The sequence below is a fragment of the Oncorhynchus nerka genome, linkage group LG1 (genome assembly GCF_034236695.1).
Source record: "Oncorhynchus nerka isolate Pitt River linkage group LG1, Oner_Uvic_2.0, whole genome shotgun sequence".
Lineage (NCBI taxonomy): Eukaryota > Metazoa > Chordata > Actinopteri > Salmoniformes > Salmonidae > Oncorhynchus > Oncorhynchus nerka.
In genome coordinates, this window is record NC_088396.1 from 16691956 (window position 1) to 16764044 (window position 72089).

At 44.1% G+C, this 72089-nt stretch overlaps 2 protein-coding genes across 3 annotated transcripts; both read right to left on the bottom strand.

Moving 5' to 3' along the window:
- Positions 1–15021: 15021 nt before the first annotated feature.
- On the bottom strand, positions 15022–40512 carry efnb2a (ephrin-B2a). Its single transcript, XM_029627162.2, has 5 exons — positions 39658–40512; positions 30318–30601; positions 21810–21902; positions 20739–20840; positions 15022–19238 (listed from the first exon to the last, which is right to left on the bottom strand). The coding sequence occupies exons 1-5, from the start codon at positions 39768–39770 to the stop codon at positions 18832–18834; spliced, it is 999 nt and encodes a 332-aa protein (XP_029483022.1). The 5' UTR covers positions 39771–40512; the 3' UTR covers positions 15022–18831.
- Positions 40513–44381: 3869 nt separating this feature from the next.
- arglu1a (arginine and glutamate rich 1a) lies at positions 44382–51467 on the bottom strand. Of its 2 annotated transcripts, none has more exons than XM_029627293.2 (4): positions 50904–51467; positions 48847–49111; positions 46446–46529; positions 44382–45890 (listed from the first exon to the last, which is right to left on the bottom strand). In XM_029627293.2, exons 1-4 carry the CDS (start codon positions 51233–51235, stop codon positions 45726–45728), a joined length of 846 nt encoding a protein of 281 aa, XP_029483153.1. In that variant the 5' UTR covers positions 51236–51467; the 3' UTR covers positions 44382–45725. The 2 variants fall into 2 exon arrangements, with proteins under 2 accessions (XP_029483153.1, XP_029483236.1); XM_029627376.2 differs by having other exon boundaries at positions 48847–49072; positions 50904–51466.
- Between the last annotated feature and the right edge of the window lie 20622 nt (positions 51468–72089).

Sequence of the window (72089 nt, forward strand, 5' to 3'; positions counted from 1 at the left end):
TAGCTGCTGTGGTTGTGAGTTATGATCGCGGTAATGTGTCTTTCTCTCTCTCTGATGCACATCTATGTAGCCTATATGAGCGTATACAAATGGATCGTATTGTATATCCCTGGGAAGAGATTTAAATCTATATTCAGAGCCAGATATATTGGGTAAGTGTCTGTGAAAATGTCACTATGAAAGATGATGTGACTTATTAGAGCACACTCACAGTCATGATGTGAAGAACTGCTGCTGGGTGGAGTAAATCTAGGAATGGTTAAAGACATCTAAACACAAACTCGAAACCTAAGCTAAATGGTAGCATTTTCCGTCTTATTGATCATTCAGATAGAAATGTATTGTGTAGATTAGAAAAAATGTGATTCCTTGACATGGAGAGCGATTGTGCCAGTTCTGTATTTCACATTTATATCTGCAATGTTCTCAACATGTCAGCCTTCTGATCACACCTAAGATTTAAACACAACAATATTCTAGACCAGGGATGTCAACTCATTCTATGGAGTGCCGCAGACACTCTGCCCTTCGTGGAATGAGTTTGACACGTGGTCTAGACTTTGCAGCGCTTGCTCTTTTACAAGGGTGTGGTAGCTTGATGAGACGGCAACAATAGAGCCATGTGGGCAGGCCAAAGGGAGAGCTCCTTGAGCTGATTGACAGGAACCCCCAATGAGTGGCTGGTATGTCATTAAACCTAATCAGTCAGTCAGTCTGTCTGCCTGTTTGTCTGCCATCTTGCACGCATGACATACTCATCATCCGCACACACACAAGGCACACGCACGCATGCACAAACAACCACACACACACACAAACACGAACACACCAATCACTTCACTACATTATGTGGGCTTCCCGGCATATCGCAGCAGCAGGAGTGTGTGTTTGTTAGGCGTGATGATATGAGTGAGTGGCAGGTCTGCTCTGGTGGTGAGTAGAATGGAGAGAGAGAGACAGAGAGAGCACAGGATCAGCGCAGTAACTCAACCAGGCAAGCCCATATACTGACACTGTTAAACACAGGGCTCAGACACAGGCCACACGGAACCATATCAATGGGTCCCGGTAGCACTGTGTACACACACTGATCTCACAGCCTCCCTTGACGTGTCCCCATAATGTTGTCTTATCATCCCACCACAGTCAACAAGACAGGTTGAAATTGACATGGACAGTGAGGCGACTTAACATTGGGTTGAACTGGAAACGGGTCCCATGATTTATGTAATGCTATAAGAACAAGGATGGATGGTAGAATATATATTCACCCCCAAAAAAATCTTTGGATCTACTTAATTAAATTTTGGAAAGTAGTTCCACGTAATGGAAACAGATCATTTTTACATTAAATTATTAATACTATTTTTTACGATCTATTTTATTTAACTGTGTTATTGAAACACTATTGAATTGAGAAATATTCATTACAAATTATTATGTCGGATTGAAAAAATAAATTCAGGTAATCATGTTTTAACTCAATTAGAACAAGTACCTCCCAAATTAATCAAATGTGTCAGTTCTAGCTCTTTGAGTTGAATTCGTCCTAACTACTAAATGAGAAAAGCACTTCTTACATTCAAAAGTTTGATTTCCAATTAACAATGGTATAGTGACAATTTCAGTTGGGATCTTTGTGCAACCATCTGCTTCTTGCTCATCCATGCACATCTCTGTTAGTTCTTAAACCAGCCGTTGTTGAAGTCCTACTTGACCCAGACCAGTTAAACTACAACAACATTCTCGGTATCAATTACATAAACATATTACTTTTTACATGTGGTTGTTTATCTATCTTAGTTGAATGCACGGACTGAAGTTGCTCTTGATAAAAGCGTCAACTAAATGACCAAAGTTGAAATGTAAATATACAAATGTACGGTTGCAAAACATGCTGGGTATTATTCTAATGAGCTTTGCCCCCTCCCAAAAAAGACAAACTGTTTGACCAAACAAAATTCAGACAGTTCTTTTCTACATTAATGAATCTGGTGTACATTATGGTTGAATTCTGGCAGTCCAGTTACCGAGATGTAATGCCCAAAACCACTCCACTTTTCCTGGATAAATAACTGAGAGAAACCAGTCAATTATAAGAAATGATTTATATGAACAGCATGGCGTGAATTGCAAATGTTAAATTATATGCAATGTCTAAATCTGGCTTCTCTATGGCCTCTCTGCTCTTTGCAGGACCAATCATCAACGCTCAGGGTGTAGACATACAGTCAATCTCATTATGGAGCACAGTTCACAATGCATGTAGACCTATCATCTCATTATGGTAACTTTTTTTCTTGTGACAGGTAGACCTGCATTTGCTGCAGCATAGCCTATGCTACATAGCCTATGCATGTTTAATTTACTCATCTCCATCTGGATTTTGCGGGACACCTTATTTCTTTATTGTAAATTGTCGTGGAATATTCTAATCAAGTGAGAGAGACTTTGTCATTTCTTCAAACAATCATCTTTATTTAACATTGATTAATTATTGCAATAATGAAACTGTTAACCCCACACTCTTGAGTGTTGGACTGAGAGCTTCCCTGATAATTGATAAACAGAGATCTTCTATGGGAGACCTAAACATGCTTAGTTGTTGCTGGTTCCACCCCTCCCATGCAGATCGGGGGTCATCATAAGCCATCTTGGGTTCCTCTTATGATTATCTGCACCTCGTGCCATTTTAAAACCACCCCGGCTTAGTCTCCCAGATGCCAGGATGATGAGGAGAAATTTGGGTTTGTCTTATTCCTCCAGGCGCTTTCTATCTTGGGTCACACACCACACATCTTATCTACGGAATGCCAGCTGTAGGTTTTTATCACCAAGTCATAAATCACTTGTCATCTCAAGCTATCTCTAGTACAACCAATGTCCTTTGCCATACGCCCAGACTAACTGCAGGAGGCTCGAGTGGATATTATAAAAACACAGCATTAGTGGAACAGAAATGTCTTACTATTGTTCAGTACAGTATATAATTGTTAAATATCAAACAAATCAGGTAAATATGTAATTTTCCTCTCACAAAATACATATATATACAGTGCCTTGCGAAGGTATTCGGCCCCCTTGAACTTTGCGACCTTTTGCCACATTTCAGGCTTCAAACATAAAGATATAAAACTGTATTTTTTTGTGAAGAATCAACAACAGGTGGGACACAATCATGAAGTGGAACGACATTTATTGGATATTTCAAACTTTTTTAACAAATCAAAAACTGAAAAATTGGGCGTGCAAAATTATTCAGCCCCTTTACTTTCAGTGCAGCAAACTCTCTCCAGAAGTTCAGTGAGGATCTCTGAATGATCCAATGTTGACCTAAATGACTAATGATGATAAATACAATCCACCTGTGTGTAATCAAGTCTCCGTGTAAATGCACCTGCACTGTGATAGTCTCAGAGGTGCGTTAAAAGCGCAGAGAGCATCATGAAGAACAAGGAACACACCAGGCAGGTCGAGATAGTGTTGTGAAGATGTTTAAAGCCGGTTTGGATACAAAAAGATTTCCCAAGCTTTAAACATCCCAAGGAGCACTGTGCAAGCGATAATATTGAAATGGAAGGAGTATCAGACCACTGCAAATCTACCAAGACCTGGCCGTCCCTCTAAACTTTCAGCTCATACAAGGAGAAGACTGATCAGAGATGCAGCCAAGAGGCCCATGATCACTCTGGATGAACTGCAGAGATCTACAGCTGAGGTGGGAGACTCTGTCCATAGGACAACAATCAGTCGTATATTGCACAAATCTGGCCTTTATGGAAGAGTGGCAAGAAGAAAGCCATTTCTTAAAGATATCCATAAAAAGTGTCGTTTAAAGTTTGCCACAAGCCACCTAGGAGACACACCAAACATGTGGAAGAAGGTGCTCTGGTCAGATGAAACCAAAATTGAACTTTTTGGCAACAATGCAAAACGTTATGTTTGGCGTAAAAGCAACAGGTTAAAGAGTTGGACGCAAAGGATTTACTTCAGACACCTGACAAGGCCCAAATCCCCGTCATTCGCATGAAGAAGAGACAGAGATATTGGGGACGTAGGCAGGGGTGCCATGTTAGGATCTGACAGCGAGTGAGTAATCCGCTGTTACCATTAGTCCTATTAGCCCATGTGCAATCATTGGATAACAAAATGGCTGAGCTCCGATAAAGACTATCCTACCAACGGACATTAAAAACTGTAATATCTTATGTTTCACCGAGTCGTGGCTGAACGCCGACATGAATAATATACAGTTGGATGGGTTTTCACTCCATTGGCAAGATAGAACAGCTTTCTCCAGCCAGACAAGGGGTGGAGGTCTGTGTCCATTTGTAAATAACAGCTGGTCCACAAAATCTAATATTAAGAAAGTCTCAGGGTTTTGCTAGCCTGAGGTAGAGTATCTCATGATAAGCTGTAGACCACACTTTTTACCAAGAGAGTTTACATCCATATTTTTCGTAGCTGTCTTTTTACCACCACAAACCGATGCTGGCAATAAGACGAAACTCAACAAGCTGCATAAGGCAATAAGCAAGCAAGAAAATACTCATCCAGAGACGGCGCTCCTAGTGGCCGGAGACTTTAATGCAGGGAAATGTAAATCTGTTTTATCCCATTTCAACCAGCAAAAAAAGGATAAAAACACTAGACCACCTTTACTCCACACACAGAGATGCGTACAAAGGGTCGTCAGCGAAATGGGACATATCTGGGCTCAGGTGTGTTCCACGGATAAATATACCTTTCCCCCATTCATTGAGGAGACTCTCTCCACGCAGATACACTGTATTTTTGGTTGTGGCACTTTGTGGCTTGTTTGTTTTGGCACCTCTCAACAATCCTCATAATCACCATCTATGCAAGCAACAACTCACTTACACTACTGATTACTGACAACGCACACCATTGTTAATTGTCTATAGTTTACTTTAGTTCATAAATATATTTTTGTTAATCCGTTATCTCCACAATGTCTCCCTCTTTGTTATGGGCTATGAGCCATTTCAAAAAAGCAGGATGTACAAGTGGTCAGACTGTTTTGCTAGCACCGACTGGAATATGTTCCAGGATTATTCCGATGGCCTTGAGGAGTACACCACATCAGTCACTGGCTTCATCAATAAGTGCATCGATGACGTCATCCCCACAGTGACCGTACGAACATACCCCAACCAGAAGCCATGGATTACAGGCAACATCCTCACTGACCTAAAGGGTAGAGCTGCCACTTTCACGAAGCGTGACTAACCTGGATGCTTATAAGAAATCCCGCTATGCCCTCCGACAAACCATGAAACAAGCAAAGGGTCAGTACAGGACTAAGATTTAAGGCCGCAGGGCCAGACGGATTACCCGGCTGTATACTCCGAGCATGCGCTGACCAACTGGCAAGTGTCTTCACTGACATTTTCTACCTGTCTGTAATACCAACATGTTTCAAGCAGCCCAAGAACACCAAGGTAACCTGCCTAAAGGACTGCCGAACCGTAGCACTCACATCGGTAGCCATGAAGTGCTTTGAAAGGCTGCTCATGGCTCACATTAACACCATCATCCCAGAAACCCTAGACCCACTCAAATTTGCATACTGCCCCAACAGATCCACAGCTGATGCAATCTCTATTGCACTCCACACAGCCCTTTCCCACCTGGACAAATGGAACAGCTATGTGAGAATGCTATTCATTGACTACAGCTCAGCGTTCAACACCATAGTGCCTTCAAAGCTTATCACTAAGCTAAGGATCCTGGGAGTAAACACCTCCCTCTGCAACTGGATCCTGGAATTCCTGTCGGGCCGCCCCTAGGTGGTAAGGGTAGGTAACAACACATCTGCCACGCTGATCCTCAACACGGGGGCCCCTTAGGGGAGCGTACTCTGTCCCATCCTGTACTCCCTGTTCAACCATGACCACATGGCCACGCACGACTCCAACACCTTCATTAAGTTTGCCGACAACACAACAGTGGTATATCACCAAGAACGAGGAGACAGCCTATGGGGAGGATGCCAGAGACCTGGCAGTGTGGTGCCAGGATTACAACCTCTCTCTCAACATGATAAAGACAAAGCAGATGATTGTGGACTACAGGAAAAGGAGGACTGAGCACGCCACCGTTCTCATCGACGGGGCTGTAGTGGAGCAAGTTGAGAGCTTCAAGTTCCTTGGTGTCCACATCGCCAACAAACTATCCTGATCCAAACATACCAAGACAGTCGTGGAGATGGGACACCAAGACCTATTCTCCCTCAGAAGACTGAAAAGATGTGTTATGTGTCTTTGGATCCTCAAAAAGTTATACAGCTACACCATCAAAAGCATCTTGACTGGTTGCATCACCACCTGGTATGGTAACTGCTCTGCCTGCAGTCGCAGGGCACTACAGAGAGTAGAGTGTACAGCCCAGTACATCACTGGGGCCAAGCTTCCTGCCATCCAGGACCTCTTTACCAGACGGTGTCAGAGGAAGGCCCTAAAAATTGCCGGACTCCAGCCACCCTAGTCATAGACTGTTCTCTCTGCTACCGCACGGCAAGCGGTACCGGAGCGTCAAGTCTAGGTCCAAAAACCTTCTTAAGGGCTTATAAGTAAGATTTCACTGTAAGGTCTACTCCTGTTGTATTCGGCACATGTGACAAATACAATTTGATTTGATTTGGTACTTACTACTTGTGTTTTCTGTCTGTCTGTGTGAGTTAGTTTTGTTCGTTCAAACCTACCAGCGGTTTGCCTTGCTCATGTCTTTGCTATTGTCCCTGTTTTCTAGTTTCCTGGTTTTGACCTTTCCTGCTTGCCCTGAGCCTGCCCGCCTGTCGTCCTGTAACGTGGCCTTTACTCTGGGTTACCAACCTCAGCCTGACCTGACCCTGAGCCTGCCCGCCTGTCATCCTGTAACTTTGCCTTTACTCTGGGTTACCAACCTCAGCCTGACCTGACCCTGAGCCTGCCCGCCTGTCATCCTGTAACTTTGCCTTTACTCTAGGTTACCAACCTCAGCCTGACCTGACCCTGAGCCTGCCCGCCTGTCGTCCTGTAACTTTGCCTTTACTCTAGGTTACCAACCTCAGCCTGACCTGACCCTGAGCCTGCCTGCCTGTCGTCCTGTAACTTTGCCTTTACTCTAGATTACCAACCTCAGCCTGACCTGACCCTGAGCCTGCCCGCCTGTCGTCCTGTAACTTTGCCTTTACTCTAGGTTACCAACCTCAGCCTGACCTGACGCTGACCCGCCTGCTGTTCTGGTGCCTTACACCCTCTCTGGATTGTTGACCCCTGTCGTTTCCCTGCCCCCTGTTTAAAGAACAAACGTTTGTTTCTTCAACACTGTCCGCACCTATGTCACACTTTAAAGCGTGATAGAATTGCATGTTCTCTCCCAACTACATCATGGTTTGAACGAGGAGGGAATTCCAGTCCACGTAATACAGTATAATACAATACAGCACAGTCCACACTCAAAAATATGAGCCTACTGGAGCTTGTGTCATTTATTTACCCAAGAGAAGCATATAGCTGGCTACATCTATGTGCTTTTATGTTTTTATGACATGTGTAATGTGCAGTAGCATATACTGTATATTGGATAATGGCACAATCATTTGGGCTTGCTTGGGCTCATAAAATGTCTTCAATGTAAGGCTCACTAAACATATTTAATGTATGGCTCATCAGCCTCAGGTAGCATCGGGCTTGAATTTTTAAAAATCAAATCCAATGTGTTTATTAAGCCCTTCGTACATCAGCTGATATCTCAAAGTGCTGTACAGAAACCCAGCCTAAAACCCCAAACAGCAAGCATTACAGGTGTTGAAGCACGTTGGCTAGGAAAAACTCCCTAGAAAGGCCAAAACCTAGGAAGAAACATAGAGAGGAACCAGGCTATGAGGGGTGGCCAGTCCTCTTCTGGCTGTGCCGGGTGGAGATTATAACAGAACATGGCCAAGATGTTCAAATGTTCATAAATTACCAGCATGGTCAAATAATAGGTCTGGGACAGGTAGCACGTCCGGTGAACAGGTCAGGATTCCATAGCCGCAGGCAGAACAGTTGAAACTGGAGCAGCAGCACGGCCAGGTGGACTGGGGACAGGAAGGAGTCATCATGCCAGGTAGTCCTGACGCATGGTCCTAGGGCTTTTTGACGCAAAATACTGGGTTACACATGAGAAGCGTGTTTTTTCTCAGAGTGGAACATTTGTAAAACCTAGTGTACATCAAATTCTACAAGAAACAATTCCGCCACATTCTGCCATAAAACATGAATTGATTGTGTAATTTTAACAAACCACTGCATGTTCGAACAAAACCAATTTCTATTCTTTGTAAAGTATTGGCCATCTAATATCATGGCTGTGCGTTTTCCACCACAAATCAGAGAAGATTTAGCCTGCGCCATCGCAGGACAAATATGATGCGATTCATGCACTACGAAAGAAAACGAGATTTTGACTGTACTAACCATCCCCCATCCCTCTTTGTCACCTCACACTTGTCCCTGCTTCTCTCTCTCGTACTTCATCATTCCAACATCTTCACTTCTTTCCCCCACCCCTTTCTCTGTCATCATCTCCATCCTCATTATTTCTCTCCCACACCCTTTTACTCCTCTCTCCCTTTTCTTAGCCTCTTTGCTTCACTCTTGTCCGGCCCCACTAGCCTCTTCTTCCTCAAACACATCGCTCTTCCTCCCGCTCTTTTTGTTTCTCTCTCACACACACATAGGGCGCATTCCTCTCACACATCTCTCTGTCTCTCATTTACTCTCTCTCTCTCATTCACACACACTTATCATCATCACCAGCCCTTCACTCTGATCAACACAGACCACCAATCTGGAGGATTGTGGGTAAAAAGGCTAAAGAGGGGTGTCTATTGTTTTGGCGCCTGTTTCCCCTCCCATTGTCACAATGCTCCAACCTGTCATTAAAGTGTCCTCATCGGGGCGGCAGAAGAGCTAATTCACTCATTAATATGTATATATGCAAAACCCCTCGCCAGCCATTAAAACAATGCCCAATGAAATTGAATCACCTTGGTAATTTGTTGCTGTTCCCCAAACCCCAAGACGGATGTGAATCTCAACCTCGATTTAGTCACGCACCACTTGGCGTTAGGAAATAACATCAACATCCCCAATTTATAACGTTGATGAAACAGATCCTCGTCTTTACAATGGAGAAAAGGTGAGAAGGTGAGGAAGGATGTGTGTGTGTGTGTGTGTGTGTGTGTGTGTGTGTGTGTGTGTGTGTGTGTGTGTGTGTGTGTGTGTGTGTGTGTGTGTGTGTGTGTGTGTGTGTGTGTGTGTGTGTGTGTGTGTGTGTGTGTGTGCAGGTGGAAGGTCTCTACTTCCATTGGTATGAGTATGAGTATGTGTATGAGTATGTGTGCGTGCGTACGTGCGTGCCCATGTACAGTGGGGCAAAAAAGTATTTAGTCAGCCACCAATTCACAAGTTCTCCCACTTAAAAATATGAGAGAGGCCTGTAATTTTCATCATAGGTCCACTTCAACTATGACAGACAAAATGAGAGAAAAAATTCCAGAAAATCACATTGTAGGATTTTTAATGAATTTATTTGCAATTTATGGTGGAAAATAAGTATTTGGTCAATAACAAAAGTTTATCTCAATACTGTGTTATATACCCTTTGTTGGCAATGACAGAGGTCAAACGTTTTCTGTAAGTGTTCACACACTGTTGCTGGTATTTTGGCCCATTCCTCCATGCAGATCTCCTCTAGAGCAGTGATGTTTTGGGGCTGTTGCTGGGCAACACGGACTTTCAACTCCCTCCAAAGATTTTCTATGGGGTTGAGATCTGGAGACTGGCTAGGCCACTCCAGGACCTTGAAATGCTTCTTACGAAGCCACTCCTTCGTTGCCCGGGCGGTGTGTTTGGGATCATTGTCATGCTGAAAGACCCAGCCACGTTTCATCTTCAATGCCCTTGCTGATGGAAGGAGGTTTTCACTCAAAATCTCATGATACATGGCCCCATTCATTCTTTCCTTTACACGGATCAGTCGTCCTGGTCCCTTTGCAGAAAAACTGCCCCAAAGCATGATGTTTCCACCCCCATGCTTCACAGTAGGTATGGTGTTCTTTGGATGCAACTCAGCATTCTTTGTCCTCCAAACACAACGAGTTGAGTTTTTACCAAAAAGTTATATTTTGGTTTCATCTGACCATATGACATTCTCCCAATCTTCTTCTGGATCATCCAAATGCTCTCTAGCAAACTTCAGACGGGCCTGGACATGTACTGGCTTAAGCAGGGGGACACGTCTGGCACTGCAGGATTTGAGTCCCTGGCGGCGTAGTGTGTTACTGATGGTAGGCTTTGTTACTTTGGTCCCAGCTCTCTGCAGGTCATTCACTAGGTCCCCCCGTGTGGTTCTGGGATTTTTGCTCACCGTTCTTGTGATAATTTTGACCCCACGGGGTGAGATCTTGCGTGGAGCCCCAGATCGAGGGAGATTATCAGTGGTCTTGTATGTCTTCCATTTCCTAATAATTGCTCCCAGTTGATTTCTTTTTTTTTTTTTTCTTTTTTCCCCTCATTTTGTCTGTCATAGTTGAAGTGGGAGAACTTGCACAATTGGTGGCTGACTAAATACTTTTTTGCCCCATTGTATGTACCTAAGTATGTGACTCTGCATCTGAACCTGCATTAGTAATGAAGCAAATCCTAATGCGGAAGAATGGAGGTGTGGTGGGGGCCGTCTACCAAAGGTAGAAGGGAAAACAAGGATGGAGGAAGGATTCACTGATCTTGAGAAAGCCTGTTGGCTCCGTGGGGTCTATTAAGGTGGACTGGCTGGGCTCTAATGATGTCAGACTGATGCCCATGAGAAAGGTAGAAAAGGAGTATAATAATAAGGCATCGCCATGGCGACGAGGTGAGTGATAGGTCCACGTCCAGCACTGACAGCATGAGATGACCGGGCCTATAAGTTAACAAGTGTTTGATAGGGTGTAATTGACACCTGCCTGGGACTGAAGCATCCTCGGCACTTAATGTGTTCAGTTAGGGCCAGTTTGGAGGAGGACAAGGGTGGTGAGGTTACCCTAGACTAGAGCTTTAAAGCTGCAATATGTGACTTTTCGGGCAAGCTGACCAAATTCCCATAGAAATGTGAGTTATAGATCTGTCATTCTCATTGACAGCAAGTTTCAGAAGTGGCAGATCTTTTCTATGTGCACTAGTTCTATGCTTCCCGTTCTTAAGCTTTTACTTTCGGTTTTGTACACCTGCTTCAAACAGCTGAAAATATCATATTTTTGGTTATTGAAAATATATTTCACAGTGGTTTAGATGGTACAATGATTAGCTACACTATGCATTGCTTGTTTTGTCACATAAAATGTAATTAGGCAAACTATTTCTAACTAAACTATTTTAGCAACCAGGAAATGGCAGAGCAATTTCTGCATATTGCTCCTTTAACCAAAGGTCTAGAGGTGTAAAAGCACCTGCTTTAGTTTACTTCCCTCTCAACCACAGAGAGGGTATCATACACACACACACACACACACACACACACAAATACACACACATAAAGGTGAAGCAGAGGTGTCATAGATGTGTAATGAAAGGGGAATCTGTTCCGTAACTCTCTCCTCACTCAGAAGAGATGAGAGCTCTGTTAGTGGTTAGTATTAGCAGCTAATGTTAGCATTAGCGACACAGAGAGACTCCCACTGATTAAAGCCACCATGTCGCCAGCAGAAAGCTTTGCCGCTCGCTAATGGGAGCCAGAACAGGGGACACTTCACGTTGACTGTACAATAATGTTAGTATCAGAAGGATATTCACTTGATCCGAGCCAATTACTGGAGACTCTCGGTGTGCAAGCCTGAAAAGGAATTCCATGATGTCAAACAGTTGCGAGACTGACTGAAGTCATATGATTAACAGCTGAGAGACACGAGAGGGGAGAATGTGACTTTAACATGAAACGTGTTTCCATATAACAGAGAAAAGAGGAAGCAAAATAACCAAGTTTAAAAGTGACAGAAAGGGAAAAGAAAGAAGGGCAAATGAGAGAAAGAAATGAGTGGGAGGAATGTGGGATGAGAGTAGTGAGGAACAAGAACATCAGAAAAGTATTTTCTCCTATTCCTCCTCTCTGTAACATCCACTAAACACATCTACTAAACACATCCACTAAACACATCTACTAAACACATCTACTAAACACATCTACTAAACACATCTACTAAACACATCTACTAAACACATCTACTAAACACATCTACTAAACACATCTACTAAACACATCTACTAAACACATCTACTAAACACATCCACTAAACACATCTACTAAACACATCCACTAAACACATCTACTAAACACATCTACTAAACACATCCACTAAACACATCCACTAAACACATCCACTAAACACATCTACTAAACACATCTACTAAACACATCCACTAAACACATCCACTAAACACATCCACTAAACACATCTACTAAAACACATCTACTAAACACATCTACTAAACACATCCACTACTAAACACATCTACTAAACACATCTACTAAACACATCTACTAAACACATCCACTAAACACATCCACTAAACACATCCACTAAACACATCTACTAAACACATCCACTAAACACATCCACTAAACACATCTACTAAACACATCCACTAAACACATCTACTAAACACATCCACTAAACACATCTACTAAACACATCCACTAAACACATCTACTAAACACATCTACTAAACACATCCACTAAAAACGGATCCATCAGTACTTTGACACAATGAAGGGCTGGGCCGTACATGTGTGCAATCAGCAGACAAACTGGCTGAGGCACATTTAGGTGAAAAGGAGGGAATGGCCAGCGGTGTTTGTAAACAAAGACACAGGGTTAGTTTCAGGGCTGAGAAGGTGTTGTCTACAGCAAAACAACGAGCTCATTGTCATGGCAACAGCACAGGTCACCACCACCCAGGGCTTAGCGAAAAAGTCCCCACAGTGAATCATACAGAGAGCTGTACTGTGCAAAGAAAAACTGAAACGTGTGTGTACAGATCTGGGTATCAGTAGAAATATGACACACCATTTACACCAGTCCACACCAATCCAATTCAAGGAGAGCACACTTCAGGGAGAGAATCAGAATTGGGCCGCATTGTTTCTAAGTTCGTCCTGTGCTACAGTACAGAGGTAATGAACACTGGGAATGGGCTGGGAATACTGTGTTAGGAAACGGATGCTACGCTACGGGACTGTTTTGGTAGCACAGACTGGAATATGTTCCGGGATTCATCCAATGCCTAAATGACTGCCGAACCGTAGCACTCACATCGGTAGCCATGTACTGCTTTGAAAGGCTGGTCATGGCTCACATCAACAGCATCGTCCCGGAACTCTTGACCTACTCAAATTTGCATACCGCCCCAACAGATCCACAGATGATGCAATCTCAATCACACTCCACACTCTATGCATAGTCATTTTACCCCTCCCTACATGTACAAATTACCTCGACTAACCTGTACCCTCACACATTGACTCGGTACCAGTACCCCTTTATATATCCTCATTATTGTTATTTTATTGTGAAATGTTTGTTAATTTAAAAAATATATATATTTAGTAAACATTTTCCTAACTCTTTCATGAACTGCATTGTCGGTTAAGGGTTTGGAAGTAAGCATTTCACGGTATGGTCTACACCTGTATTAGACGTATGTGACAAATCAAATTAATAAATTACAGATGCACACAGAGCTTCAGCCTCTTCCCCTAAAATGAACCAGAAACCTTCCTTGAGTTAAAACCATATTGAAGCATCGCAATACCTCGTCACCCCTCCACAGCCCTCTGTGGTCCCCGGCTTGAGAGAGAAGAGATGTAAGGGAAACTTTAAATGAAAAACATCTTAACTTTTGGCAATCAGTGCGTTAAGATGATGACGGACCACCGTGACAGAGGGACGAGGGACGATTGGAGGCTTGATTTGTTTTCTCGCTTTGTTCACCCCCCCATCAACAGTAATCCTCCTCTGTTACAGCTTTTGGATCAACATTTAAGGGAAACCCCACACAAGCATAAGAAACATTTGAATGATATACTGTAAAGTAAGAGTTTGCCAGAAAGCTGGCTATTGCACAGTTATATAGGCCTAGACTAGTGAATGGATTGTGATATGTTGCACACAGCACAGTAATCCAGGATGTGCTATTATTAACCTTGACCAGTTGCTGATTTATGGAGATTTTGACCTCGACACAGGAATCTATTTGGTGTTCGGGTCCTAGGCAGTAGCAATGGTGACATATGTAGCTAGATGGAGGACAGTGGCTGGGTTTGGAATACTCCAGCCCCTAGTTTAGACTTGGCCCAGGCAGGGCAGTGGCTGGTCTGGTCTGCACTAGGCTGTTGAGCTGTTGGGCCTATTCCAGAGAGCCAGTGTCCCCCGCTGGGAGCCGAGAGGCCCCCTTAATCACAGCCCCGCTTTGACATCATCACCCCTAGCTAACACACAATGGACCACCCTGTACAGGGAGCAGAGCAGAGGACCACACCTATACAACTGTGTGTGTGTGTGTGTGTGTGTGTGTGTGTGTGTGTGTGTGTGTGTGTGTGTGTGTGTGTGTGTGTGTGTGTGTGTGTGTGTGTGTGTGTGTGTGTGTGTGTGTGTGTGTGTGCGTGTGTGTGAGAGAGAGAGAGAGATTGTGTGTGTGTGTGTGTGTGTCCGTCTACTGACATGTACAGGGATACTGCTGCATTCTAACAGTATATAGAAATATTGGCCTGGACATAAACATACTCAGACAATGAAAATACATTTGCAGACACACAACATAGAGAAACACATTACTTTTTCCCTAGCAACTACACACGAATATGTAATTGTCTCAATGCTTATATTAACATTGACAGACCATATTGTAACCACAAGTCTTGCATAGTGTGATGTCCTGTAGAGATCCACATGTTCATAAAATCCATCTATTTCAGACATAAATACAGACAGACGGCATGTCCATAGGAAAAACATTTTATTGAAAAACATTTTCAGTTCGTAACAGACTGGTGGAATGTGTGTCATTTTTCCTCACTTTAATTTCTTTCTGTTTTTGAATGTTTAACCATTTCAACGGTCTGGCCATCTTAAACTGCAAGGGGAGGGGCTACAGATACAGCCACCTGGAAACCTATCAAAACAGACTAAAGAAACCAGGGAGACAAATGAACAACGCAATCATAATACTGTGTTACTTAAAAACTGGACAGAAATCAAATCAAAAACAGAAGAAAAAAAACGAATTCAATAAATATTTATGGTACACACTTATGGCACGAATATGCAGCAGTCGGTTTGGCAACTTTTTCTCAATTTTTTTTAAAACCAAATTTCCATGGAAACAGTGCAAAAGGGGAGGGAGTGGGAGGACACGGGGCTTTCCAACGAGCGCTAGCTAAAATACATAGCAAAAAATTGAAATTTTATACAAAACATCTTACTTTAAGAGTTTATTAAAAAAAATGTTTTATTGGGTTCTTGTCAATATTTACACAAGCTATTTACCAAAAAAAGTAGTATGCTCTGTTTTACTGAAGTGTATTCTGTTTTTTCATTTTTTTTTTCATTTACTTTCCTAAAAAGGTGAATAAGGCTATCGTAACAACCCAGGATCCATATACAATACAAACATGAATGTATTTACAGTTTCTTACCTACAGAAGAACGGTGCAAAATTACTGAGTCAGGTGACCAAGGGCTGACCAATACGAGCAAGGCATTTTACAGTAGCCTGAAGTACTTTTCCTAGCCAGGTTACTAACATTCTCTCAACATTGCCGCGATATTTCATCCATATAACAAGACAGAAAATCTACCCAGTAATGTTAGGAGGATATCAGTTGTACGTTAGCTAGGATAAGGACATCAGATTCAAAGAAACTAATAAGATTGTCATATTCTGCCGCAGACAGACAGCAACTAAACAGCAATTTGTTTGTGATTCCTAGTGTTTTTCGCTATTTCTTAAATAACTGTCCAGGTGCATTTCATTTTGAAAATGTTTCTTTTTTCACAGTTTACCTTGGAACTACGGCACACAGTAAAAAAAAAAAAAAAAAAAAAATGTTTAAAATAATACTACAAATGAAAACCTAACAGCAGGCTCGTGTGACGTACTTTGCTAGTTTTGTTTAGTTTAGTTTGTTGTTACATCTCTCAGTGGTTTAAGAACACTTTCCATAGGTGTAGGTTTCTCTCAATTCTTAAAAAAATAAAGAAAAATTGCATATTGCAGATTTTGTAGCCTCTTAGAGGCACAAACCTTGTATCATACAAGGCTTGGCTTTTTCGGTGAAATTTGATGTTCTTAATGAACTAATGAGAATGTTGGTAGTGAGCAGATACATGTTTGGGGTGTGGTCTAAGTCACAATCTAGTTCTCGTTTTCTTTAGTCAGTGTTTTCACGTATGTGAATAAACAGGCAAATATCTGTCTCACTGGACTTGCTCAAGAAGAGGTACACACACACACACTCACTCTCACACACAGAGAAAACACTACCACGTGGTAGTGAGGGGGAAGGGGGCACAGGGTAATCGTGGGAATCTTCCCATGGTCCTTTGGGAGATGCTACAGTGGAGTGTGGGATATACTGCTGGTCAGCCTCGTGCACCCGGTTATGCTATTTTGGGTCCAACAACCTCCTCTCCCCTTCGTGACATGCGTCCAGGCTGCCCTCCCTGTCCCCTTCCCAGGCCCTAGCCCTGAATATCTGGAAATAAGGCAGCCATTTGGGTGGGAGTTGATGAAAAGGTGGGACATTATGGGTGAAATAGATATCAAGTCATCAAAACCCTAGCTTGCATAATGTGCACTTTTATACCATAATATATTAACGTTAACTTCTCATTACCGCCTTTCTGACAACACCTGTGCTCTGTGTCCATCATAAATAGATTCTGCTTTTTTTTCAGATGTTTTTTTGCCTTCCTTTTTTGTGTTTTCAAATGTCCTCCTTTAAAATGTACACCTATTTTGTTACAAAAAATGATAATAATCAAAAACTCACAATAAGGAAATGCTAAAGATGATGCTTGAAAAACAGTGACAATGCGCTTTGATGTCCCTGTGCTTTTTAAAAGTTGAGAATGAGAGCACCAGTCCACCTGTTTGGGCCCTTTGGGGGCCTCCGGGGCCCTTGCTGCCCCTGGGAGCAGACAATACAGTACCTAGAGCTGTTTTAGCCAGCGGCTGGGTTAAACTCAACTAGACCTGGGACTCTCTTATCTTTACCTTTCTTCAATGTCTCGGAAACTGCAGCAGTAAGCAGGTTGGGATATCTGATTGCCTGTACTTCCAGTTTAATTAACACCTCTTCATGTTGTAAAGTCCTATCTGTGGAAAATTCAAGCCAGCCCTCGCTACTGTGATCCCTTTACTGAAGGGATACAGTCTCTCTCTCTCACCTTCTCTCACTCTCTCTCTCTCTCTCTCTCACTCACTCACTCACTCACACTACCACTGCCACTCTCTCCCTCTCTGTGACTGACTGCCTGGGTGGAGGGATATCAGGGGGGTTAAAAGTGCTGCTCTATTGTTCGCTTAGCTCCCACACCCTTCCCAGAAGCCACCTGGCTAGCCCTGACCCCACAGAGGGGGTATAATGGGCACCCTATACCCTGACAGGGTGGAGCTCACATAAAACCCCTCATCTTCTTCTCCCTCTTTATGTCCTGCTCTCTGCTCTCCCAGTCCTGGGTTGCAGGGTGTGTGTGTGTGTGTGTGTGTGTGTGTGTGTGTGTGTGTGTGTGTGTGTGTGTGTGTGTGTGTGTGTGTGTGTGTGTGTGTGTGTGTGTGTGTGTGTGTGCATACACCACATACACCATCACGACATGAGCTGCGACAATACCACATCACAAAAAAATATATATATCTGCGCAAGTTCAACAATACCAGCAATGAAAACCAGAAATGAACCAACAATATGACACTACGAAAAGGAATCATGTTCTTTTACAAACCTTTTTTTTTCAAGTAACAACTTTAATGAATCTTGACGCTAGAAAGTAAAAGGTGTCTTCAGACAATGAGGGAAAAGTGGGCTGTAACTAGTACGAGGACCTGAACAGTTCACAATGAGTGAGAGTGGGTGAGTGGGTGGTAGGGTGAGTGGGTGATGTCCTTGTGTCAATCAGGAAAGTCCCAGAGTGGATATTTCCAAATCCCCCTGTTTTTTTCTCCCTCTTCCGTCATTTAATCCACAAAGTGTCTCTGGCCAATGAGGAGAGGGACTGACTGACATTACTGACATGAGTTCATGGTCGGGCCCTTCCTTCCTTTTCCTCTTCTAATCTCTCTGCCATCCCTCTCATTCTCCCTCCTTTGTCTCTTCCCCAGCAATAGTCTCTCTCAGGGAGAAAACCAGGGTAGGATATCGACTCCTCCCCCTTCTCCTCTTTTTCTCTCCATCTGTCCATCCTATTTCAAAACAAACGCGTGGGTGCGTCTTTCTGTCTCTCCGTCCGTCCGTCCGTCTGTCCACACACAAACACACGCGCTCGGATCCCCCAGCGTCAGTCGTAGTGCGCAAAGAAACAGAGAGCTACTGTTAGAGGAGAGGAGCGGAGAGGAGGGATCCCCAAAAAGCCCCAGAGAGCAGCAGCAGCTTTACTCTGTAAGTTCTCCAATGAATCCCAACAACGAAGAATAATAACAGGAATAGTAAAGTTCAACAAGAAAAACAACAGAGATGTGGGGAAGGAAGGAGAGATAGAGCGTTCTGGGGGGGGGGGGGCGGTGCCTGGGGGGAAGGGGGGTGGAGCTGAGCTCAGACCTTGTAGTAGATGTTGGCAGGGCTCTGGGGGGGCATCTCCTGAACAATGTACACCGGGTGACCGTAGTCCCCGCTGACTTTCTCGTAATGCGGGCAGAAGACGCTGTCTGCAGTCCTGAGCGGGATGATGATGTCACTGGGCTCCGAGCCGTTGTTGTTGCCGCTGCCGCCCCGTTTGGGCGTGGCCAGTGTGCTGAGGGACAGCGCGGTGGCGTGCTGTGGCGAGTGCTTGCGGTGCCGCCGCCGGTACTTGAGCAGCAGCACGACCAGCATGATGATGATGATGATGAAGATAACGCTGCCCGAGGCGATGCCGGCAAACAGGGCCACTTCGGAGCCGATGACACTTGAGGATTTCCCGCCCGTCCCTTGGTCGCCCTCACCCTCCCTGTACGACGGACCTGAGAGGAGAAGAAGGGAGAAAAGAGAAACAGAGTGAGTGAAATCCTTCCTGAAACAGAGTGTCAGGTCATACAGATTGAGAGTGGCATGGAGGGAGGGAGAATGGAGAAAGCGAGGGTGGGGTCGTAGAAGGATTAGGGGTCTCCTTCCAGTTTTATCTTTCCATTCTCTCTCTCTCCCTCCCTCTCCCCCTCCATCTTCATTATGTCAGAGTGAAGGTGAAAGGCAGGCGGACGGAGCACAATGACCAGAGAGTAAGGGCTCCTTTCACACAGCTCTCCCCTTAAGGTCACATTCGATCTCTGGTCTATTCAAACACAGCTGGTGGTCACTACGGCCTTGGAGCTACGACACAGCACAGTCCCACATAGCACAAAATGGCTGAAGTGGGTTTTCAATGCAGTAGCATGTCAATGAAAAACATGGTCAAAATGAATGTAGAGCCATTCCTTTTGTACTTACGACTAAGTCCACAAGGAAGTTGATAGTATTATACGATGAAGCCACATTCACTGTAAAACCCAAGCAAGCTGTGTCATCTCTATTAATAACAACGATTATTGTATACATCCAGGACTCAAGGACAGGTCGGTTCACTTCCCCCCTAGGATAGGGGCCTGGGAAGCAGGATTACTGTGTCTCCCTGTCTACCTCCAATCCCCTGAGGGCTAGTGCTGGAGCTATGGTGGATGGCAGTGGGCCCAACGCAGGTACCCTTCCGTTGTTTTACAAGGGGATTATGCTGCCTCAGACACTTTTCTCAAACCACTGACGCCCATATGCTCCTGTTCCGAGCCGGAGAGGAGGGATGAGGTGAAAAGGGAGGGGAGAAGATGCTGAGGTCTGCAGATTGGGGTGCCAACACGGATTTAGTGGCGCGCTGGCAGATTTGTGTGCCGGTTGTCAGAGGGATTTGAGTGTGAACACAGAAAGGTGGGGCTAAAGGAGCCGCGCCCTCGGTAACAGGGCAGTGAGCGTCTCTACGCCTCCGCCGCAGCAGCGTTTATATAGGTCAGCTTGTTTTCACTCCTCGACTGATTTTTTCCCCCTCAAAATAAAGTTCATTGGGGAAATTGCGGGTCTGGTTTTCTTTGGAGATTTGAACTGCTATTTAATAGGAGAGATAAGAGCGGTCGGTGTGTGCGTGCGTGTGTGTGAGGAGAACAAGCGTGAGTCTGTGCTCCGAGGCCGGTAATATGTTGGATGGCGATTGGATCATTTTCCTGAAAATTTCACTTTGCGGACAGGAAGTGGGGCGGGGATGGAGATACTGTAAGTTTGGGAGCCCAGCAGAGATGCCTATCAGTTTTATAGGCAACTTTCAATTACCAGGAGAAAAATTGCTGACCTATACTTCCTACGCTTACCCACACTCACACTCACACACACATACTCACACACTCACACACACTCACTCACACTCACACACACTCACACACATGCTCACAGACAGTCTCAACCTGCTTTTACCGAAACTGTCTTAGAAAGGTAGACCTTACCTTTCTTCTCCAGCACTTCGTTTGGTTTGTATGACTCCTTGTCGGGGTGCTTGGGAGGGTATCTGGTGGGGTAGTCTTTGGGTGAGATAGGGTCAGAGGGATCTGAAAGACATAGATAAGGAACACAACTATCAGACACAATGGACATGGATGATTCACTTTCACTGTGTGTGTGTGTGTGTGTGTGTGTGTGTGTGTGTGTGTGTGTGTGTGTGTGTGTGTGTGTGTGTGTGTGTGTGTGTGTGTGTGTGTGTGTGTGTGTGTGGGTGTGTCTCGCGCAGTGTGTGTGTAGCATGCTTGCACATGTCTTTGTTGTGTGTGTGTGCTGTGCATATGTCTCGCGCAGTGTGTGTGTAGCATGATTGCGCGTGTTTTTGTGTGAGTGTGTGCGTGTGTGTGTGTGTGTGCGCGTCTGTGTCTGTGTGTGTGTGTGTGTGTGTGTGTGTGTGTGTGTGTGTGTGTGTGTGTGTGTGTGTGTGTGTGTGTGTGTGTGTGCACGCAGCGCTGCTCTTAATGAAACGGAGCACTCCTGATTAATTCCCTGACCTTCAGCAGTTTTTAGTGAGCTGCTGCTGTTGTGGATGGCAACCTCAGGAAATTACCCCATTGGGTGGCGAGGCAACTGATTTATGAATAATCATGGTCATTAATTACCGGCAGGTGCCGGGCGGCGGGTGTCGCCACAGAGGACAGATGTGGTGTGTGTGTGTGTGCGTGTGTATGTCAACTGGGGACATTTGGTCAACTGGGGACATTTTGCTCGTCCCCAAAAGGTCAAATGCTATTTCTAGGGTTAAGGATAGGTTTTAGGGGTAAGGATAGGGTTAAACCTGGAGGCCCACCCCCTCTCTCTCTCTCTCTTTGTCTGTCGTAAGTGTCATGGAGGCTATTGGGCTGAATAATGAAATACCTAACAATGCCTCAGATAACCTTACTGTGTGTTATGCAAATACGGTCCTCATACAATTTTCACACATTCTGTCAGAGTGTATGGTTATCTGTTTATAACTATACGCCACCAGCACTCACATACACTTACAAATGTCGTTTGAATGGAGGAGTAACACTCACTTTGTCCCACTTTCATGATTATCTTCATGGACTTCATCTTGCACACCCCTCCTTCCTGGTTCTCCAGGCCCTCCATTGTGCCATTTGATGTTGCTGAGAGAGAGAGAGGGGGAGTTAGCATTAGCCACTGTGCTAACATCATCGCAAACAGCAAAATAACAGTACAGTGACATGTACATTACGTCTGTCTTGTACATTACGGCTGTACAGCCACATTTGAAAGATGTCAGGGAAACGTTGAAAGCCCCTAACGAGCGAGTGATTTCTTTTTAATAAAGTCACAATCCATCCCCTCGCCACCCCAGTCACCACAAACTGCTGCCAGAATATTCCACGTAGCCCACGCCTCCAAAGTCAATTAGCTTGAGTAATTGTGTTTGTAATATCTCTAACTGAGCTGACTGGCCCAGTGGAACAGCCAGTTACGGAGACAGAGAGAGAGAGAGAGAGAGACGGAGACGGAGACAACGGGACAGGAACAATAGGTGCTGGGACACAGGAAACTCTACGGTGGCTAACAGGACATTAACACGTACGACACTCTGGAGAATGCTACAGTGGTATTAGAAGAACCAACTGCCGCAAATACAACTCTCAAACACTCCCCTCTAACCGAAACCTGCTGAAGGGTATAGAGAAGAAGAAGAAACAGGAGGAAATTAATGATTAATAAAAGAGAGGGAAATAAACAATCGCAGGAAAGTCAAGTGGGCTTTTTTTTTCTCCGTTGAAGGCGAGATGAAAAGGCAGTGAAAACAACCGAGGGAATGGGATGGAGGTGCTAAATATTTCAGTAACCCTTAAATATAAAAGAGCTTAAAGGGTTTGAGAAGCTGTTTAAACAGCGGCAAGAGCCGCAGAAGTGGTGCACTAAACACTGTGTTTTGGGGAGCGCCGAGCAGCGGTGAGCAGATGTCGGAGAGCGGAGATGAGGGAGGCGAAAGACTTCCCACATGTGATAGAGGAACAAAATGGGCCCCTAAACAGATGCTGGGAGGACTTTTAAAGACAGAAAAGCAGATTAGGAAATAACATTAAAACGCTGTATACAGATGTAGCCTTGCACGCCCATGGGCAGAATCAGTCGACTGTGACTAGCTACACTATAAGCAGTGAGTGCTGCTCTGTGGATATAGCCATGGCATGGACCTCCATACTGATTTCACACTGGACCTCCCTGCCTGGGCCTATTCTCTCCCAAAGCCTCCCTGCTTCAGCCTATTCTCTCCCAGTCCCTCACTTCCTGGGCCTATTCTCTCCCAAAGCCTCCCTGCTTCAGCCTATTCTCTCCCAGTCTCTCACTTCCTGGGCCTATTCTCTCCCAAAGCCTCCCTGCTTCAGCCTATTCTCTCCCAGTCCCTCACTTCCTGGGCCTTTTCTCTCTCAGTCCCTCTGCTGCCCCTAGAGGCAGTGGGTAGCGCTGCACCTGGCATGGGGGGGTTGAGAGAGGGGGCTTGTGATCTATCAGGTCAGTAACACAGAGGCTAACGAGCAGCCAGGGTTTAGCGGGTTGGCCTCCTGCCAGCGTGCAGTGGCCCGCATTCAATGTTCCCCCTCCCGATCCTCTCTCTCTAAACTCCCTCCCTCTGTCCAATGCCCTCTCTTTCTCTCTCTCTCTCTCTCTCTCTCACTACACCACTCCCCTCCGCAAGAAGACAGGCGCCTCACAGCCTGCTCCCTCCCTCCTACCCCCTCACCCGCCTTGCCCCTCACCCCTGTCCCCATCTCTCCCACCCACACCTCCTCGCGCCAAAGCCTTTTCATCAACCGGAAGGGAATTTAAAAGCAGGTGCTTCTGTGCTATCCCTTCGGAATCAGCGTTGGAAAAAAATTCAGCTCTGTACTGCCCACCACTTTCTTCAGCTCTGTACTGCCCACCACTTTCTTCAGCTCTGTACTGCCCACCACTTTCTTCAGCTCTGTACTGCCCACCACTTTCTTCAGCTCTGTACTGCCCACCGCTTTCTTCAGCTCTGTACTGCCCACCACTTTCTTCAGCTCTGTACTGCCCACCACTTTCTTCAGCTCTGTACTGCCCACCACTTTCTTCAGCTCTGTACTGCCCACCACTTTCTTCAGCTCTGTTTGTTTTTTTACATTCCTCAACTTCAATCACTTTTATACGAACATTTTGGCCTGGGATGGAAATGGACCGACACAAGGAGCATGTTTTCAAGGACTGTGTTTTTCCTTTCTATCTCTCACTCGCTCGCTCTTTCTCCCTCTCTCAAGCCAACCTATGGATTTTTGTGGTGGGACGACAAGCACATTATGTGCAAAGCATCTTAAAACCTTGTGCGTTCTTGTGTGTGTGTGTTATGGGGGGGGGGGGGGTGTACACACACACAATGGTGTAATATGCGTTACATAGCTCTGTTTGTGTTATCCTGCCTTTTCCTCATTATGAGATAATGACAATGTGTGTGTTTGCGCGTACGTGTGTGTGTGTGGGTGAGTGAGTGAGTTTGCGTGCGTGCATGGGTGTGTGCATGTGCTTGTTTGTGGATAGCAGGACAGGGTGCAGGCCTGAGGTCTCAGGATGAACTGTAAGAGCAGGTATATCTCGGTCTTCTGTCCCTCCAATACCTCCAAGGTGCCCCCTCTCTCCTCAGCCACTACTACACAACCCCATTGCACCACCAACACACACAACACACAGTCTACCCCCTATAAAAACGTGACAACATAGGCTGCTAAAAGTAGTGGTCCATAGGCACAGCTCTAGGATCAGCTCATCCTCCCCAACTCCATACCTTAACCATTAATACAAAAACACACACAACTGATCAGTCTCTGGGTGAATATTCATTCCTTCTGAGCTAAAAGAACACAACCTACCCCCTAGTTGGCTTCCTCGGCAGTATGGCAGGGGCTGGAGGCTAGCAGCAATGAACTGGTTATGAACAGAATGGGATTTCTGACTGGCCTGCATGGCTACCTGACTGCCTCGTTACTCTGAACTGGGCTGTTTGGCAGGAAAAGCTAGCTGCTAGCTGTAATCCCTGTGCTAAAGGAACGTCAGGGAGGATAGACTTCGCTCATACATGCCCCTCACAAATGGATTTTCTTCCACCACCAGCGCCTTACAGAGAGCAGATAAGACTTAGCTTGGCAGAGAGAGAGAGAGAGAGAGAGAGAGAGAGAGAGAGGAAAAGAAAGATTACTCCATCATGCCCAAAGATGAGAGAGTGGTTCGGCTGCTGCTCGACCTAGCCCAGAGAAAGAAAAAAGAGTGAGAGATGGAGAGGACGAGAGAGAGATGTGACGTGTCACTTTTCCTTCAGGCCACATTCACTCAAATGTCCTTGCAGATTTAGGAGTCCATTTTGTCATGCTAACTCTTTTAGCTCTCACTCAGGTTTGCACGTTTGCTGAGGCTAGTTCCTTTCAGAGCACTTCCAAAGCATTCTGTGTTAAGCCACAAATTCACTGCGTGCGCACACACACACACACAAACAAACCACCGAGGGAGATGACTGATCAAGAGAAATCCCACCCTGAAAATGGCAAATCACCTCAGCGGATAGAAGTGACAGGTCTCACACACCCACGACCAATTTAGACGACACACAAACACATACTCTCAAACAGCAATACACACACCAACACAAACTCACAACATACAGCAGTAAGTGTGGCCAAACATTCATTGCTTTTGAAGGCTTTTTTAGTGTGTGTGAAACAGTAACCAACAGAAATAGCACTGCCATAAATATCCCAAACTCTCCTAATTCTCATCTCTCAACCACACACTACAACTACCTCCCTTTGTCTCAATAGCACCGATACTTCAAAGGCTATCGTCAATCATTCAGCCCCTTAACTCCATTTATTTGTTTTGATCAAATCAGGAGACTGAAAAAAAAGAATCTGCCTCTTTAATGAGCGCTATTCAATTGTGTGTTTCAATCAAGACCGAGGATACAGACTTTCAGCACTTAACTCAATTTCCCCGCCCGGCTAATACAGCTCCTAGTAACAAACCCCCTCTGTGCGTGTGAGTGAGCATAATTAACACACCACTCTGAGCCAATGAGGAGCCATCAAAACACAGAAATAGAGCGAGAGAGAGAGAGAGAGAGAGAGAGAGAGAGAGAGAGAGAGAGAGTTAGAGCAGTAAAGAGAGAGAGGTAGAGTGAGAGAGAGAGATTCAGCTATGGCATAAATGACGCTCTCTCTACTTGCTATGGAGCATGAAGCCATCGTCATGGCGCTGGGGTTGTGGGCTAGTTAGCGCTAGTCAGTGCTGTGTACCTTAATCTACTGCGACAGAGGGGGCAACCTCTCATTCAGGCCCACCGTGAACCCCCAGAACAGGCCGGGGAAAGGCAGGGTCAACCCAAACATATACCAACCCCCCTCCCTAAACCCTCCCATCACATCTCAGCCCCCCCCCCCTCCGCCGCTCCTCTGATGTCTTAATATGGTAATGTAATAATATAGTCATTAATCAGACATTCATCCAGAGCGACTTCAAAAATATTCACTTTTCATCAATACGTGTGGCCCATGTGGCAACCAATCCCCCAAACCATCATCTGTCTGTGTGCACATACTGTCCTACGGTTGAGAGGTTGGAGCGAAGTTACGACAGTAGGAAATCCCCTCATTGCATGCATATAATAGAGACTGAGAATAGTTTGTTTTTTAAAAATCTATTTTCTATTTTGACTGACAAATAGGTGATTAAAATCTTAATGGAATTCCCCCATGCAGCTCCATAAATTCAGTCAAATATTCTGTCTCTCTCTTGCTCTCTGTCTCTCTCTGTCTCACCCCCCCCATCCCTCCCTCCATCCCTGCTCCCCTCCCTATTTAGCTCATGTAATCATCTTGCTCACTAAGTTCCCTGCTGCAGGCAATGCTGCCTACCACAATCACATCAAGCTCATCTGCCTCCAACTGAAGCAGCATTGTAGCCCAGCTCATAGCGAGTATGCTGCTCTAGAAGGCATACATATACACACACACACACACACACACACACACACACGTAAAATAGTGCATTCTCCGGCAGGAAAAACACAACCCACACAAACACACACATACACACACACAGAGTACAGCAAATACGCACATAGTGTAACAATGTAGCTTTCAAAATGCAGAAATCTGGCCCCGTATGATGCATTTTGCTGACTTGAGTCCCACTGTATTAACAATGGATTAATGAAACAAATACCAAAAGATCGTTTTTGGGGAGGAGTTTTCCTTTCAGGTTAATGATAGGGTTAAAATAATAATCTCCCAGTGAACGGTATTGAAATTGTATGCATGCAAAAGGCATCTCTGGGGACCTGGACAAACATCTAATGCTGCATTGGATCTGGTGTGACCATGCTGAGAATATGCACAACTACACTGGCAATCAACTACGTGCACACTAATAATTCCATATTAAACTGATTATGGCAATAGGCCGAGTAGGACATTAGTCATGTAAACACCTTATTCTGCGTATCATAATCGAAGTAAAGTAAGCATTCGTCTATTAAAACATCTGGTTTCATGAGCAATCCCTTGAATTACTAGGACACGTAAACGGCTTAATTGCCGTTCAAGTGGTGTATTTGATTTGATCTGCTCACGTGTCCGCATGCAAGCCTCCCTCTCATGCCGCGAGTGAAGGGAGTTTTGAAAATATGCATCTTAGAAAAGTGTTTTCATGGACAAACACACAAATGTCCGAAACTCAATCAAATAGGCGTCACAAAAACTCCACGGCCGCTGTGGTAGAACGTTTATTTTTGATTGGCCATTTTCTGTGTCTTTAAGTGCAATCAGGCGGCCTGATTTCAGATGTGCCCATGCAAACAGGACTTTTAGGGACGTCGTTCCTCTTGCAAAGCATGTCAATGTTTTAAAACAAACGATTATATAAATCTGACTATCCACAATAATCGTATTATGGTCCGCATGGATCCGTACTCAATAAGAGTGGGTCACGTTTAGTTTATGAGAGGCCGGTTGTGATGTGTTTAAATCCAAAACATTATTTGAGACACAAATCGAAGAGCTAATGTCACAGTTGTTTGAAAAGAGCCTGAAGGGACGTTCCCCTTGAGTCTGTGTCTGAGCTAAACACAGCTAGGCAGAGCTAATCCATTCGGTTGATTCAGAGATCCCATTGATGTGGGCCAAACTGATTAAAAGCAGAAATCAGGATTAAACACTCTTTAATTAATTACTTATTGAGTGCCGCTCACCACCAAAAACCCAATGAGAATCCCAAGTGAACTTTTCCGAGGCGGAATTGGTCACAGTTCGATGCATTTTTACTGCACAACTTATGCCACACGCACACACACACACAAAACACACAAACACACAGTCTCACAGACACGGTCACATTTTTCCGAGGCGGAATTGGTCACAGCTCGATGCATTTTTACTGAAGAACATATGGACATACACACACACAAAATACAAAACACACAGTCACACATAGTTATAAAAAATGGTTGTCGAAAATAGCCTTTGTCTATTTAAGATCTCACACCAAATAGACAAAGGCAAAATACCCAGCAGAAGTCATTCACATACCCACATTTAGCAAGCACAAACCTACTCTCCTTCTTCCCTCCTACACACACTCACATTCATCCCTCCATTCCTCCTTGTTCTTCTCTGGCCCCGGTGCTCGGGCTTGTGAAGCGGAGGCTGTGTTATCTACCTACTGTATGTATATACATGCTGCAGTGCAGTTCTGCCTTGCCTTCTTGCTTTTCCAGCTGCAAGCCTCTAGCTAGCTACCATGCTACTGAACAAGAGGCAATTAACAGCTATGTGAACCCATGCTCGGCTGGAGAAATGGCCCCTTTCTCTCTCCCGGCTATACATTAGCATCTGGGTAAAAAAAGAACAGGAGAGATGGGAGGGATGGGGCATGGGGGGGCACCATGAATCTGCAAGTGCAGCAAAATTGGATTTTCTTCCTTTTCTTAAAAGAAAGTTTAAATAGAACTTCTCTCTCATCTCTCTTTCTCTCTCACACACACACACACACACACACACACACACACACACACACACACACACACACACACACACACACACACACACACACACACACACTATCTCTTTCCATCCCTCCCTCCCTCTCCCTCTAATCTAATCGGCTTGCAAGCCTGATTGAGTGTGCTGTTGTTTGAGAGGAGAAATGGTGTGAGTGTGTCAATTTGAACTCTGAACTGAGAGAGTTTCTGTGCGATAGAGAGGACTGACAGAGAAATGGATAGATAGAGAGGGCTTTGTTGACATAGCCGTGTACTGTGTGTGTGTGTGTGTGTGTGTGTGTGTGTGTGTGTGTGTGTGTGTGTGTGTGTGTGTGTGTGTGTGTGTGTGTGTGTGTGTGTGTGTGTGTGTGTGTGTGTGCGTGCGTAAACGTTACTATGTATGTGTTTGTGTTTACTTTTTTCCTACACAGCCCTAGCTGTGGAAGCCAAATAGAGAGATGTGCTGGGCTCATCCCAGAGTGTGATCATAAGCAGCATTGGAGACGCAGGATGAATAAACAGCAGCATAGCCTCATTAATAATGAACGCTGTGTTGAGGCAGGCGGCTGTACTGTACTGTGTAGTGGCTGCTGTAGAGGTGGGGGGGGGTGGTCTCGCTCTGCATCACCCTCTCTCTCTGCCCTGCAGGTAGCTACTGAGGGAGTTTGATCAACCCTTTGTAGTCCCCCCATCAACCCTACCATCACACACAGACCTGTTTATACAGCTGTGTGTGTGTGTGTGTGTGTGTGTGTGTGTGTGTGTGTGTGTGTGTGTGTGTGTGTGTGTGTGTGTGTGTGTGTGTGTGTGTGTGTGTCAGCTCATTGGGTCCTTTACAGTTTATCTTAACGTAACAGACTGTCAGAGGTGAGACGTTCAAAGCCTAGCCTGCTGTTAGAGAACACAACCCATGTGTCTGTGACCCTGGCATAACATATTGAACTGTGACTGTTTACCTAACACTTTGCACGTGTGGGTGTCTGAAGAATAGTTCAACACAAACTATATTTACTTGCCTCCACTACAGGCTACTGACATGGCTAGCTTGCATAAAAACGTGTTCCATCTGCAAACTTAGAGGGCTCTATTTACTAAGCTGACTGGGAAACAGTTTCTATTCGTTCAACGTATAAATGCTAACCCTCCTTTCCTTCTCTTCCATCCTCTCCCCCTCTCCAGTCAGTCAGAAAGAGGGCCCTCCCCTGGTTTGACAGCCCACAGATGGCAGTGGCAGAGCCACCCAGATGGTGCTGCCCCCCCCCCCGTCAGCACACCACAGATGGTTCAGTCCAACACCCATCTTTTAAAACCAGGGGGTTGTCACAGCATCACAAAGTATGAAGACACCCTAGTAGCAAGGCACCCTAGCCATGATCACACAAGAACTGGAAACCAAAAATCTGTAATCTTTGCCTAGCAACAGCAATAGCTAAGTGTGATTGGCTATCAAACAGCTATGAGTAAAAACAGAAAAGGAAATGCGCTTATATATGTGTTACTATGAGGCACTTACAGATGATGTAGTAGTCTTTCCCTCTGAAGAACTCCAGGCCCCACAGGTTGGGGCTGAACTCCTGAAACTTGAGTGTGAACTTGACATCCTGGTCAGGCTTGTCACAGTTGAGCAGTGGTGTGTCAGCCTTGGTGATGGTGCAGCTCTCCAGCTGCTCCCTGGGAACCATGTGGATCTTGTAATACTCCACCCCATCACGCACCCCTCCATCCACCCGCGGGCACACTATGTCCAACTTATCTCCGATCTGAGGATATAACACCAGGCCCTGCCCTGGCACGAATCTGGAGAGAAAGAGATGGGAGAGGGAAGGAGAGGGGGGGAAGGAGAGGGAGAGATGGGGGGGGGGGGGGTAAAAACCAGTTCGATACGGTCAACAATTGACCTCTAGTTCTAATTCATTAGGTATTCAGTATTTGTGCACGTTAATGAATGTTCCTTTCCCCAAAAGAAGGCAAAGTCAGTTGAATTATTGATGAGTTAATTACTAATTAGCTTCATCAATCCAAGCGACGATGAAAGATAATGACAGTGTATAGCAGTTGTTTCGACAGAAGTGACCCCAATATTTCAGGACAAAGTCAAAGAAGTGTTTAACACTGATCTGGCCGCGATGGAGGGAACGCGTAATTACACCGATAAAGGACGAGAAGACAAAGAGATAAAGCTCCTACACACTATCAGGGAGATGTTGGCGATACTGAACGCCCCCGTGTACAAATGAGGAAGATCTTGCTCATAATAAAATAAGACAACTTTTCACACAGACATTCACACCACACACACAATGCCTAGAGGCCTGTTCACAGGCCTACTTTCACTGGTGGAGTTTCATCCACCTACCCTCTGAGGTAAATTCCCCCCTAAATGCAAAACATGAAAGTTTAGGAGCTTAGTGGAGAGCCCCCTCCAGCATTCCCTGACTGGCTTTCCTCTTCTCTCCTCTCCGTACACAGTCGGAGGCGCTACCTCAATTCATGGTGTTAACTAATCGGGCCCCGTGCTTGAATGAGAAAGGAAATGTTTTCCAATGTTATCCTTGAAGTACAACAGGTTCTATCCAAAATACTGGAGGGGGGGGGCATGAGAGTGGCAGAGCAAAGATAAAGAATACAGTTAAATCCAGTTGAATGTGAATAGCTATAAGGACATGTACAGAATAGGCTTAAATGCTGAGGACCCCTTGTTTTTTTTATTTTTATCTGAGTACTACTGTATTTGAAATCTTATCCATTGGCTTGGGTCTATCTGACACAGTGTTGTGTTAACCTCTGGAGGGGGGTCCCAATACTTTGACCCTACTGTTGGGTCTATATGGGGTCTATATGGGGAGCTAGAGAGGGACACACACAGTCTCCAGGGGTCGCTTTTGCTTTCATTTCTCACTCCCGCCCTCCCAATTTCTCTCCCTCCCTTCTCAGCTCCTTGGGTTGTGTGTTGGATTGTGCTGGCAGAGGGCTCATTATCTTCAGTCACCTCTGACCCCTCAGAGAGCGCATGAGGAGTTGAGACTAGGCCATCAAGGGTGATTATAAAGCCTAAAATACAGCACTTCTCTCCCAATGGAGGGGAACACACATATACACACACATATTTTCCCTGACTACAAAAGCATGAGCAAGGTTGAGGAATTTGTACGCAGGGGAATGGTGGCAACCATTGTACTCAGACTATATTACAATTAACAGACAGTCATAAGGAATACTAACAGTGCAAACTGCAGAGCAATGCTACAGACAATCACTATTTACAGGCTAACTATACCCACTCTTTCTGAAACAAACACACACAATCACATACTGATCTGGGATCTTAATTTGAGCCAGTTTGATACAGCAGGAAAATAATCCTGCAGCAACACGAAATGTGAATTATTATGTGGATTATAATAGCATTTCTGTAGGAAAATCAAGTGGAAGTTTCAAACTATAGAATACTTTTTGAGCAAGTTGTACATTTCCGGCATCGCGGGACGTTATCCTGCAACATGGAGATCAAATTGAGATCCTACATCTGTCATATCTATTTGTCTCTGTCTCTCACACACACAAACACCCCATGTGCACAGTTGCATGCACACATGGCCAGTGTGCTTATCTAGGGCGAGAGAGTGCTGTGTGTCCCCTGGGGCGCTACTCAGCAGCGGTATAGTACAGCATGTCCACTGAGAGCCCAGAGAGAGACGGAGCTGATGGGAGACTAAATGTATGGATGTAGTATCATCACACTACTACAGGGGGAGAATGAGATAGGGAGAGCCAAAGGAGAAAGGCCTACAGTGGCTTCAGGGATGAGGAATGGAAAATGGAGATATGATTGTAGAGCTGAGAGATATGTAGAACAATTATTGTGTGTGTGTGTGTGCATGTGAGAGAGAGAGAGAGAGAGTTGACGGGCCAGGGAAGTAAGTGTTGAGGCGTTTATCTCCATGGCTGATCTAGCATGGCTAAAGCCTGTGGCTGGTGCGGAGGGCGTCATGGACTTAATGAAAACACTACTGCACAAACAGCTAGACATCAGATCACTATCTCTCTCTCCCCCCTCCCTACCTCCCTCCCTCCCTCTACTTCCTTATCTATCTCCTTGCTCTGTTTGTCCCTTGTTTGGATAGTCAGGATCGAGGAAACAGTCACTGCCCACCTGTGCGTATGACTGTATGACTGTGTGACTGTGTGTTTGCGTACGAAGGTGAGGAGGTGAGACTTCTCCTCCCTCCCTCTGTCCACTCCCTTCACACACAAGGAAACGTGCACGCCGACACACATTCAAACACACACACACATTCACACACACAATGACGTAGTCTGTTTCGAGACTTCATTAGAACCTCTACTGACAATCGGAGTCAGCAACATACAGCATTCTCACGGAACCACTTAACTTCCCTTTAATACGAGTGGTTTGACTGCATGAAAGCTATCTCACAGGGAGTTGTACCTTCAGGAGATGAATATAAACACCTCCACACTCACTCACACAGAGAAAGACAAACACACACTCACACAAATGTCTTCTGTCAAACACCCGACCAAACACACACACACACACACACACACACACACACACACAGTAGGCTATTCGACCTCGTCCTTTTCCTTCTCAGAATTTTAATTCAAAATGGAGATCTGCCTTCGCAGAGTGCAGAAAGACACAGAGAGAGAAAGAACGGTCTTACTCTGAGACAGTTACATTTCAAAACGGAGGGGGGGGCGATATAGAGAAAATTAGAAAAGAAAAACGGGAGAAATTGCCTGCTTATACACTCATTCTTTTGTATCCCTCCATCACCCCCTCCCTGGGGTGTCCTGTGCGGAGGTATCTGTTTGTAACACACACCCTGTCCCTCCCACTGGCAGCCATTAGAACAAAACACCAGGTAGGCAAGGTCACCTAGACGGGTGAGGAGACAGAACCAGACATTACAGCTCCGCCTGCTCTGCACCTCAACACAGTCATGACAGCCACCGCTCAACAGCTGCATCTCTCACACCCCGGGTACAGACCAACGGGAGAGAGAGCGAGTGGATGGAGGGCGAATGGTGTGATGGAGAGAAGGGGGAAAAACGGAGGGAGGGGGGTAAACAAGTAAAAGCCTGTCCTAGCGTCTTGTGTAAATGGCTTTAACCCTCGCTTTAAGGCACACTTGCCCCTTCACCCCTCCTCCTCTCCCTCCCCTCTCCCCTCCCCCATTTGCCATTTGTCCCTGTGAGTGACTGAGGTTCGGTGGGTCATAAATATTTCCAGGGCTGTGCTTCATGTGGAAGGGCCAATCAGAGTGCTGTACGAGGGCCACTATTACGGTGTTTATCACTTGGCTGTACTGCTGTTAACAAGCCCACCATGGGCCTCCACACATACATTATGACCTGCTATAATCACAGCGGCCGGGCCATAGAGAAAAAGTGTGGGGATGGAGAGGTGAGGGGGACAGGAGAGTGTGTGAGTGTGCATACGTGATGGTTTGTGTGCATGGACATAAAGCAGAAACCTAAGTCCAACCCTGTGGGCATGGAGTGTGTGTTTGTGCATACGTGCGTGTACGTCTGCGGGCCTACCCGTGACATACAGGGTCCGGAGAATAGGCACAACAGCGCCCACCTCAGGAAAAACAGAACAAAAGTGATCACAACCCCTCCTATACCCCTCTACTCTATTACGTTTGTTCTTGAATTACATTCGACCCTGTCTAAAACGACTGGTGTTGGGCTCGCCGCCGCCTGGAGAAAAGTCACAATGTGGGTAAAAGCAAAAGTAAGAGTGCTGCCTCAGTTCGGGCAGGCGGCTCTCCTATAAACCTACTGTCACTCCATTTGGTGCAGAGGTGAGAATAGCCACAGGTGCCTGCTCTTACTACAGCTCTCTCTCTCTCTCTCTCTCTCTCTTTCACTCTCTCACTTACTCACTCCAAGGATACGTGACAAAAAACAAGAGCCGGAGCACAGGTGGGTGAGACACGAAAAGGGGCTTGACAGTAAATCAACGAGCTGACATCTGTTTTCCTCATATATCTTATCCCCCTTTCTCTCTCTTTCAACTTTGGTGTCTTTTTTAGGGGTGCCGTGGGAGGATGGGGTTGAGGTTTCGGGCCGGGGAGGTTGGTGTTTCTGCTTCCTTGGGGTTATGACCGTCCCATCTGCTGCCAGTAAAAACTTGTAAGATCTATCCTTCATTTCTATCTTTCTCACCCCTTCTATCTCGCTTTCTCTCTCTCTAAATCCTACATTTCTTCTCTCTCTCTCTATCTTTCTACGTATCTTTCTTAAATCCCGGACAAGCTATTTGTGTGGCCTGCCAAGAACACAAACACCACCATGATGACAGCCAAGACATAATCCCGTCCCAATAGCCTCGGCTCCTCAATCCCAGAGTTCTAAGAAAGCCCTGAAAAGAGGGAGGATAACAAAGGAGAGGAATATAGAACGATGGAAGACGACACAGTGGGAAGGCGAGAGGGATACAGCAGTGTTTGACTTTTAATCATCGGCCCACTATGGATATGAAGTAGTCTAGGGGGACAATGAGACAAGACAGGGGATAGCAGGGGTTAATCCACCCACGCTGTAACCTCTTCGCCCTTTGTCGGCCGAGGGGACAGCGGTCTTTATCCTTCCTCAGTAGACTGCCACCCTACCCCCCCCCCTCTCCCTCTATGTCTCTCTGCCTTCGGCCCTAACTTTCATCCACTAATCCAGGCCTATGGGGCCCTCCTCAGCCCACCCATAATTACCCCACGGCCCCTACATGTGTATATGAAAACATACAACTATAAGGCAACCAGCTGCAATTGGACCTTGAGTTTGCTCAACACAATTTTCACATAAACCTTTTGTTAAGCACCCTCCGATCCTATCGCAGCTGGGCGCCTTACAATTGTACATTGAATTTATTTATTTTTACAGTGTAGGGGCCCATGCTTCTCTCCTTCTTGCTTATCCTCTCTTTCTCTCAATCTCTTTCCCTTTCCCTCCCTCCGACTTTCATGAATGCGACCTTAATCATCAACTTTTCTTCTGGGCGTTGTCATGGGAGACCTGTCTATTGAACCCTACCTCTTCCCCCCCCCCCCCCCCACAATCCCTCTCTTTCTCGACTCCCCTTTTCCTTTTCTTTCCATTTTCTCCATTTTGCAATCCCAGCCCAAACCCGACCCACCCTTCCCCGATAGACAGAGCTAAATTAAAACAAGGGGATTTTTTTTGTATTTTCTTTCCTTTGAGAGAGATAGAAGGGGGGAATAGACAAAATCAGTGGGGACTCCCTGGGTAGATCGTGATGGGGTAAAATGGTAGAGGGCGAGATGGGGTGGGGAAGAAGGAGGGCAGCATTACAACATTCAGCCTGCCCTCGTCACTCATTCATGATGGATCTACATCTCTATGCCCCCTTCCCCTCCCTCCCCCATCCCTCCCCCTTTCTCCCCCATTCACAAAAGGACTGTGCCTGCCTGCCTGCTACAAAGGCCCGGGGTTCTATGTAATCTCTTAATGAACTGCACTGGAGAAGAGGGACCGTTCCCTCACATAAACCGTGTAAAGCAGGCCTCCCTTTTGTTTCTCGCACCCAACTACAAAATGGATTACTAGAGGAAGGAGGCAGGGGGGTGGCCATGGCATGGGGGAGTAGGGGCGCTAGTCTTTCTGGGGAGGCTCAGGCATCAGTAGTAAAGTAGTAAAGCGTAAACAACAATGAGGTTTAAATCGACACACTGAGGGCCCTATGGTGTGAGGAGAGAGAGAGAGAGAGAGAGAGAGAGAGAGAGAGAGAGAGAATAGCATAGCATAGCTCCGGTCTTCTCCACTCTCTCAGCCTACACACAAAGCCATTGGACTGGCCTAAAGGCAAGGCAAGGAATACTAAAGAAGAAAACTACTCAAACTACTAGGGAGAGAGGCTCTGTTCAACTTATTGGACTTGAAAATCAAAGATTCTTTATTGAGAAAGGCATATCATTGAATAAAATTAAATATAAATAAATGTTTTAATGACAATAAAGTAAAATGTTTTATGTAACCGGTATCTTTCATGACAATCTTATAGCACATTTAAAAACGTCAATAGAGAGATAATTAGATTAGGCATTCAAAATACAGTTAGAGGCTGTATTTCAAGGCCCACTCGACAGTTTGATCCCATATGACTAGGTAGGCCTATTCCAATGATGTAAAATGTATTTAACGTTGTACTTCTGCCAGCAGAATATAGCAAAGTTGAATTAGGCTACTCAGGGTCAAAGGGTTAGTATATGACCAGAGAATAACGTCCCCTGACCTGATCATTAGCTTTGAACTCATCACCCAGACAGAACGTAAAGAATGTGCAAACACGCTCATTCCAACTCTAGAACACACGCTAATTCAGTGGAATGCCCGCTGTCTTTGTGGGCCCAGCAAAGGCCTATACTTGCTTCGAGGGTAGACACTTTCTGGGGCTATTTTCAAAAAGAAGAGTGACATTAAATTACACATAGCAATTTGAAAGGCATGCTTTTGCTGCTATAAATGTGGCATGTGTTCCGTTTAGAACGTCCCCTTTACAGAAAGTAAAAGATAGGCTATTTCTAAAAGCACACAGGCCTATATATGCATGTGTTGTGGAGGTCTGGGCCTGCTAAAAACATCAAATAGATTAGAATAGGCTTTGACATACGTATAGGCTAAGCATGTGCCAACCATTTATTAGTTAGGCTATTGTATTATCATTATTTGATGATTTTAACAATTAATCATGTATTTTATTGATGATGTTTTTACCCTCAATAGACAACAACGTGCCACGGTGGAAGGTTAAAAGTTGGCCTAAATAAATTCACACTACGCTTCGAGTGGTGTGTCACCAATTTTGACTTTGCGGCTGGCCTATCTAGAAAACCCCGCTTTTAGCTCTGCCTCCAGGACAAGATTCATCCCAATAAACATGAACCTGCAAACGCTTAATGCAAAGCATGTGTCATTGCGACTTGGTGTAGCCTATTCGCATCAATCGTCTCGCATCCGCGCTACAGACCCACTCAACTCCAAACGGTGATCTAAGAGCATAACCACTGCGAGTGCGTCTCATACTTCTGTGCAACCTTGTATCTCCATCTCACACACTCGAGGCTGGTGTAATGATTTCAAAACATGTACAGTAAATATTGTATAACATCGAAAGAGAAAAAAATATATATATATATATATATACGTATTTGGTAGTGATTTATAGGCGATTCAATGATAACGACTTCTGCCAATCCTTCTTCATGATCATCATCATTCCTGCCGAGTGCAAACGGTTGTTTCCGCCATCATTCCACGGCCAGAAAAGCCTACATGCAAAAGCCAGACACCAATCTATGCATGCGGAGCAACTCTTCATTAGGAAGAGGTACAAGCCGAAATCCTCTAATAAATTCCGACGATAAATAGTACAGCAATAAGGCCAACAACGCCATCAGAACTCACAGAGGTGAATCCACAATCTGATAAAGGAGAGAGCGCGCATTCATAAAAAGGTGATTATCAATCATTAAGAAATAGTAACAATGGACACCTGTTAGACTTTCTGTCGTAACGTTCCCGATAGCACTTGTTTCATATTTACTTATCTATGCCTGTTTAGGGGGGATAGTTAGGCTATATTTGCAAGATCCTTGTTGAATTGAAGCCAAAAGTTAAATTATTAAGCGAGTTCGAGTTTCGCCGTGACGAAATGGGCACAAAGAGGAGAGCCCACCCATTGGGGTTTGACCCTCTGAAATTCCCCGTCTGAGGTTGCAATGTTTAATGCATAATTCAACTCTGGGGGCTATTTTCTGTCCGGTTAAATTCCATTTTCATGGGGCTGACTAGAGTTAGTGATGGTTGCAAATGAGACCACAAGTTAAAAGGGGATATAGGCCTTCTGCCCTTAACGTTTTCAGTTCAATAGTTGTGACTACACTATCATATTTCATCCCATATTATGAAATTGGTACATTAAGTAGATACTTAATGAAATACCAAGTATTCATTTGGACGGGGCCCCTACTGTAGCCCCTACTGTAGTTAGGCCTACCAAACCAAAAAATGTGGCCCATAGAACAGCTACGTCGACTAAAACTAATGTCAACAAATATGAACCAACTTTCTGTGAATAATTTATCATTAAAATAAGGCCTCATGTGAACATTTATTTTGATAAAGGCTAATAACATTGGGTTAAAAAGCCAATGATGTATTTAATAGGCTATCCAAATTGACTGTATAATGTCGTGTATTCCATTTAGTGCGGAAAATGGAAGCACATGAAGATACACAATGAAAAGGCTTCATCATATGCCTTCCATTTGAATTCAAATTATTTAAATTGTACGATTTTCCATAATTCGGTGAAGTAGGCCTGACTATTATTGACCGAAAGTGGGGCGTAATATTAATTCCAAAATCAGTTTGGCTCAACATGCTATAACCACATCTTGTTGAAAAGCAATCCGTTCTCCCTGGTGTGCACAATTTAACGCGATGCCATCTACAGAAGACACACGAAAACTAAGAATCTTCTAAATACCTAGCGTTCATCATCTCACTATCAACATCGCCTATAGCGTACGTTACCACCATCATCCTGTGCGCGTCCGTCAGCGCAAACCGGCATCTCCAAGCAAAATCACCCCATTAAAATGGATATCAATGAGCTGTTCTATCACTTTATACGTTAAGAGTATTACACCTATCATGTCAGGCAGCCTATTTCTATAGAAACCTTTGTAATTAAATAACGTCACAAGTCTTATTTACAAATGTCACGGACAGCGCTAAATAGTGTATTTTTTGACATATTTTTCCCGTGTTCAATGAGTGTGGACGACGCGTGCTTCACTTACTTGGTATTTGTTGTGTTCCAATATATGGACTCCAGAATTATCGCCCGGGACAAGTTCACCTTGCACGCAATAAACAAAACTCCAAAATAATATCTCCACATCGAGTCCCCCATTATTGTTGTCTTCAGGGAGGGTCACAATCCGTTCCGAAATGATATGTCCAAAAAAGAGACGTGAAACGCACAAGAGAATGACCGAGGCAATTAGACTCTATATCCCGATCAAATAAGCTAAAAAGGGACGAAGAAGCAAATGCGTACGCCGATCAAATATAGAGCATCTCCAAGGAAGGACCTGGTGCCGACTTAGTCCCTTTATAAGAGCTCCTCGGGAATACAAAACCAGAGGCGCACCGCAGTCTTTCATACAGAGAGTCGAGAAGAGAGCGCGTTGATATTCTCCCTCAGTGAGCAGACCTTAGCACCGGGTACATTCCTTACAACAGAAAGGCGACCCGTGTCGCCGCCGATGTCCACTTCCACAAGCGCAGACGCAAATAGCCTATTAAATCCCCAGTTTGTCGGGTTCTAGGTAAACCAGCCAAGGTACCAATCCAAAGTGCGCGAGCTTCTCTCGAATAGCAGCAGACAAGAGAGAGAACGGCTCGAGGTATAGTATTCCCCTTTGAGCTGGTGGTGTGTAAACTGGTTGCAAATGAACTGTGGATGAGAGTAGAAAAATAAAGAAAAAACGATGATATCGAATGAACAAAAATAAAAGAAACCAAATCAACTCAAATGAAAGTTATCATACTATGCGTCCGTTTCGGTTGCAAAATAATTGCTGTGGGCTGAATCCTGCAGATCCGAATGAAATGCTTGGCGAAAACGTGGGGATGCTTGAATGCAGCGCCGAGCCTGGATTGCAAGTAACTGCAAGTGATCGCGACTCGGAATATTTGGCAGAGCTGGTTTTACAGTGACTCCGCCCACGTTTATGTTCATTGGGCAGCTCTCCGAAAGTCAATAGGAATACTCCTGTCAATCAAACGAAGCAGCTCGGCAACTGGTTCAACTGCAAAACAGCAGTATTAGCTAATGGAATAGAATTGGAGAAAGCAGTCGAATCACGTTATATTGTATCAATAGGCCGAGTGCATTGACCAAGACGGATATTTTATCTAAAAAACGGTCTTTAAAATAAAGTGCAATAGGCTATGCGTGACACTTACTCAGTGCGCTGAAAACATCACTTCAGGCAACATTATGTATAGGCCTAGCCTTTATCATACTATAGGTCAAATAGTATAATAACCAGGGGATATGAGCATTTGATCATTATCTGTAATAGCCAACCTCTCACATTGGAACACTTGATGAAATTCCTACATTATTATAAAAAGACCCCCCCACACACACAAAACAAAAAAAAGTCGCCACAACATGCACGACTATTTTCTACATGTGGTTTTGTTAAATCAATACAAGTGAAATACAAATATTCCAAATGTGAAAATGTATCATAGTGTACATCAGATTGTATCTAAAATGTCCCATATTAGGATCCACATTGAGCGCCTCACACGACATGGCATTGAAGCCAAGTTTTTTCCAAAAGGCAACAGCGCACACTAGCGGATGCGCGACTGAAGAAGGGTGAGTCTAAGTTTTGAACCATTGAATATGAATTTGATTATGCTTTTATGCAAATGTATGATTAACATTTACCAATAACTTATTTGAAGAGTGATTCTAAATCAGTAGTAATCGATAATTATGTAATTTATCATCAACAATGCTGGCTATTATAAAACACAAATCTTTGTCTTATGGTTTCAGTGTTTGATTTATTTCCGACTACAATTCATTATTTTATTTGAATTATTTGAATTAGTCTATTATAATAATCATTATTATTATGTTATTACAAGCTTATCAACAACAGTCTACAACAATGTGATTTCTAGATAATAGGCCTATAGAACAAATGTATTTTTTTACGAGATTCACCAACTGTAACCTATAATTAACTTTTGTAGACTAACCCGGTAAATTGAGACAGCTCAAGGTAGCCTGTAATTTAGTTTAATGGACGGTGATTTGATGAGTCGTTGCGTGTATCAGTCCAAACGTGTGAATTTGACACTTTTGAACAGCTTCATTTAATCAGTGGTGTATTTAAGGCTACAATTGCTTATTGCACTGTTTGTTTAGCTGATAATCAACGGGGGGAAAGTCACACGAGATAGATAATTGGGGGTCAGAGTGGAATGCGGCGGCCGGGTTCCGATTCTCTTGACTGGAATCAACACACCGCGGACTGTGACTGTGACAATCTTTAAACCGCTAGAATGCCCGCCGTCGAGTTGATGCATATTGGCGAAGATTAAGAGCATTAGATAGATTTTCAAATGAAAGATGAATGAACGGTTAAGGAGGAAAAACAAAAGGTCGAGATACACACGTTAATGTTATAAAGAAACGGATGCCTGCAATATAGTGCTAATGTAACACTGAAATAAGTTCCCTGTTTCTCCATTTTATGGGCCTAACGTTACTTGTAAAAAGGATCAAATACAAAAAAGTGCAGCCTATATAGACGTTTAGCCATTTTACCTTCCCTGAATACACCGTAGGAAGAGGGTCCTGAAATAGTGTCATGAGTCCAGATAATATCCTGCCTTCCGAGAGAAGAGAGGAAGCGGTGAGTTCCTCTGTCTTAAAAATACCCTCTTACCTTGCTAAAATAAGCCGCGAATGATCGGTAATGACTGCTCTGCTCTTTTCAGTCAGCAAGTCTAGAAAGGGATCGGGAAATACACACAACCTCTCTTCAACACATTGGGCTAAGCCTCTGAATACGGTCTTACACTTTTATAGCACATTCAGCTTCGATGAAAAACTAATCATTTGTAAGAGGAATTTGAGCGTTTTGTGAAGCATATAATCATTGAATATGTCCATTGTGAAATAGGCCTCAGGTGAAAGGCCTTAATATATATAGGCCTAATAATAATTATACATTTATGCCTCCTTACAATATCAAAAAGCTTTAAATTAAACACCAGACAGCCCAATAAAGTATTTCAATAATTATATTGTGATTATCATCATGTACAGTTTAGCTAGAATAAGTCTCTAATCAGGAGCATGTAGACCTTTGAAAAAGTTCAAACTTTCCATCTGTAATTCGTCTTGAATTGCAGTACTAGGCTATGAAAAGTCTGTCAAAACAATAGGCCTAAAGCATTGCGTTGTTAAAAGAGCACTAACATTGATAGAAATAAGTGTGTGAAATGGTCAAATCTCTATCTTATATAAAAACTATATATAGTGGATTAAAATTAATTTAATATGAGGCTATCACTGAGAGTGTCTGTAAATTGCTGAAAACTTTTTGGGCAAAAATAGTTGGGCAGAAAATAGAAAAGCAATTAAAAAGTGTCTGTGTTGCTTTTATCTTTACATAGCCTACTTATTAAACAAACAAAAAAAGAATAGACTTGATGTGGCTAAACTTTCCATATTTTCTCATTTGACTTTCTCATCTCACTCTTAACCAGCGGGACTGAGTTCTCATGGGCCGTACTTTTGTTTATTCAGTTGCTCCTTAGTGTTACCAACTTAAAACGGAGAACATCTCAGGTCCATGGGGGTCCTGAGCCTTTATCGTGATCAAACGGAGTCCTGCTGAACCCCCTATGCACCATGTCGATGAAAGTACACTTGCCAGTGAAAAGTGGCCTATAGCCTACTCTATTTTCCAAAGTTTTGCCGGACCTAAATGCATCGTTTCAGAGCTGATGGGCTCTTTCAGTTGTGTTACAATGGTGTCATATTTGTCTTGGCACTTAGTTTCTGTGTGCGTGTGCGAGAGAGAACATCACTGTCACTTTTTATTTTATTTTTTACCCTGGATGGCTATATAGTCGAGGTTCGAGCGAGGGTATAAAGGTGGTTACTCACGCATGGACGGTCGCTCTCACGTCCAAGGTTTGTCATGTCAAATATGTCAGTTGAATCTTTGGGCACGAGGTCCTATGATGCACCTGGAAGTTCAGTGACTCGCGTCAGGTTCAGTCTTCCAAAGACGTCGCTGAGTAATTACAAGCACATTGTTGACTTGACATTGATAAATAGGACCCACAGAGAACGTAGAGTCACTGACGGATAACTGATTTTGCTATTATATTGTGTAATAACTTGCTGACAACTTCAAGATGTTGCCAATACTTTCATTACTCTATGCATTTTGACCGGACAGCCTTGCCATTGAAAGGGACTAGATAAAAGAATTTCCAAGCCACGCGCAAATTACGCATGCATTCAAAGGTGTGAGGAACAGTACTTACCATGGGACCGCAGAAGAATTGAGACGTCGCAGAGACGTTCAATTAAACCAGCCAATCATGAACCTCAATTTACATCACTACAGACCCCAACTAATTGTCCAAATACAAACTAATTTGTTTAAAAAATGCAGTGCAAACTGCAAATCGTCTCTCCAAAATATCTACGCCATTAATTCTAATTAACAATATGTTATTATTTGCCAAGTAAATATAACATCTCTAAAAGGGGTTACAAACTGTAATCCAGCTGAAAGGTGAACTCCCCTGAAATGTGTGGAGATCCAGTAAGGAAATCCTATCCGATGACAAAAAGTGATACATTGGCTGTATCTTCTTACCAATCAGATATTTAGCTAATAATTGGGCTGCCTATGTAAATGCAGCAATTGACATGAGGAAATGACCATTGACTAAAAACCACAATCTGAGACAGTTGTACGCATTCAATGGTTTTATTGGTGTATTGTTCAGTTTCCATTAACACAATCAGGAAAATTACCACAAGACAAGTTTCACTTACTCAAGAAGCCCCTTAAACCTACCAGAGATCAGCCAGTCAGACATACTGACACACACACACACACACACACACACACACACACCCAAACATGCACATCCACCTGGTTAGATCTCAACATGTAGCTAGTGAATCTTACCTGGACTTGGACATCCTTTACGAACCAATAGTCATTTTAAGGGGACCCTTTAAGGGCGAGGTTAATATACTACACCAAAACTAAGGAACAGAGGTGCACTGCTTCCACCGTCTACTTGACTTGAGAGCACAATTCACTCGGCGATTGAACAGTTAAGAGTTCAGTAAAATGATGCAAGATTATAAATCCCTGTCGCGCTTGTCTTTCGTTGTGTGGATTCATTTCTATTTTACAGGAGTAGGACACCAAATCACAGCAATTCTAATATTACATCATACAGGAAATGTCTGCCCCCCCCCCCCCCTCCTGACCATGGATGAGACGCATCATATCCTGTTCCAATCCTGCAACGCGCCCCGGAGCCACTCTATGGGCAGTTTGGGAATTGGCCTGGGTTCACCTGTGCAGCAGAGCGTCTTTGATCACATGCTTGGTTTTTCTATTTGCCGCTAAACTATAGAGGAGCAAAACATTGTAGAAACTTGGTAAAAACACGAGGATCAATCATCAGAGCAGATGTGAGGTGAAGGGAGATGGAAGACAATCCTGTCAGCTAAAGTGGAGGTGACTGTGTGCTTTACTGCATATGTTACCCCTGCCTTGTCAGCTTTCTACGTTAGACACACACGGCACAGGAAAACCCAGGCCAACTCCCAAACCACCCACAAAGTTTTAATGAGCCTTAACTGGACACACACAACTTATGCGTTTCTGTCCTAGCTTGCTTACTGTTCAAAGTAAGACCTAAGTAAGGGCAGAACCAAGTAGTGACAGCTTTCTACACGACAGTTCAGATCCTTAAAAATGGAAATACCCCCCAAAAGAACAAACAATAGTCACTGGGGGGGGGGGTTGAGAGAGGCCGAGGAGAAGGAGGGGGGGGTCAGGGGGCGAGACAGGTGTTAGACGGTGTGCGGGCATCCGTCCCTCCAAGGCTTGGTTGGGAAAGGTCTGTAAAGCAGGGAGGTGCGTGACAGGAAAGGAGCCATGGCTCTTCCGGCAGCCCTTCGTTCAGCTTTCCACACTTAAAAACATACAGCGAGCGTTCCAGAGAGGAGGAGAAGGTGAGCACTGGGGGGGGTGGGGGGGGGTGGAGGAGTGCAAGAGGAGGGATGAGAGGCTCATTCGGTGGCCTTGAGGGAGAAGGAGAGCTTGGGCCGGGACTTTCCCTTGCCCAGGATCATTTTCTGCTCCTCCTTCTGCTGCCGCTGGCGATCCTGATCCAGCTTCATCCTCTCCTCGTGAATCTTTCTCTGCTCCTCTACGATACGCAACTGCTCCTCGGCCTGGTGGGGAGACACACACACAGAGAACAACGGGTCAGTTCAGGATAGAGATCCCGCAGTGCCAAAATGCTACAAACTGTTTGCTGTTACTTTTGATAAACTGTTTGATATTAGCCTTGAGATATTAAATATAATCTGTTTGTTTTGCTTTCTGCCTTGTTTACTACAATCTTGGCGTGTCCATGTCGTGTCCAAATCAAATAAATAAATCTTACAAACGAGTTAAGTGCCAGACAGAATATAAACAGGCAAGGGAAAAACAATCATTGTTAACGGCTACTGATAACCATCAATGTAAAACCTATGCCAGAATGCAATACTACGTTGTACTTGAGTTTCCCTGGAAATCTGTCAATAACCTCAATTTCCTAACAAAAATGCCAATACCACTTTCGCATGAAATCTACAATGACCACGTATTTCAATATCAGCACAACCACATTTCATCATGGAATTGCCCCGTTTGCATTTTGGGGTTTGGGAAAGTAGCTAAATATATTTCTCTCTTTGTACAGAAAAGAGAGGAGAAGCAGAGGCGAGTAGAAGCGGGCGTACCAGCTTGGCCTGAGCATCGGCAATCTTGCGGTTATTCTCCTCCAAGATTTTCTCCAGCTCCTCCCGTTTGGATGTTTCTTCCTCCTAAAGGGGTGACACGATGCCATGTTAGCGCGCACACAGGCTACGGCCGCACAGCATCCCTGCACAGACACACACTCCCACATCACCTCTCAACAGACACGCACACATTGGCACACTCACTTGTCTTCATCCTACCACAAAAGGAGTCTGCTCAGGCTCTCCCTCGCACATCATAACCACTCTTTCCCATTCTTTCTCGCAATCAACCGGCAATGCTTTTAGAACACAGGAGAACAAAATTTGTCAAAAGGGAAAAATAACACCCCTTTTTTTCTCTCTCCCGCTATTCGTGACAATACCCTCCCACATAGGAATCCCTCAATCACACCTTTAGCCTTCACTTGATCATTAAGACATTAAAAGGGAAACCCAATCGGCACACTCATAGACAGAAACAGATATAAAAAGACAAACATTCTAAAAAATCTATTTGCCTCTTATCATCATCATCATCAATAATAAAGAGAAAAAGGATACAAAAAAGGAGTGAATAGTTTTGGCTCACCAATGTACGTATACCTACGCATTTTCCTTGCCTGTGTACCTACACAACTGGTGAAAGCATTCGTCATTAAACGGTTGAATATTTACTGTCTCGTCCAGACTGTGTCCCCTGCAGAGACAGAAGCGCTCCTGGGGAGGGGGGCTGCCATACGCGCCCGGCCCGCCTGTGGCCTTCCTCTTTAAAACTGATCTCTGTACTGCTAGCCTGCCGCCCAGCTCGCAGTGACTCTTTAAAGCCGCTCTCGCTCTCAGCTCACATCGAGACAACATAATGCAGCAGCAGAGTACAGTGGTGTACAGTGGAGCAGTACTGTGCGGAGGAGTAGGGCTGAACACAGTACAGTACGTGAGTGAGCTGGGAGCTGTCTGCAGGCCAGTTCAGGTCAAAAGGTGTTAAAGAAGGTGGTGTTAACACAATGTGTCCAAAATCAAAATCATGAAAAAAAAAGAAAAAAAAAACACCCCTAAGGAGAAGCAAGTCATGAGGACGTCAAAGAGTACATTTGTTGTTGTTTTTCTTTAAAAACAAGTTAGTTTCAACACAAAAAAAGGAATATTAAATAAAGAAAGAGGGTTAACAGACAGGGATAGACCAGAGATTGTTGACCTTGCAAACAGGAAACTGGAAATGGAGGTCCGTCATTGTTATGTATTCCAGAGCGGATGCCTTCTAATGGGAGCTTTTCAAAACAAGGATTATTAAGAGCGGGGAGGATAATATCAACTTTATAGGACACAATAAACTAAACTGTGTATGTAATTGTAGCCTATTAAAACAAAATTCACTCAAAACAGAAAGCGGCCTTCCTAGTGTCAAAGTAACTATTACCCTCCCTTCCCAAAATGTACGTCTAGGATGTGTGTGTGTGAGGGGGGGGGGGGGGGATCTGAATAGGAGTGATGGGGAGGGAGAGCTCAGCGAGGCGCACTGGGGCCACATTTCTCACCCGATTAGTACCGAGCCACTGGCCGATTCCTGTTTGAGTCAGGGTCGCTGGACATTGGCTGCTCTTCTCATTCACATAACATTATGACTGTACAAACCATGGCCCTCATTAATGAAGCCTGGAGAGAGAAGGCGGCCCAGCGTCTAGTCTACTCAGCAAAGTGAAGGGCCTCAAGAAGACTACAGTCCACACTAGCCACTAGAACAAGAAATAGAAAAAAGCTAATTGGGCTAAAGGGGACTGATTTGTCACTAATAAGCCAAAGCTTCTCATCCCTATTTGTTTGTGGTTGGGCAAACCTGTGCTCGCTGCCTACCTGGGGGAATAAAAATGTGCACTGAATATTGGACACAAACAGAGAAAGTGACTGAATGGAATGTCAATTTGAAGAGAGCTCTTTATTAGAGATGTAAAAAGAAGACATTTACAATAATGAAAATAAAAGTTATGAATAATTCTGAATAGGAATGTATGAATGGGGAAGGAGGGAGATGTATGAGATTGAATAAAGGGATGAAGTCTGTAAATTCTCATGTCTGCCATGGCAAAAGTTTCACCTGAATCCCCCAGTCTTACTTTGACTGTCAACTGCCAAATATTGTCCATTTCTCCTGAGTGGAAACCTGGGCTCTTGCCCTTTTAAAATCGCTCAATCTACAACTTCTGAAGCTCACAGAACTCTATCACCCATCCCACCTATCCTGTACTGACCCTCAGCCATGACAGCACTGCAATACCCCCACACCCTCCATGTAGAAGTGAAACTTGTGCCATGGCCATGTCGGGGGAAGGGGGGACCCCACTTTCCAGAAAAGTGGGAAGGGGTGGACGGGGGGACGACTGCGTTCCCAACGACCGAGCGTTACCTCTCTGGCCTTCTGGGCCTGCAGCTCGGCATGCCTCTGTCTCTCCAGCTCCTCCAACAGCTGGCGCTCCATGATGCGCTTGGCCTCCTCCACACGCCGCAGCACCTCCCGCTCGATCTCGTCCCTACGTTTCTCCAGCTCCTCCTCCACCCGCTTGGCCACCAGCTCCTCCACGCGACGCGCCGTCTCCTCCTCGATCAGCTTCTCCTCTATCTCCACCTGACGGCTGCACGGCATGGGTGGGGAGAGAAAGAGGGGAGGGTTGCTGACATGGTAGCAAAAGTGACATGACACGATCAATGAATATTCAGTTACCGTTGAATCAATGTACCCCAAAAGCCAGATTTCTACAGAAACAACCTCTGGGAATTGTGCATTTGTAAGCTTACCAGGTTTATAAAACTACTTACATAAAAAACATTTTTTCCCCGAAGTATACATCTACATATATATATAGGTTTAACTTAGTGTTTCATTGATTTGGGATTGAATTGCAGCACATGGCACTATGGAATATGTACTAAATGTGCATGGGGAAACAGATTTACCCCATTGACTAGACAGACACCCTGGACAACAGGAGATAAGAGAGTCCTGATGTGACAAGACAACACCTGTCCAGAGTAGCAGAAGACTGGGGGGGTAAAAGCTAGGTGTGGGTCAGTCCAAAAGGCATGCTCGAGGGAAGTTGGTTTGTGCACATAAACACAAGGCACGGATTTAAACCATTTCAGCTGCCCAATCAAAAGGACGTGATCGTTGTCACATTGCTTCAGGCACAACTGAAAACGCGGTCCCCCTTTCCGATTTAATTTGGTTTAGTCAAACATAACAACCAGGAAACCTAAAACCAGGGTCCTTGTTTATCTGGTATCCATGTCTTTATTGGACATTGTGTGGCTGGTTAAGTAGCCCTGTGGTTAGCCAGTAAAAGGACACACGGCAGACTAGATGACTACTGTGTTGTAAGTATCAGGTATCAGCCACTGGCCAAAAGGTGCACAACAGCTGCTTCCCCCAGTCTTTATTTCTCTGTCAGACCAATATCACCTGCCTACAAACAGACAAGGCGTGGGCATTATGTGAGGTGCTTGCTATAGCAGAAAATATGTACACACACCTACTACAAAAGTAGTTTCCCCCCAAATTGCACTTAAAATTGTGTGACACCTGGATAATGCAGCAAGACAAGTGAAGGAATTTTGTTGAGAAACAAATATAACAGATGAAGTTGTCTGATTGTTCATCATTACATTTCATGACTGAACTGTAACTTATCATAAGTCACTCACTCAGAATGCTACTTTTAACTGACAGTCAATCTTAGTGTTGCAGGGGCCAGATGAAAGTCGTGGTTGGACTTCAGTGGTTGAGAGCAAGAGGGGCATACCTGAAATTTCTCATTTGACAGGTGAGCAACTTACTGTAGTTGACGCCCCTCCCTCCCCTTTCAACTGTTTCATTTAACCAGTGATTAGGCCTAAATTGTAATTAATGACATTAAAATGTATTAACTCAATTTGGAAATAAATGTCACATAAGGCACAGCTTGCAGGCAGGATTAATATTGTTGACAACCTTTTTGAGGACACGTAAGCTAGCCAGAGAAATCTCTGTGTCACGTCATCCTTAGATCGTTGATATCGTTGAATTGTGATGCATGAAACATGATATACAATGTGGCCATTCAGATTGCCACTTACGCACAAATATACAAATGTATAGTTAGTTATTCGATGCATGATAAAAGGATTTGAAATGTATACAACCCATTATTAGACTAAAGAAACATGTGATTTGCAGCCAAGTGCCTTAATTAGTTAGCTGGTTGGCTAATGGTGCAGGTACTAACGTTAGTGTTGTAGGCTTGCATAGCTGATTTGGGCCTCCTCTCCCAAGACAAGTAGCTAACGTTAGCTAGCCAGTTTACTAGCTTGCTAACTAACGCCTATGCCTGAGTGTATGGACGGGTCTATTAGCATTGTAGCTAACTAGCGAATGTAGCAAGCTAGTTAGCATGTCTTTCATATTGTATAGAATATTCAGTTACGACTCACATCTTCCTCTGTCTTTCCATCTCAACCTTCTTCTCCTCCTCCTCTTTTCTCTGTTTTTCGTCCAAGGCGCTTCTCTTGCTCAACGTCCTGCCGAATATGTCGATTCTCTCCGGCGGTGTGACCGCTCTCTCCCTTTCCCTGCGGGTCGAGACTGTGGCTGACCGGGAACGAGAACGCGACTCTCTGCGCCGGTTCCTCTTCGCTTCACGGGACTTGGATCGCTTCTTGGACCTCTCCTTGTCCCTTGAACGCGACCGGCTCCGTTTTTTGCTGTGCTTGCTGCTTTTGGAGTGTTTGGAACGGGACGAACTGCGACTCCTCGAGCGACCCATGGCTAACGTTACCTCCTCAAGTCGAACGTTCCCAGTTAGCTAGTTCTATCGTTGGAAATAGCACGGTGATACTCTTACACCTCACTACCTGCAATATTTGCTCAAACTGTATTGCTAAACCATTCGTATGTCTCAAAATGTTTCATTCGAACGTGGTTATTATTCTGCCCTGATAATCTGCGGCGCTAAAGCAAGATGGCGACAGGCTCCCTTTTCCCACAATGCCATGCATTCGGCCTTTTCCGACGATCTTCGGAATCTGCCTCGCCTGTGCTGAGTTGAACTCGGGTGTGCTATATGCAGCATGATGGAAATTAAATTGAGTTAAAACATTATCAACCAAAACAAACTCGTTTGATAACATCAAGGAGGTGAATTGACAGGAGTGTGGTCAGACCAATCATGTATATTAACCCTGGATTGATGATGCTATTTATTGGCTATTGAAAGGTTTTTCTTTTTTACAGTCTATGCTTTGAAGCCACCAGTCGGCCATATTGGCACTCCCCAGTAGGCTCAATCCTCCATAGGAATGAATGACATTCTATAGCTTTTCAATAGAAGCAACAAAACCGATGCGCAATCTATGGGGCAAAATGAACTGGTTTGGCTTAGATTTTTCCAACATGTAACTATATTTTGTCACCAATGTTTATTGAAAACATAAATGTGCACAATGAGCACTTGTTGTCTCTCAAATATCATTACAGTTGTTGGTTAGCTAGCTAGCGTATTTGAGTCCTACTAGCATAGACATGACATCAGTCAAAACACTTCAAAACAAGACATATCAAAAATAAGATAAATATAGCTGAAACGAGCCGAGTGGTGCAGGAGTCTAAAGCACTGCATCTCAGTGCTCGAGGCATCACTACAGTACCTGGTTCGATTCCAGGCTGTATCACAACTGGCCCAGGGTAGGCTGTCATTGTAAATAAGAATTTGTTCTTAACTGACTTTCCTAGTTAAATACATGTTTAATAAAACTAATTAAAAAACTATGATTCCCCACATGGCAGCTTCTTGTCATTACCGCTTGCTATCTGGCCATCCCGAATCACAACAACACATGAACTTCTGCCCCACTGAAGCGTGTGCATCGTTTTCGTGATGTTGTCAGCTAACCAGTCTATTACATTTTTTTTGTTGTTGTAGTGGGGACAGTAACATTAGTAATGTAATTTTTTAAATAATTGTTTTAATTTTTATGTTTAGCTCATATAATATAATTTAAATGTATGCATTTAGGTGTCTGTAATATAATACATGTGGCAAAAAACGAATGTACATTTACATTTAAGTCATTTAGCAGACGCTCTTATCCAGAGCGACTTACAAATTGGTGCGTTCACCTTATGACATCCAGTGGAACAGCCACTTTACAATAGTGCATCTAAATCTTTTAAGGGGGGTGAGAAGGATTACTTTATCCTATCCTAGGTATTCCTTAAAGAGGTGGGGTTTCAGGTGTCTCCGGAAGGTGGTGATTGACTCCGCTGTCCTGGCGTCGTGAGGGAGTTTGTTAATGTAGACATTAAGAAATGGCTTTCTATAGCTTCCAAAATATTTGTTACGCTGGTGGGGGAATGCCAAGATGGAGGCACAGTGGCTTAGGCACAGTGGCTTAAACACGGTGTTCCGTAAACAGCAATCTAGTGTATATACAAATCTTTGGGTCAGACCAACAAATCATCATCACACTGAATTTGCCAGTGAACGCCTGATCGAGGTCACCTGATCTGACATTCCCCCAAATCAATTTAGAAATGTTCCACTTGATCTGTAACAAGGGCTGCGTTCAATACAACAACAAAAAAACATAATGCAACGTTCACTTAAACTGAAGCGGTGCTGTTCTGAAAGACCAGTTGAAAACCGGGGAGATGTTGGGTTTTGGGTTCAAAATGCAGTGCTGCGCATTAAATACGTCACTCAATGCTTCATGCCGCACCCGTCACATCCACCAAATGGAGCAAACGTATCTAAAAGGGTGCATTCCTCTGCCCAGGTGTTGCTGACACATGTCAAATCTTACAACGCCTAGATAGGTATTTTAAGTATCAGTTAACCACATCATATGTCATAGCGAACTGTCAGTGGACAACCATTGGTTGATGCATGCAACATCTGAGCAGTGAAACGCGACCAAAGTTTGTTCGAAAAGGTTGAAGAACGTTTTGAGGGAAAATGTCGTCGTTCAGTACAAACCGTTACAAAACGTAGCAAACGTTTAACCGAACTGAATGCACAGACAACATAGCAGATTCAAACAAGAAGGATGAGGTAAGACATTTCATAGGCTCCCTTTTTCGGGTTCATATACAGTCAATTAACTCTAGACCAGACCCAGCTGCTATCACATTGGTGCCTTATGGGAGAGCCACTCCTTAAAGCTGCACTTGATAAAATTCTAATACTTTGCATAATTTCAGTTTACGTGACAAAATAACCAAGCAAGTATGATGTAGAAAATCATTATACCATCTAAACCGCTGTGAAATAGATTTTCCAAAATCTTCTTCTTGAACTTGCTTTCAATGAGAGTGACAGATCTATAACACACATTTCTATGTGAATGTGGTCGTATCGCCCAAAAAGTTATGCTAAACAGCCTTTATGGGATCTCTTCATTTTTTCACCATCTTTGATGTTGGTGCATTCAGAATGTTTTGGGGTACAAGGTGGCGGAATCGTATTATCTGAGGGCAGCCCTGGTTGTGGCTATAGATATGGCGATGGGGCCAATTTGAGCATTTTAACTAACCTTAACCCAGAGAGAAAAATTACGTTGAAAAGATGTGCATTTCAGGTGCTGAAAGGTTAGAAGACGTATTTTCCAGACTTCAAAAATAAGTCATTTACAGATGTTGAAAATATGTGTTTTTCAATCATTGATTCTATGGACAAATTCCAACTGCGCATACATTCTCAATGAAGTAAACATCATATCACAAAAATAGAGGAAAGAGGGGCCAACTGAAGACTGCAACAGAATATTTTTTATTGCCCCCTTCGGTCACATGCAATTATGTTAGCTTTTTCAAAAACTTTAAAACTTGGCAGCGATTATGTTCCACGTAGTCCAACATCACATTACAGTACGGCTGTTAATGACAGCAGAGCACAGTAGATTACAGTACAGTAGAGTTTAATTCAGTAGAGTACAGTACAGTAGAATGCATGAGAGTAAGGTAGGGTACAATACAGTACACTATACTTCACTGTTCTTTACTGTACTCTGCTGTGCTCTGCTGTATTGAACTCTACTGTCCAAACTTGTGAAACATAGTGCATTCGGAAAGTATTCAGACCCCTTGACTTTCTCCCCCCGTTTTGTTATGTTACAGCCTTATTCTAAAACGGATACAATATTTGTTCCCCTCATCAGTCTACACACACTAACCCATAATAGCAATGAACATTTATGCAAATTTATAAAAAACTGAAATATTACATTTACGTAAGTATTCAGACCCTTTACTCAGTTTTCTGTTGAAGCACTTTTGGCAGCGATTACAGCTTCGAGTCTTCTTGGGAATGATGCTACAAGCTTAGCACACCTGTATTTGGGTAGTTTTTCCCCATTCCTCTCTGCCAATCCTCTCAAGTTCTGTCAGGTTGGGTGGGGAGCGTCGCTGCACAGCTATTTTCAGGTTTCATGTTCGATTGCGTTCAAGTCCGCCTCTGGCTGGGCAACTCAAGGACAGTCAGAGACTTGTCCCGAAGCCATTCCTGCATTGTCTTGGCTATGTGATTAGGGTCGTTGTCCTGTTGGAAGGTGAACCTTCACCCCAGTCTGAGGATCTGAGCGCTCTGGAGAAGGTTTTCATCAAGGATCTCTCTGTACTTTGCTCCGTTCATCTTTCCCTCGATCCTGACTGGTCTTCCAGTCCCTTCCTCTGAATAACATTGCCACAGTATGATGCTGCCCCCACCATGCTTCACCGTAGGGATGGTGCCAGGTTTCCTCCAGAAGTGACGATTGGCATTCAGGCCAAAGAGTTCAATCTTGGTTTCATCAGACCAGAGAATCTTGTCTCTCATGGTCTGAGAGTCCTTTAGGTGCCTTTTGGCTGTCATGTGCCTTTTACTGAGGAGGGGCTTCCGTCTGGCCACTCTACCATAAAGGCCTGATTGGTTGAGTGCTGCAGAGATGGTTGTCCTTCTAGAAGGTTCTCCAATCTCAACAGAGGAACTCTGGAGCTCTGTCGGAGTGAGCATCGGGTTCTTGGTCACCTCCCTGACCAAGGCCCTTCTCACCCGATTGCTCAGTTTGGCAGGCGGCCAGCTCTAGGAAGAGTCTTGGGATTTCCAAACTCCTTCTATTTAAGAATTATGGAGGCCACTGTGTTCTTGGGGATCTTTAATGCTGCAGAAATATTTTGGTACCCTTCTCCCAGATCTGTTCCTCAACACAATCTACAGATAATTATTTCGACCTCATGGCTTGGCTTTTGCACTGACATGCACTGTCAACTGTTGGACCTTATATAGACAGGTGTGTGCCTTTCCAAATCATGTCCAATCAATTGAATTTACCACAGGTGAACTCCAATGAAGTTGTAGAAACATCACAAGGATGATCAATGGAAACAGGATGCACCTGAGCTCAATTTCAAGTCTCATAGAAAAGGGTCTGAATACTTATGTAAATAAGGTATTTCTGTTTTTATTTGTTTATAAATTTGCCACCATTTCTACAGTGTACTTTCTGAATGCACTGTATATTTCTATGATTGGTCTGGACCAAATCTGAACCAAACAGACATCTATGTTTGCTTCAGATTTGGTCCGGACAGGACCAAGAATCAACATCCTTGGATGTTAAAATCAAGGTTGGTCCGGACGGCACACAAAAAAAGACCAAGAAAAGACGGACGTTCCAGACAGGACCAAAACAATTTCCTAATTCTCCTAACCTGCTCCGTTAATTATTCTAACCGGCTGCATAAGTTCTCCTAACCTGCTACCTAAAGTCACTTCTGTTCAGCTGTACTCCATCTAGTCATAACCGTGAGTAGATGTAGCCTATTTTGAAATCCTTGAAATAACATGAATATAAAGTCAGGTGTTACAGAATAGCAAGCCTACCATCAGTGATGGGAGATAGCAGGCCTAAGATACTTACTTCATCAGAATTTCTGCATTATGCATCTAGTTCCAAGGATTTTGGTATACTTTGCCGATTCCTCTCTGATAGGCCTTCCCACTCATACTGTACAACTAAACCAGGTAAATTCCATATCTGCACCACAAAGCCAGTACCACTGCTGATATTCATTATTCCCTTCAAATCAAGGACTGATTTAGACCTGGGACACCAGCCTTCCTCCCCTCAACCTCCTCTGGACACCAGGTGGGTGCAATTTAATTGTAGAACAGAAAACCAGCAGTGACAGAATCTCCAGGCTTGGATTTGAATACCTGTCCCCTGCCATAAACAATATACAATGAGAATATGTGTTTAGTGAATTGTTGCACATCATATGGGTAGTTATTTGGAACAGGTGGATAGAGCAATAACTAACTATGCCACAGCACTTCTACATTAACTAGTTTAATTACGTTACAAAAACATGTTGTGTCTTAGTTTTCAAGATAGCTAACTGATCTAAATTGACCTGTAGCAGTTTATAGTTGAACCCTTTTCAGAGCACTCAGTGTCTACATGTGTCTCTGTATTTATCTGTGTTCATCTCTGAATGTTATTTTCAGCTGAGATATGTCCCAGCAAACATGTCCACATGCTGGATAAAACGTTGGCCCCATGTAGGCTGCCCACATTCGCTCCACATTGGTCCAGTGTGACCTAGCGTGGACAGCCCATATCTGGTGAGGGGAGCCCTCACTTTGCCTGAAATAAGCCCATCCTTTCCCAGCAAACATTCCCACATGGGCACCATGTGAGCCCAATGCGAGTAAAAACATTGGACCCATGTAGGATGTCCACATTGGCCGATGCACCTTTGCTCATCGGCTCTACATTGGCCCGAAGGCAGGGGACCCCAACGGCAGCCCTCACTTTGCCTGAAATAAGCCCATCCTTTTTAGTGACAGTTCGTTCGCGAACGAACAGCTCTTTTTGAGCTCTTTTTGGTGAACGTTGGGAAATGAATCGCATCGATGGTTCCCTGATTTGCATACTGCTACGACTGCTTTTTTTTGCTTCAAACAACGATTATCTGCATATAGATGGGTTGATTGTTTAACAACAAAACCGACGTGTGTGCAACTATGGGGCAAAACAGACAGGGTTGGATTAAATTTTTGACAACATGTAATATCCAATGTTTATTGAAACATAAATACATTTGCACAATGAGCACTTGTCTCTCAGATCCATTGTTACAGTTGTTGGTTAGCTAGATAGCAATATTTTTTGCCATATTACCATTGACATGAAGTTAGTGAAAACCACTCAAAACATTGTTGGTAGCTATCTGGCCATCCAGAACTCATGGACTTCTGCCCCATTGAAGCATCCACATTGTTTTCCTGACGTTGTCAGCTAACTCATCCATAAGTTAGAAAACCATCCTCCGAAGATGGTGAATCATCACTGCAGAAACAATAAATAGTGGGGGGAGCACGTCATTCTGGTGCACGCTCATTTTTGCAGTGGGGAAATTTGGATGGGTAAAAATTAATTTTGAACGTGCATACGAAGATCTGACATAATGGTGGCCTACTGTTTTGGCTTTACAGTACTAGAGATTTGCAATTTCCATGGTTCTAGGTCAATTTTCAAGCATTTTGAATGAACAGCCGTTTGGGAGCCAAATGATCCGGCTCAACGAAAAGACACAGAATGCTGATAACTGACTGTTTTTGAATTGGATGTAACATTGTATCAGAAAGACAACAGTGGTCCACCACCCAAAGGACACCCAGTCCACTACACACAACTGTGGGAAGCATTGGAGTCAACATGGGCCAGCATCCCTGTGGAAAGCTTTCGAAACCTTGTAGAGCCCATGCAGCAACGAATTGAGGTTGTTCTGAAGGGGGTGCAACTCAATATTAGGAAGGTGTTCTTAATATTTTGTGCAGTCAGTGTGTCTGTCTATATATATATGACAGCAATAAGCAACTATATGACAGCAACAAGCAACTTTGATACATACGGGAAACTGTTGAGCGTGAAAAACCCAGCAGCGTTGCAGTTTTTGACACAAACCAGTGCGCCTGGCACCTACTACCATACCCCGTTCAAAGGCACTTAAATATTTTGTCTTGCCCATTTTCCCTCTGAGTGGCACACATACACACTCCATGTCTCAATTCTCTCAAGGCTTGAAAATCTTTCTTTAACCTGTTTCATCCCCTTCATTTACACTGATTGAAGTGAATTCAAGGATCCGCCCCATTTTTTTAATTTTCGCCTAAAATGACATACCCAAATCTAACTGCCTGTAGCTCAGGACCTGAAGCAAGGTTATACATATTCTTGGTACCATTTGAAAGGAAACACTTTGAAGTTTGTGGAAATGTGAAATTAATGTGGGAGAATATAACACATTACATCTGGTAAAAGATAATACAAAGAAAAAAACAAATGTTTTTTGTATTTTCTTTGTACCATCATCTTTGAAATGCAAGAGAATGACATAATGTATTATTCCAGCCCAGAAACAATTTAGATTTTGGCCACTAGATGGAAGCAGTGTATGTGCAAAGTTTTAGACTGATCCAATGAACCATTGTATTTCTGTTCAAAATGTTGTATCAAGACGGCCCAATGTGCCTGATTTGGTTTATTAATAACTTTTCAAGTTCATAACTGTGCACTCTCCTCAGAAAATAGCATGCTATTCTTTCACTGTAATAGCTACTGTAAATTGGACAGTGCAGTTAGATTAACAATAATTTACGCTTACTGCGAATATCAGATATGTCTATGTCATGGGAAATTTTCTTGTAACTTACAACCTCATGCTAATCGCATTAGCGCACATTAGCTCAACCATCCCGCGGGTGTGACACCGATCTGTAGAGATCCTTAAGAGGTATAACATCAACAAGGGATCATAGATTTCACCTGGATTCACCTGGATAGTCTATGTCATAGAAAGAGCAGGTATTCATAATGTTCTGTATAATCACTATATACAGTACAGTACCAGTCAAAAGTTTGGTCACACCTACTCATTTAAGGGTTTTTCTTTATTTTTACCTTTTCCTACATTGTAAAATAATAATGAAGACATCACATTTTGAAACAACAGATATTGAATCATGTAGTAACAAATAAAAGACAAACAAATCAATATATGTTTTATATTTGAGATTCTTCAAAGTAGCCACCCTTTGCCTTGATGACAGCTTTGTACACTCTTGGCATTCTCTCAACCAGCTTCATGAGGTAGTCACCTGGAATGCATTTCAATTAACAGTTGTGCCTTGTTAAAAGTTCATTTGTGGAATTTCTTTCCCTCTTAATGCATTTGAGACTATCAGTTGTGCTCTGATATGGTAGGGTGGAATACAGAATATAGCCTTATTTGGTAAAAGACCAGGTCCATATTATGGCAAAAACTGCTCAAATAAGCAAAGAGAAATGACAGCATCATTCATTTAAGACATGAAGGTCAGTTAATACGAAACATTTCAAGAACTTTGAAAGTTTCTTCAAGTGCTGTCGCAAAAACCATCAAACGCTATGATGAACCTGGCTCTCATGAGGACTGCCACAGGAAAGGAAGACCCAGAGGTACCTCTGTTGCAGAGGATAAATTCATTAGAGTTTACCAGCCTCAGATTGAAGCCCAAATAAATGCTTCACAGATTTCAAGTAACAGACACATCTCTACATCAACTGTTCAGAGGAGACTGCATTAATTCATGGTCGAATTGATGCAAAGAAACCACTTCTAAAGGACACTAATAGGAATAAGAGACTTGCTTGGGCCAAGAAACACGAGCAATGGACATTAGACCGGCGAAAATGATTGGTTACAACCACCGTGTCTTTGTCAGACGCAGAGTAGGTGAACAGATGATCTCAGCGTGTATGGTTCCCACCGTGAAGCATGGAGGAGGAGGTGTGATGGTAAGGCGGTGCTTTTCTGGTAACACTGTGATAATCACACTTAACCAGCATGGCTACCACAGCATTCTGCAGCAATACGCAAACCCATCTGGTTTGCTCTTAGTGGGACTATAATTTCTTTTTCAACAGGACAATGACCCCAAAAACACCTCCAGGCTGTGTACGGGCTATTTGACCAAGGAGAGTGATGGTGTGCTGTATCAGATGACTTGACCTAACAATCACCCGACCTCAACCCAATTGAGATGGTTTGGGATGAGTTGGACCACAGAGTGAAGGAAAAGCAGCCAGAAAGTGCTCATCACGTGTGGGAACTCCTTCAAGACTGTTGGAAAATTATGCCTCATGAAGCTTGTTGAGAGAATGCCAAGAGTGTGCAAAGCTGTCATCAAGGCAAAGGGGGGCTCCTTTGAAGAATCTCAAATATGTCATATATTTTGATTTGTTTATTTGGTTACCATATGTGTTATTCCACATTTTCATGTCTCCACTATTATTCAACAATGTAAAAACAGTAAAGATAAAGAAAAACCCTTGAATGAGCAGGTGCGTCCAAACTTTTGACTGATACATATATATTAACACCAGAGAAAATGAAAGTTTACAATATATATCGTGTGCACTTATCAGTCTTCTTACAGACTCCATCATTGGCAGTATACAAGTTATTTTATTTTAATGTCATACATCACAACAGATAAACTGGAACGACACTCTCACTAACGGTTGCACAAAAATAACTTGTGACCTTTCACCTATAAGGTTCTGTCTGAAAGAAAGATTATTCCGAGATAATTGACTTTAAAGCACCGAAACCTCATTGGTTTGAATGTTATCAGCGATTTTGATTTTGCATTCTTTTTTAACTTAACAACATGAATTGAGGAATTTAAATCCACAGCCCCAATTCAAATGAGCCCCGCCTCTACATTATGAAGCAGCTGGGCTTGGTATGGACTGGCATGTTTGACTGGTGTCCAATAGTCTGTGTTGGTCTGGTGTAGGCTAGCCCATGTTGGGCTGGTGTGGGCTTAGTGTGGGGTAGCCTGTGTTGAGATGATGTGGGCTTGTTGTGGGCTAGCCCGTATCTGGCTTGTGTAGGCTCGTAGGCACATTGGGCGAATGGGGTCATGTTTGCTGGGGTTATCAGGTAGAGTTTTTCTTATCTTAGGTCATTCTACAGGCACAGGCAGGGACAGATAGGGGCATAGGCCGGTCTATGGCAGAATGAATGGGGCAAAATGACTTGACAATGATACAATCACAACTGTGCGATTACCATCCTACTCAGGCAAAATGAGGCCATTGTGATAACTCTTGAATCTTTGGAGTGCTGCTCCAAAAATAAACTGCCATTACTATATTTAACACTCATAACTCAGTGGTCCAGTGAGTCAATGGAGAGGTCAGTACCTGTGCTAAGAATGAAAGTGCTCTAAAGAGAGATATTTTCCTTGTCAGTTTGTCTGCTATTTTGAATCCAAAAACCAATTCTAATTGAAGAGGGGCACGACTTTTATCATTGAGTCATGTCTTTCTAAACATAGTTGTGATGATGACATCCATAATTCTGTTTTGTTTGATGCAGTTCCCCTCCATGTTTCCTATGATATGACAGTCACGTTGGTACTTCCTGTACCATGTAAAAAGAGACCTATCCTCATCCTTAGCGTGTGTTAGTGCATTCTGCGGGGAGGTTTTAGTTGTACTGTCTCTCTCTCTCTCTCTCTCGCTCTCTCTCTCTCACCCTCCTGCTCCCTCCTTAGCTAGCGAATCAATTTCCTCCGACTTTGGTGTTTTTTTAATGATTCATGATTTCAGCTCCTTGAGATGAGTTGAATCAGCTTTAGAGAGCCAGGATATCTTATTTTTGCTTGTTACAGTTTGACATCAAGGGGAGATGCTTAAAACTCTTTTGATGAATAATAGAAAGTGTTACATAAAAGTCCCAAAAAACATTACTTATATGATCTCATGGGGGGGGGGGGGGGATCGGAGAAATGGTAGCGCTGAAATGAGAGTTTGGAGACTTTGTGGTTTCTTTACTAGAGGCTGGGTGAGAAGTGGTGGAAGAAGTGAGGTGGGCAATAACATGAGACGTGAATAGCAATTATCGGATTGTCTCATACCTTCCAATGATAACTTCACCGTTCCTACATCTCTCAGAGATAGATAGAAAGACAGACAGGCTACCACGCGCAGCACTCAAGTTAATCAAAAGTCTAGTCCTCTTTCACGTGTGTGATCAAAGTTGGCCCCTCTCTTCACCGGTCACTTTTCAGATCCCCTGCCCCTGCCTTAGGTGCTCTTCAGGGGCAGAAACGCTTAACAAACACAGGATCTCTTTTAAAAGGGCCAGCACATTGTCATATTGTCATGTTGATGTCTCAAGGCTCCTGGCATAAAGCCCCATTGAAGGGGAGAAAGACCTGAAAGCAAGCTTTTCCCTGTGAATGAGGGTGTTTCTTTCCCTTGGGATGAATGTATGAGGGTAAGGAGGGGAGGGTAAGGGAATAGAGATAGGGGTTGGGGTGAGGGAAGGGGGTGGCAGAGGTTTAGGGGGTCAGTGGAGTGGTCAGTCCCAGTCAGTGAGTCCCTGAGGTGTCCCTGGGATTGGGCTCTGTGAAGGGCCCATTTCCTCATCTCAGTGATGGGGAGCTGAGGGCCACACATCAGGTACCAGGATGAAATATGGGCGCACACCCCTTCCCCTCCCCAAACTTCATTAGCGGTTGTAATCAATAGGTAATGCTGAGGAGTAGGTGCTGAGAGACATGCTATCTCTTCCAGCATTCAATGATTCAAAACCCTGGCCCTCTATAAATGTCTATTAACCATGGGCTCCATGTTTCTCATATTTAACTCAAAGGTCTGTATCTGCGAGGGTCACTAAAGGGTTTGGCCTCGTGTCTGTCCACATGTGACAACTGTGTCCCCTCTCTTCCCAAAGGAGACGTGATTATGTGTCACATAATGAGGAGCCTCAGAGGAACTCTGTGACAAAGAATTATGGGCGGTGAAGGTTGTCACCACTATATATGAGATATGGTCACAGCAGTAGGATCAGCTTTCCCAGGGCTGGGTGGACAGAGAGAGAGACAGGTGAATCTGACAGACAGGCTGAGGATAGGGGTGAGAGGTCAGAGGTCAGGTTTGAAGTATTGGACATGAAAGCTGATCTGGTTAAGCTCTTGTTTCCATCTTAATTTGAAAAGGACGGTGATGTCCCTCTGCTCTAACTAGGAACATCCTGGAGGTCCCCAAAGAAAACAACAGAACAAAAGTTCGAGAAAATGAGAAGGTTATCAGTTGAAATTAAAATCTGTCAGGCAGTAAAGAGTATTCCTTCCTGTGTTTGTTTAACTGAAGTCAGCACAATGTGGAGAGGATTGATGGGTGCATGTATTGTGTTGTATGTCAGTACACCACATCTACTCTCATTGCCTTACTTTTATGTGGAAAAAGAAGAAAAAAACATAGCCTGTGACTTAAAAGACTCTCCTGTCCTCCTCTGTGTCTTTGGCAGTTCCTTTGGTCTAAGGAGAATGAGATCTACCCCTTCTCCTCTTTCATCTCTCCTTCCTTTCTTCTCCCTCTCTCTCTCTCCCACAGTATGCCTTTAGAAAGCGTGTCTGTTTACCGCTATCCCTTTTTTGAGTGAGTGTGTGTGTGTGTGTGTGTGTGTGTGTGTGTGTGTGTGTGTGTGTGTGTGTGTGTGTGTGTGTGTGTGTGTGTGTGTGTGTGTGTGTGTGTGTGTGTGTGTGTGTGTGTGTGTGTGTGATCCACAGCATGGGAAAAGGAGGTGCTCCTACACAAACAGGAAGAAAGACACATCTATCATGAGTACAAATCCCCCCCCCGCCACACACACACACACACACACACACACACACACACACACACACACACACACACACACACCCTTTATCTTAGAACCTGCAAGCGTTCTCCACTGTAACAATGGGTATATCCTGAAGGCTTAGGTCACAGTGACGGAGTGAGTAATGGTGTGAGTGTGTGAAAACTCTGGAACTGGCGAAAGGGAAGAGGCCAAGGACAGGCCTTACTCAATACCCACCATCACTCAAAAGGCTTTTACTGCAACAAGGAAGGCTCATACTTCATTCCTTATTAGTCATACCAAAACTTCTCACTCAACACTTCACATCACAGCATTACTCAAACGTTTTAGAGCAGGAAGCACAGCTCAATGGCTCTCTGCTTATGAATACAGGCATGAAGCAGCAGTTTGGAGGTTTTTAGAGGAGCAGAAGCCGGAACGTTGCTGGTTCACATCCCAGATATGGACTTGGCTGATGTGTAGAGGTGAGATGAATGCCAAGTTATCATGATTGACCTCATGGCAATTTACAGAAAACACAGTTGATAAGATGGTAATCCTGGAGGTTGGCAAGGAGGCACTTTACCCCCGTTTTACCCACCCCTTCCTCTCCCAAAAATGAAACCGTTCCCATCAGTTCTTTTCAGGAGAAGAGTCGATTGTTGTCACACGAGAGCAGGCTGATGGGTGCATGTGTCATGTCTTAGCTCATAGCCAGTGTGTATCGGAGTGACAGGGGTGTGTAGCTGGGGGGCGACCGCACCCCTTCTGCACCCCATCGGCTTCAGTGTCCTGGCAGGGCACAGCTGTGTTTCTCCCAGGGTGACAATATGGAGTGTGTAGACATGTGGGGGAGTGGTGGGGTGCTGGGAAAGACCAGGGTGTGACAGGGAGCCTGGGTCTGTTTGTAGGAGCTGATCGTGTTAGCTTTCATTAGAGCTCCACCACTAGGCTAATTTCACAGTGTGTTTGTCAGGGTTGGGCCGCTCAAAGAGCTGGGTGCCGGGGGGACAAAGGAGAAGGGACCAGGGTCTCGCTAGGGCTCTTGCCAGGGGGTAGAAGCTCACACATGGCCCCACCAGGAGTCAATGCCCCCCTCCCCAACTCTCTGCACCTGCTGTTCTGCACCAAAGCTAACGTGATGCTGTGCTGGCAAACTTTGAATGAATAGATTTTTCTTTTCATTTCTTTTCAAAGTAATAATTTGGGGCTTGTGTTTATCATCAGCAGCTGTAGGCTCCATAGTTTATATGTGTTGTGAACTTCTCAACTAAATGATGTGTCTGTGAATAGACTTCGAAGTAAATGCATAATTTCTTCTCACACTCTTGCTTTCTCCCGCTGCCTCTCGATTTGATGAGCACCAACACACTGCAATTAGAGCTGTAAGCTCTTGAGACAGGAGTTTGAGCTGTAGTGGTTCTCTAGCCTGCATTGAGACTCCTGGAAGTGACTTATTAAGTCTGAGGATCAATAGAGCACCGTCTGTTGATTTCTCACAGCGCTGAGTGTAGTAAGACGAGTCTGTGCCTGTTGCTTACGTGGAAGTGGAGAGAGACCAGTCCTTCTCCTCATTTCCTCCCCCTCACCACTGCCAGTCCGGGGGTTAGACATAATCACAAAGAGCCCCTGAGTCATGCCCCCTCCTCTACGACACACACACACACACACACACGCACGCACGCACGCACACCTAGTCTTGTGCTTTGACTGATGTCCTGAGTAAACTGAAGTGCGTGATTGATACGTCATATCCATCACCTCATCTGTCTAAGGCACAGTATGGTGTCATCCCCCTCGCCCCTCATTGTGAGTGTGTGCAACAGTGTGTGTGCACGTTCGTGTGTGTGCGTGACAAATATAATTGGACTTTCAAGAGGCAGGGGTAATCTAATGTATTTGACATGTGAGTCCATGGTAGTTTGTGAGTTCATATGTGCACATGAGAGTGAAAGTAAGTGAAGTGGTTGCGTACAGGGCACGGGGGAGTGTGCACGTGTCAGACACAATCTAGATGTCACGTGCCTTAAACGAGACTCTTTCTCTGTGTTCCTCTCCTCATCCATCTCCCTGACATAGGCAGAAACAGTAGCCTCAGTCCCTTAGCAGAGCAGAGCTGCAGGGGGTGCTGCTAACCGTAGGTGGGCCTAGATGGTATGTATGGAAGCCTTGTCTGGCCTGTTCCTGGGGACACCCCACAGTAGCGGAGCTGACCCCTGAATGCACCGCCAGGGCCCAAACTCGTTTGTCTTCCACAGATATCACTGTGATAACGTGAGGAGGAGAAGGGAGGGAAGGGGTAGTATCAACCCCATCTGGAGATAACTAGGAACAGAGGTGAGGGGTACAGAGAAAGGACAGAGAGTTTATTGGCAGACAATTTGGTACTCCCCCATCTCTCTTAGGAAAGGCGTTGGAGATGGACTGATGAGATAGCTTCTGTATCTAATGGTAGAGGAGTGAATGAGAGTGTTTGGTGAAGTAGATAAAATCCTAGTATAGCTATACTGGAGTCTCAATTTGGCTATGGTTGACATGGATTTCTTCCCAACTTATCCCTCTCTCCAGCACTGGTCTGATCAGCACCCTGGTATTATGAGACCCAGAGGGCAGCTTAATACAGGAAATGAAAGAAGACACATTATTTTATCCAAACAATAGGTTTATATGGGCCTTCCTAATCCCAATTCAATATGGAGGTTAAGAGATAGCTGCACTAGATGTGGCTTTTCTCCTCTCTGATGAAACAGTAAAAGAGTCCCCGCCTCTCAGGGGTACTACTAAACTTAGCTGACCTCTGACCCGGAACTTAAACCCCTAAACCTCCAGTCATAAACCTCCCCTGCTCTGGGGTTGTAAACATTGTTAATTGGTAGGCAGAAGGAAAAGTGGTGTGGTATAAAACCAGTAGTCTGAGGAGTTCAAGACCCAAATGGGGTGACATTGAAGGGTTTTCAAATCAACTGGCTGTTTTGATTTTCAGGTTGGAACTGATCATGTATTTGAAGCAAAAAATCTACCTTTGCACAAAGTTGAATAATCAAGGGATAAAGTAATCCCCCCCACACACTCCCTTCAGTGTTATGCTCTGTAAAGGAGGGTTGACAGGCCCTTTGATGGAGGTGAGTGGCGTGACACTGTGCCTCTAAAACGGAGTGGACTGATTTAAAACACCTCTGACAACTCATACCAGCCCTTTTGACACCCTTAAAAATCCCTTACGACACCCCCTGTGTGACACATAGCACCTTAGCACTGTCACCTCTGACCCCTCACCCCTTACCTCCCACCCTCTATGGTCAAGATTACCCACCCACCCCTCATAGACACAGACACAAAAATGTTTATATAGTGTAACTAAGTCCTCATGAAAGAAGGGGGGAGGTATTAACTTTAGGTAATCAATCAATAAATGAATGTTTGATTGAATATCCAGGTCCAGAATTGACAGTGGTTCAAACATGGGCAATAGTGTTAAAACACACCATGTGAAATTATTTGGTAAAATAAAATAAAATACGATTTTGTTGGTCACATACTCGTGTTTAGCAGATTTCATTGCGGGTGTAGTGAAATGCTTGTGTTTCTAGCTCCAACAGTGCAGTAATACCTAACAATTTCACACAATACACACAATATTCAGGTAGTTGTTGTCCTTGATGATCTTTTTGTCCATCCTGTGACATTGGGTGTTGCAGGTGTCCTGGAGGGCAGGTAGTTTGCCCCTGGTGATGCGTTGGACAGACCCTACCACACTCTGGAGAGTCCTGTGGTTGTGGGCGGTGCAGTTGCAGTTGCCATACCAGGCGATGATAGAGCCCAATAGGATGCTCTCAATTTTGCATCTGTAAAAGTTTGTGAGGGTTTTAGGTGCCAAGCCAAATTTCTTCAACCTTCAATGCGCAGTTGCGCCTTCTTCACCACACTGTGTGGGTGGACCATTTCAGTTTGTCAGTGATGTGTACACCGAGGAACTTGAAGCTTCCCACCTTCTCCACTGCAGTCCCGTCGATGTGGATAGGGGGGTGCTCCCTCTGCTCTTTCCTGAAGTCCACAATCAGCTCCTTTGTTTTACAGGAGGGGGCTGAGATGGACATATTTACGGAATATGTCTGTAAACACTCTAGCCAGCTGGTCTGCGCATGCTCTGAGGATGCGGCTTGGGATGCCATCTGGGCCGGCAGGGTTAATACGCTTAAATGTCTTACTCACGTCGGCCACGGAGAAGGTGTGCCCACAGTCCTTGGTAGAGGGCCGCATCGGTGACACTGTGTTATCCTCAAAGCGGGCGAAGGTGTTTAGATTGTCTGGAAGCAAGATGTCGGTGTCCGTGACGTGGCTGGTTTTCCCTTTGTAGTTTGTGTCTGTAGTCCTTGCCACATTTGTCTCATGTCTGAGCCATTGAGTTGCGACTCTTTGTCTCTATACTGATGTTTTGCCTGTTTGTGTCACGTGTGCTCCCTCTCCAGCCTCTAGGTCACCAGGCTGCTTGTTATGGCGCACACCTGTCAGCATCGTTACACGCACCTGCGCATCTTCAGACTCACCTGGACTCCATCACCTCCCTGTTTACCTTCCCTTTATATGTCACTCCCTTTGTTTTCTTTCCCGGGGCGTTATTGTTTCTGTTTCAGTTTCCTGTCTGTGCGTTGTTTGTGTTTCTTGTTTTGTTTATTAGCCTCTTTTGGGTAGGGGGCAGTATTTTCACGTCCGGATGAAAAGTGTGCCCAAAGTAAACTGCCTGTTACTCATGCCCAGAAGCTAGGATATACATATAATTGGTAGATTTGGATAGAAAACACAGTTTCTAAAACTGTTAAAATAATATAAATAAGTATAACAAAACTGATATGGCAGGTGAAACCCCGAGGACAAACCATCCCAAAATGAAAAAATATTCAGCCTACCACTATTTTCAATGGCTGTTACTTTTATTATAAGGCGAAGTCCTCCCTGATTGCAGTTCCTAGGGCTTCCACTAGATGTAGAAACTCTTTAGAAAGAGTTTCAGGCTGGTTTTGGGAAAAAATTTGCCAGAAATTGTAGTTTTTCTAGGTGGCTCCCATTTTTGCTGTAGTGTTTCCAAGCGTGTGAATGAGAGCGTGTTCTATGGGATTTTTCTCCGGTAAAGACAATAACAATTCTCTGTCTTAAATTTGATTGTTTATTTACGTATTATGGTACCTAAGGTTTGATTATAAACGTTGTTTGACTTGTTTGGAATAGTTTATTAGTAACGTTTGGGATTAATTTTGTATGCATTTTGATGGAGGGAAACTGGGTGGATTATTGACTGAAGCGTGCCAGCTAAACTGAGTTTTTATGGATATAAAGAAGGACATTATCGAACAAAAGGACCATTTGTGATGTAACTGGGACCTTTTGGAGTGCCAACAGAAGAAGATCATCAAAGGTAAGGCATTTATTATATCGCTATTTCTGACTTTCGTGTTGCACCTGCCAGGTTGAAATATGTTTTCATGGTTTTGTATGCGGGGCGCTGTCCTCAGATAATCACATGGTGTGCTTTCGCCGTAAAGCCTTTTTGAAATCTGACACGGCGGCTGGATTAACAGGAAGTTAAGCTTTATTTTGATGTATTACACTTGTGATTTTATGAAAGTTAAATATTTATAATTCTGTAGTTGGAATCTCGTGCTCTGCAATTTCACCGGATGTTGACCAGGTGGGACGCTTCCATAGTTTGATTGCCTTACTGAGGGAATAACTACACTGTTTGTATTCGGCCATATTCCCAGTCGCCTTGCCATGTTTAAATGCGGTGGTTCGAGCTTTCAGTTTTATCCACAGTTTCTGGTTATGGTAGGTTTTAATAGTCACAGTGGGTACAATATCTCCTATACACTTCCTGATAAATGCAGTCACTGTATCAGTGTATTCGGAAATGTTATTCATAGAGGCTACCCGGAACATATCCCAGTCTGCATAATCAAAACAATCTTGAAGTGTGGATTCCGATTGGTCAGACCAGCGTTCAATAGTCCTTAGCACGGGTACTTCCTGTTTGAGTTTCTGCCTGCAGGAAGGGAGGAGCAAAATGGAGTCGTGATCAGATTTTCCATGTTCTGGAGTGTGTGTGACCTCCTCTTTCCTTTGTGCCCTTAGACACCTTTTCCGTAGGTGGCAAAGGCATGAGGAGCAGAGGACAGCTGCTGTGTGTCCATCAAACATACACACTTTCTCTTTTCTCTCTCTCTCTCTTTTACACCTTTCAAACAAAGATGTTTTCCGGCCAACTTGTTAGCATCCCTTCAACTTTTTGCCAACTTTTCTTTATCTGAAAGGTATTGCCTTCGACAAAGCTTGTACTTTTATTTCTGCTAACTTTTATTTCCAGCCAAACCCTCAGTCTAAATGTCACCTTTAATCTTACTGGATTTGGCACTCACTAAATCATGAACATGCTATTGTTGTTGTTGTCAGACATCAAACTTGTCCTTGTCATTCTGAAAAAAATACAAACTCAAAAACGGCAGTCTTATCTGCATGACATTGCAGCAGCCGGGTAAATTTTTTGTACCAAAAAAAACCTCTGTTTCAAAATGCATTTATGATATGTCAATCTAGCATGCCAGGCAACTCAAAGCAACTTTCTAGAGACAATGTTTGGGTTTGTTGCTAACATTAGCTTGTTAGCTAGCTATCTAGATGGCTAGCCAGCTCTTATAATTACCAGAACATATCTGACAACATTTTGAGTTGAACTGTAGCCACGTTTTTATTCACTATAACAGGAAAATTAACACATTAGAAGGTAATTGTTTAGACAAATTATTTACAAGTATGGTGAGCTGCTAACTTACTGTTGTGAATGTGAAGGAATTAAAGCGGTGTCAGGTTACTATGACAACGTCCACAACAACCGGGTCAAAGTCAAATGTCTCTAGCTCAGTTGCAGCAAGCAATCGCGACATAAATGGCGAATGCCAACAAGAATGTGGTAAAAATGTGGTTGTTTGAAAGGGGACCATATAAACATTGCCCAATTCTTTTTTCAGGCAAAATACCGCAATTCCTATGTGAATTAGGTATGTCTCTCTCTCTCCTTCACGTACATTCACAGATTGTAGTCTCACACACACTCCTTCACCTCAAACATACCAGTGTTTATTGTTTACATCCTCTGCCCCCACCTCTCTTCATACAAACACCATAGAGCTGCACCCTTGTTTTGATTTGATTTATTAGGATCGCCATTAGCCGACGCCAATGTCTTTCTGGGGTACGACATATAACGAAAAATACATTACAGACAAAATACTTTACAATTTACAGTACATACATTTAAAAACAACATGTAGTGTGTGTGTGTGTGTGTCTGTGTGTGTGTGCATCTATCAGTTACACCTACATGTCAGTACATGCAACAAGTAGGTCACATGAGGTGTTGCTTTATTTGTTTTTTGAAACCAGGTTTGCTGTTAACTTGCACTGCATGGCTCTGTATGATACTGTACGTTTCCTTGAATATTTCTGGACCTGGGAACTGTGAAAAGACCCCTAGTGGCATGTCGGGTGAGGTAAGTATGTGTCTCAGTGCTGTGTGTAAGTTGACTATGCAAACCATTTGGAATTTCCAACACGTAAATGTTTCTTATACAAACAAGACGTGTTGTCCCTTCTATGGAGAGGTAATCATATACGCAGCAAAGTGGCTGACCTGGATTTGACCTTCTCCTCACTGACCCTTCCCCTTTCTCTGAGGTCGGCTGACTGTCTGACCTCTTCCTCTGGGGAAGCATACACTGTCTAATATTCCCACAACCTTTCCTAGAAAAGACTATCTGCCACCCTGCAGAACCTGTTCAGTACATACACCAGGAGCTAAATAAAGAGGCTACCACACAAGAGATTCCCAGATCAGAGAGCGAGAGAGAGAGAGAGAGAGAGAGAGAGGAGGAGATTCTCTATTACACAACTATCATTACTGTTGCTACTGTATA

Coding starts and splice junctions, on each gene's coding strand:
- efnb2a (XM_029627162.2), bottom strand. CDS start 39,770: ATGGGGGACTCGATGTGGAGATATTATTTTGGAGTTTTGTTTATTGCG. Junction 21,903..30,317: donor GAAAGACTACTACATCATCT/GTAAGTGCCTCA, acceptor TCTCTCTCTCAG/CAACATCAAATGGCACAATG. Junction 19,239..20,738: donor CGAAGTGCTGGAGAAGAAAG/GTAAGGTCTACC, acceptor TTCTCCTCTCAG/GTCCGTCGTACAGGGAGGGT.
- arglu1a (XM_029627293.2), bottom strand. CDS start 51,235: ATGGGTCGCTCGAGGAGTCGCAGTTCGTCCCGTTCCAAACACTCCAAA. Junction 49,112..50,903: donor ATGGAAAGACAGAGGAAGAT/GTGAGTCGTAAC, acceptor CTACCATGTCAG/CAACCCTCCCCTCTTTCTCT. Junction 45,891..46,445: donor CCGATGCTCAGGCCAAGCTG/GTACGCCCGCTT, acceptor TCTCCCCACCAG/GCCGAGGAGCAGTTGCGTAT.